General features: G+C 38.3%; 1 protein-coding gene and 1 pseudogene across 1 annotated transcript; one reads left to right on the forward strand and one right to left on the reverse strand.

Annotated features, from left to right (window-relative positions):
• Positions 1-11220: 11220 nt before the first annotated feature.
• On the forward strand, positions 11221-11921 carry LOC114221050 (sorting nexin-3 pseudogene; annotated as a pseudogene).
• A 14719-nt stretch (positions 11922-26640) lies between these two features.
• Positions 26641-36519, reverse strand: BET1 (Bet1 golgi vesicular membrane trafficking protein). Its single transcript, XM_028120563.2, has 4 exons — positions 36327-36519; positions 32447-32571; positions 29300-29356; positions 26641-27813 (listed from the first exon to the last, which is right to left on the reverse strand). Exons 1-4 carry the CDS (start codon positions 36343-36345, stop codon positions 27658-27660), a joined length of 357 nt encoding a protein of 118 aa, XP_027976364.1. The 5' UTR covers positions 36346-36519; the 3' UTR covers positions 26641-27657.
• Between the last annotated feature and the right edge of the window lie 35570 nt (positions 36520-72089).

Consider the following 72089-nt stretch of genomic DNA (forward strand, 5'->3'; position numbering starts at 1 on the left):
CCCAAAAGACTCCACCCCAAAACTGCTAGAACTCATACAGGAATTCAGTAAAGCGGCAGGATATAAAATCAATGCACAGAAATCAGTGGCATTCCTATACACCAACAACAAGACAGAAGAGAGACAAATCAAGGAGTCAATCCCATTTACAATTGCACCCAAAACCATAAGATACCTAGGAATAAATGTAACCAAAGAGGCAAAGGATCTGTACTCAGAAAAGTATAAAATACTCATGAAAGAAATTGAAGAAGACACAAAGAAATGGAAAAATGTTCCATGCTCATGGATTGGAAGAACAAACGTTGTGAAGATGTCAATGCTGCCTAGAGCAATCTACACATTCAATGCAAACCCCATCAAAATACCATCCACTTTTTTCAAAGAAATCGAACAAATAATCCTAAAATTTGTATGGAACCAGAAGAGACCCCAAATAGCCAGGGGAATATTGAAAAAGAAAAGCAAAGCTGGCGGCATCACAATTCCAGACTTCCAGCTCTATTACAAAGCTGTCATCATCAAGACAGTATGGTACTGGCACAAAAACAGACACATAGATCAATGGAACAGAATCGAGAGCCCACAAATGGACCCTCAACTCTATGGTAAACTCATCTTTGACAAAGCAGGAAAGAATGTCCAATGGAAAAAAGACAGTCTCTTCCACAAATGGTGTTGGGAAAATTGGACAGCCACATGCAGAAGAATGACACTGGACCATTTCCTTACACCACACACAAAAATAGACTCCAAATGGTTGAAAGACCTAAACGTGAGACAGGAGTCCATCAACATCCTAAAGGAGAACACAGGCAGCAACCTCTTCGACCTCAGCCGCAGCAACTTCTTCCTAGAAACATTGCCAAAGGCAAGGGAAGCAAGGGCAAAAATGAACTATTGGGATTTCATCAAGAGAAAAAGCTTTTGCACAGCAAAAGAAACAGTCCACACAACCAAAAGACAACCGACAGAATGGGAGAAAATATTTGCCAATGACATATCAGATAAAGGGCTAGTATCCAAAATCTATAAAGAACTTATCCAACTCAACACCCAAAGAACAAATAATCCATTCAAGAAATGGGCAGAAGACATGAACAGACATTTTTCCAAAGAAGACATCCAAATGGCCAACAGACACATGAAAAAGTGCTCAACATCGCTCGGCATCAGGGAAATCCAAATCAAAACCTCAATGAGATACCACCTCACACCAGTCAGAATGGCTAAAATTAACAAGTCAGGAAACGACAGATGTTGGCGGGGATGCGGAGAAAGGGGAACCCTCCTACACTGTTGGCGGGAATGCAAGCTGGTGCAACCACTCTGGAAAATAGTATGGAGGTTCCTCAAACAGTTGAAAATAGAGCTACCATACGATCCAGCAATTGCACTACTGGGTATTTACCACAAAGATACAAATGGAGGGACCCGAAGGGGTATGTGCACCCCAATGTTTATAGGAGCAATGTCCACAATAGCCAAACCGTGGAAAGAGCCAAGATGTCCATCGACAGATGAATGGTTAAAGAAGAGGTGGTATGTATACACAATGGAATATTATGCAGCCATCAAAAGGAATGAGATCTTGTCATTTGCAACGACGTGGATGGAACTGGAGGGTGTTATGCTGAGTGACATAAGTCAATCAGAGAAAGACACATATCATATGACCTCACTGATATGAGGAATTCTTAATCTCAGGAAACAAACTGAGGGTTGCTGGAGTGGTGGGGGGTGGGAGGGAGGGGGTGGCTGGGTGATAGACATTGGGGAGGGTATGTGCTATGGTGAGCGCTGTGAATTGTGCAAGATTGTTGAATCACAGACCTGTACCTCTGAAACAAATAATGCAATATATGTTAAGAAAAAAAGAAGAAGAAGAAGATAGCAGGAGGGTAAGAATGAAGGGGAGTAAGTCGGAGGGGGAGAGAACCATGAGAGACTATGGACTCTGAAAAACAAACTGAGGGTTCTAGAGGGGAGGGGGTGGGGGGATGGGTTAGCCTAGTGATGGGTATTAAAGAGGGCACATTCTGCGTGGAGCACTGGGTGTTATGCACAAACAATGAATCATGGAACACTACATCAAAAACTAATGATGTAATGCATGGTGATTAACATAATAAAAAAATGAAAAGAAAAAGAATGCCAAAGACACTTAAGGATGAAAACCGAGAACTAAAATGGACTCCAGACTGTCTTTCCCACATTTCCCCCCTATTCTGCTGTTTTGTTGTTTGTTCTCCTCTCTCTTGCATGCCAGTGTTCCCTGCTGCTTTTCCATTTAAGTGGTGGAAACTGTTCCATGGGTCATGTTCCAGCTAGAGAAAAAGTGTGTGTGTGTGTGTGTGTGTGTGTGTGTGTGTGTGTGTGTGTGTGTGTGTAGGGGGGAGGTGAGGAGGAAGGGAAGAAGAGGAAGGAAGGGAGGGAGGGAGAAGGAGAGACTGCCCTAATTTTAGCACAATCCAATTGGTTTATTTGAGGTTACTTGTTGACTTTAGTCCTGGTCATCGACGGCTTCAAGACCGACAGGGCCGCCAGGTTGCAACCCACTAAATGAAGGGGAAGGAACATGAATCTGAGCCACCAAAGGCGGTCAGTCTGGAAACTGGCTCTGTATCTTGTTTGCTGATGTTAATTCCCTCAAAGTTTTTCTAAGGTAATTAAGAACAAATATATCTTAACATCCCTTAGGTAGTTCCACACATACAATTTCTCTATTTCAAAACAAAACAAATAATATATTTCATAAATCAAGTCAGGACTCACCCTAGAAAAAAAAACTGTAAGTTTGCTTAAACATAAAGAAAACCTTACCTAAAAAATGACAGATGTAGTAAATGTAGACAGGTACCTAATTTCATTTATGCTCTCGGAGTGTGAAACGGAAGGCAGAGTAGGTCCTCCAGAAGTATGCTGCACCTTGCACCTGATGCGGAAGTGAAAAGGAGAGCTAGTTAGGGGGAAATCACAGGTGTGCAAGTTTACCCTTAATGTCACTCTTTCCATTCCAGCTACTACTGACTTTCAACTTCGTGTGGCTTCGTTTACATTTAAAACATGTATGTGCTAAAGTATTAGTAACGGTAGTAATAGAAGTAGTGATGGCAAGAGAAGCTTTGTTTGTTTGAAAATCATATATTTAGGAGAAACTGACTAGATTTTACGTCTATTTTTAAAAGCTGAATTGAATTTTGCTGTAGAAAGTCTATTCATAACTCAGGGTGCCTGGGTGGCTCAGTCGATTGAGCGTTTGACTCTTGTTTCCACTCAGGTCCTGATCTCAGGGTCCTGGGATACAGCCCTGCATCGGGCTCTGCGCTGGGCATGGAGTCGGCTTGAGGATTCTTTCCTCCCTCTCCCATGGCCTCTCCCCTAGCTGGTACACCCCCCCCCCCCGTCACATGAATAAATAAATCTTTTTTAAAAATCTATTCATAACTCAAAATTTCTGTGTCTTTACAAATCTTTAACAATTTCTAATGAATTCTCTCACATGAGAGGACCAAAAATGCTGTTATTCATAGATGATTAAGAGTATTTTTTAGTTTAACATATTTCATTCCACAGAATTTATCACATATTTAGTTCTACTTGTGACACCTCTGCAAAATTATCACAGTATTCCATGAGTACTGAAAAACCAAGCTAGTAAGGAGCATTTCCACTGAGAATTTCTTTGCCCATGAAGGACAACCAAATTTACTCCCAGGAGAAACTCATTTGACACAGACTGACCAGAACATATTACTAGAGAGTTGTCTACTTTACATGAGACAGTAAAATGGCATTTTGTTTGATCTTTCCATTTTCTTTTATATTTATTTATTTATTTATTTATTTATTTATTTATTTATTTGACAGAGAGAGAGGCAGCGAGAGAGTGAGCACAAGCAGGGGAAGTGGGGGAGGAAGAAGCAGGCTTCCCACCAAGCAGGGAGCCCAATGCGGGGCTCGATCCCAGAACCCTGGGATCATGACCTGAGCCGAAGGCAGATGCCTAACAACGGAGCCACCCAGGCGCCCCTGATCTTTCTATTTTCTTAACGTAGTAATGGACACATTCAATGTGTATCCATTTCAGTTTAGTTGTAATATATTTCCTCAATACTACTACCACCTCCACTTCAAGTTTAGCATAATCCCTCTCTTGGTGGTTCATCAAATCTATAGATATTGGTAAACATAATTAAACAAATATAATTTTTTAGCTTTATTGAGCTATAACTGACAAAAATTTCATATGTTGTATGTGTACAGTTTTACGTTTTGATAAGCATACACATTGTGAAATGACCACCATAAAGAAGCTAATGTATCCATAGCTACCAGGAGAACACGTAGGATCTACATAGGATCTACCCTCATAGCAAATATCAAGTATACAGTATAATGTTGTTAACTATAATCACCAGGCTGTGCATTAGGTCTCTTGAATGTATTCATCTTGTATAACTGAAACTTTGTACCCTTGTAATAAGCCTTCAATTGTTCTTAGAAACAATTAACTGCTAATGTGCTGGCATAGTTTTACAAAATATATCTAATTTGAAAAGCAGATTATTTCTAATTGACCAGACTAGAATATCCAAACACTAAAAATATACAAATATTCCAAAGCCATACATACAAAAAAGTAGTATCTGCCCAGCAGTGGCTCCCAGGCGGGGAAGGGAGCTTACTATTCATTAAATCCTTTGACACTTTTGACAACGCACAGAATTCAAAAGAGATAACAGATGCCTTCTGTGGGGGAAAAGTACGAGTGTCAGTATGACTAACGCACATTCAGTAGATGTTTTATATGCATTATTGTTTGTATGCCCTTAACAATCCTAGGAGCTAGCCCATTTAATAGATGAGATTTTTGCCTCTGCAGAGTTAAATAACTCATCCAAATTCACACACCTGGCAAATTGCAGAACTGGAATTTGCACCCAGTTCTCTGGGAACCTAAAGCCCAGATGCTTTTGCTGCACTATACTGTCTTCCTTTTTGGAGTATTTATATATATATATAATTATATATATATAATTATGTATTTATAATCTATACTCAAGGAAAGAAGACACACATGTGAAACATTTAAGTAATAATGAGAAACCAAATATGATTTTGTATCAGAATTCAGTGTGTGTATGTGTGTGTGCATGTGCGTGCGTGTTTATGTGTGTGTGTGTGTGTTTAGTCAGGGTATTATATCTGTATACACACACACACACACACACACACACACACACACACACAGAGAAAGTACAACCTATTGAAGAAGTTTTCGTCTCTTATTGCATTTGGTTTAGAGGATCTGCACTTTTTCCCTCAACCCTATAAAGTTCACCATCTTTCCTTCTCACATTCTCCCCCACCCATTGACCAGTGACTTTAGCCCTCCGTGAAGGATGAGGTAGGAAGAGCTCCTTGTCTTTAAGAAGGTAATTTATCTAACCAGTGGTTCGTGTTAGGCAAAATTAAGGTGCAAAATGCCCAGCTCATGTGTCACTTATCTTTCTGTCACTCTGTCCCTCTGTTCTCTTTGGCTCACTTTAGGAGCCTCACATGTCCCTCTTTCCTGATGAGGAGAAAGCCTACCTTGCTGCCCAGTTTCTTTGCCCCTGACTGGGTGAATAGCTGGGGCTGCAGAGGAGAAAGAATTAGAGGCATATTTTTGTTCTTGGGTCCAAGGGAATGCTCTAATCCAGCTTTAGTGAAATTTCAGTAGATGGTTTGATCACTATCTGACTCTCAAGCCCACTTCTCAATTTGTTCAGAACTCAGAAAGGAGAAGTGTGTGATTATTTGGTAACAAGGGACTCCAACATCGAACAGCTTTAAGAAGGCTCTGTCTTCCCTGGAGAAAGTCCTAGCTCCACTGAAGAATGCCCCCTCCCTTGTAAATTACTGTAAGTTAGTAGTCACTCTCCAACTGTCAATATAACAAGTCAGCTCATAAATTTGTCTGGTGTAATGTTGTTGGATATAAGTGACCAGGAAGGCGACAGAGAGGCTGGGCCACTTTGCCCCATGGATAAAGATGCATTTATGACCTGCTTTTGTCTGGGAAGCAGAAAAAACCCAAGTCATAACACTCAAGACAATCTCCTAAGGGTATGCTATCTTCTTGGAGATATTTTCCTATTTCTGTCAGTTTATATCGGTTACTGAAATCTCATACAACCTATCTTTCTATATTTTAGTTTTGGGTTATTTAAATTATTTATGTGCTTATTTTTCGTATTGTTTCTTTCTGAACTTGCCTCTATAATTTTGGAAAAGTCAGTTTGTTTTTAATGTTCTAGTTAGCTTCTCGGAGTTTAGCTTTGAATTTCGACATTGAACTGCAGGAAATTTAATATATAGAATTTTTAAATCAACCTTGGGTAAGTCATAATTACCCAAATATTTATTAATTTGATGAATTTTGGCAAGTCTTTTTGTCTTCACAGGGAGAGTATAAATTACTAATCATTCTCAGGCAGTGGTTCTTTGTTAATAAAATATCTAAATTCACAATCAATCTCTTATACAAAATTGGCATTATACAAGAGCATTTGCATTAAGGATATTTTACTCTGAAATGAAATTTTGTATAATCTAACATTCACGAAGGAGGTAAATAGGTGGGTTTTGCAAAGACCACTTATCAAGACCTTTAACAGAGAAAAAAAATAAAAGAAATAATTAAATATCAGTGAAAAATGGGACTTCTCCTTTGGGAAATGCACTCATTCAGCCTGACCGCCCCCAGAACATTTGGTAAGTAGCTCCTCTTGTCTAAGTAGAGTGGCAGTATATGGAGAAGCTAATGAATACATGGCCAAATTGAACCTCTTTGCTTGGCAGATATCCCTCCATCTCTATTAGCTCTAGAGGGGAAAACACTTTTTTTGACCTTTTAAATAGCTAGACTTCAAAAGAAGCTTAGAATTTGCATATTTTGCACATTTTTTCCTGATCCCTGAGCACATATAAAACAGAGTCATGAAATCCTTACCCTGTTACCTTATTCTAAAGAACAGAAATGAGGTAGTGAACCCCTTAACACAGGGCCCATGTCTTATTTCCTTTGTCATCTCCCCCTGATAATCCTGCTCAGCACATAGAAAATAGTTTAAAAATATTACTTGGATTATAAAATGAATGAATCATATAAAAAAGAAGGGAAAAGGGAATTTACAAGTGCAACTGGGGATAAACATGTTAAATATTATATAGTATCTGGCTTTTGACAAAAAACTTATTAATCAGGGGTTTTAAAATGCAATCCTTCCTTTTTTTTTTTTCCTTTAAATCTTTTAGTGTCTCCAGTAATATAACTAATTAGAAGGTACAGCTAAGTGGTGAATTTTCAAAGTGAACATAGGAAGCTTGAAAAAGACAGGGCAGAGATGGAATAAATAGGCCTTGTCTGAATCCTGGAAAAGGGGAGAGGCCATTAGCAGAACATTTTAAATAACTGTGAGTTACATATAATTGATAAATTATATGCACCTAATTGATAAATCTAACAGACTCAAATATCTACTGTATACACTGTAATATTTAAACAGAAATATCTACGGAATATAATATATACATAGGCACTCCTGTTTCCCTTCACACATGATCTGAAAGCCTACATTTGTCTTTTAACCATGTATTCTCAGATCTGTTGAAAATAACGTGTCCCTTCCCCGGGGAGGAGGGTGCCGTATGATAAGGTTCAAATCTAATCATCGCAAAATGGCATGCTGTCTCTAGTGCATTGGCAAACAGTAAATCAAAGTGTAGGCCATCAATATGAGAAAACTACTCCCGCTTTGGTGAAATCTGGGGACAGTTTAGGTCTGTAGAGTTTTTCTTCGAATAACAGTCAGTGCTAAAATGAAAATTCCATGCAAATCTTCCAATTCAAGGAGAAAAAGAATCACGGTGTGTTTCTAAGCAGCCCCACTTTCTCTCGCTCTCAGCATACTTCCGCAGTCCTTTTAGACATGACTGATCAGGCGAGTTGACTTTCCTGGAAAGTTAGAGTAGCCCTCTGTCCACGTGTTCCCAAAACCGTCTCTAAATATGTTTTATGGTCCCAGCATAATTATTAATGAAGTCTACTTTTCCTCCCCAAAGCATTTTGGTCTGGATAATAACTTATATAGTTACCCTATTTTAGTTAAGGCAACAAATAGGAAATTTTATTAATGATATGGGTTTGTTACTAATGAGATTTAACTAAGAAAGTTTTAAAACAGTAAGTTTCCATGAAGTCAGCTAACTTTTAAAGGGGCAGGAAAATGCTATATTAAACAAAATTCTTTTTTATATTTTGCAGCTCTTTTCAGCAGCTGCCTTTTTTTTTTAAGGTCCAATTGTGATTTTAAAAAAGTAATCTTGAGAAAGTTCCCGAAAGAGGCTTTTTTTATATATTTTTTAAAATTTTTTTGTCACATGTTTTAAATTTAACTTCAATTAATTAACATATAGTGGATTATTAGTTTCAGAGGTAGAATTCAGGGATTCATCAGTTGTATACAACACCCAGGGCTCAGGCTTTGTTTTTTGTTTTTGTTTTTGTTTTAAATAGAGCTTTACCTGAGGCCCCAGGCTATGGTTGTGTTCTTGTCCACCCAGAGAATGATACTCTCTACAGCCGCTCTTTGGCCATAATTCTGTCGACAGTGGTCTATCTTCCTATTCGTGTACGATTGGCTGTAAAGTGTCCGCTCTAGAGTATGAGCTGCCGAGCATCGGAGACAAATTTTGTTTCTCCTGAGTTACAATGTCCACCTTAGCGCCAAGTAGCCGGGCAACAAAACCAATATGCCTGAAGTGTGATCACGGGCGTTGCCTTAAAGGCAAAGTATGTTGAACCACATCTAGCCGGTTATTTTCTGGTTCAATTAACATTTCTAGAAAACCTAGAACCAGGCACAAATGTTTTATTTGATCTTCATAACAACCCGTGAGGTCTGTGTTACTTTACAGGTAGGAAAATAGAGAGCCAGAGAGATTAAGTGACTTCCTTAAAGTCACTTAGCTGGTAATTGAAGGAAGGCTAATTCAAATCCTGGCTGATTGATTCAGCTTGTGTGCTCTTTCTGCCCCACCCCTGCTCGCATCTCTAGCTCCAATCTTTGATCTCTGGCTGAGGAGAGCATTTTCGCAGGGGTTGAAAACCATTTCCTACTGGACTGAAATAAGAATCCCTGCATGGAGGTAAAATTGAATATTCCTATTTTACTTGAGAAATCTTCAACACTCGCCTTAGGAAAAAAAAGGGGGCACACGGCATCATCCTTATCTTTTTTTTTCTTCTCCCATCTGCCCTTAACAATTTTTTGAAAAGGCAATTGTACATTTCAGTGGGAAGGCTCTCTATTATTGTACTGCCTCGAGACAGCCTTATCTTCTCCATTTCATTTATTTTTTTGAAGCTGTAAACTGGCTACATTCTTCAGTCTTTTCAACTTGAAAACTGGAAAGTTGGCTCCAAAATTAAAGAGTATCAGGAATCCAAAGAAGAGCGGGAAAATTTGAGATTCTTTTCATTTAACTCTCGAGGATCAACAAACCATTTGGTTGTAGAGAGATTTGAAGGAGAGTTCACAGACATCAAAAAAGTCCTGGGCTCCTTGCAGTCACGGTTGCCACAGATGTCCGTACTTCTTCACATATGGGATGAAAGATTGTCCATACAATGGGACACGAGAATCCAGGGTCCTTAAAGATGCCCCAGTCTTACTATTGTCCCAAAGCCTGCCATTTCGGAAGGTCTCCTGGAAGATCCTGGAACGGGAGGACATTAATAGAAAACCTGGAAAAATTTGAATACAGTTTGTAGTTTAGCTAATAGTATCGTACCAATGTCGATTTCTTAGTTTTGGTAATTGTACTGTGGTTATTAACCATTCATAACAAGGTATGAACATTAAAGGAAGCTGTGTGAAACATATAAGGTAGCCCTCCATGCTATTTTTGCAACTTTTCCGTAAGTCTAAAACTCTTTCAAAACAAAAACTTGAAAAACTTTGAACAAAATGTACCAAAATATTAAGAGCAGTTATCTTTGGAAGGTGAACGTATAGATTTTTATTTTCTCCTTCATATTTTCTGGTCTTCTAAAATCTCTATACAATAAGCATGTATATTCAGAAAAGACATGTTATCATTTTAATGTTCGGTCAGGAAATTCTCTGTGTGTGGCTTTGGTTGTGAAAAAATTAACACATTTTTTTTATTTTTAAAAATAGAGAATGCAAAAATTTTTATATCACGTGTCAGAAAGCATCTGAAAGCTTTAATAGCAAAGGAGATTCAGCTTTTGACAGGAGAAATTCCATGCCAGTTAATGCTGTTTTTGTATAGATACTTAAGTTGTCATTCAGTCATCCTTTTGTTCTGATTACAAGCAGGCTCTTACCATTTTCCAAAGCTGAAATGATCCCAGATAGAATGAGCAAGTATGGAAAATGCCACTTTCTTTTGAATAGTTGAAGAATGTCCTGATACTATCTTTTAATATTATGCTCAACCATAATGCCATATACTGATTTTCAATTTTTAAAGTATTGAGTCTACAAAATATACTTGTTAAGAAAAAAAAAACTTACATCTTTCTTGGAAGCTTTGGAAGGCATTGCAGGATTTCACAGTGCCTCCGAGTCATTATTTTGACATGTTATTATATAATTCTGTGGCTGTGATAGATGGAACTGAAAGGAAGCCTGTTTCTTTTTAGGCTTCTGGACAAATGCCAAGGAACAGCTGAAATGAGCAGAAACAGGCTTCCACTGGTATCAGTACTTGGAACCTGAAGGATCCACTGTAAGAAAAGCCACATCGTAGTTTCTAAGCTATTCAAAAAATTTGTTTAAAGATGAAGGAAGGCATAGTTTCAGGAGAGCTGCAGAAAAACTGAGCAGATAATTAGTGAATTAATGGAAGACTTATATGATAGAAAACCTACATCATTCTTTTATCCTTGATCCTCCCCATCCCCCTCACATCCAGAATAATTTTCCACATTGCAAAGAAAGGATGTTAAGCTTTCACTTCCAAAAGTGGAGCAAAGAAGGTGTGACAAGATATTTTGAGAGCTTTACTAAGCAGGATACATTGAAAGGTGTCCACTCAGTGGCATATGGATATACACATCTATAAAGATATATAATATTCACATTAAGTGGTGGAATAACAATCCAAATGTAAGAATGGTTTGATGCGGGCGGCTGCAGTGAAGAAATGGCGGAGACTGTGGCGGACACCCGGCGGCTGATCACCAAGCCGCAGAACCTGAATGATGCCTACGGGCCGGCCAGCAACTTCCTCGAGATCGATGTGAGCAACCCGCAGACGGTGGGGGTTGGCCGGGGCCACTTCACCACCTACGAAATCAGGGTCAAGACAAATCTGCCTGTTTTCAAGCTGAAGGAATCTACTGTTAGAAGAAGATACAGTGACCTTGAATGGCTGCGAAGTGAAAAAGAAAGAGAGAGCAAGGTTGTAGTCCCCCCTCCCCCCCCCAACGCTCCCTGGAAAAGTGTTTTTGCGTCAGTTTCCTTTTAGAGGAGATGATGGAATATTTGATGACAATTTTATTGAAGAAAGGAAGCAAGGGCTGGAGCAGTTTATAAACAAGGTCGCTGGTCATCCTCTGGCACAGAATGAACGTTGTCTTCACATGTTTTTACAGGATGAAATTATAGATAAAAGCTATACTCCATCTAAAATAAGACATGCCTGAAATTTGGTGAGAAGGGGCAAAACAAAAAACAAAAAACAAAAACCTTTCCGTGACTATTATTCATATGCACCAGTGAAGAAGTTCTAACTAACTTTTAGCATGCTGCACAGAAACTGGTATAACATGCCTTCAGTATACTAACATTCATATGCTCGGTTTTGTTTTGTTTTGTTTTGTTTTGGCCGTTGACAAGAAGTTAACTTGCTTTAGTGAAAATCCCCCATTCCAGCCTTTCTATATAAATAACTCTTCCTTGCTGTTTTATTGTGGTACCCACTATCGCCTCACAGACCTGTTACTCCAGTATAACCCACAGTGTCCTAACTAAAGTTACTGACTTGGTCTTATCTGCACAGTTTTTGTGTCCTGTTTACTTCTTGAATCTGATTAACTAGAATATTTCTCTTACTCCTTTTTAATATGTGATGTCCCTTGACCTAATTTATGTGTAGAAGCACTACACCATTGGTTTCCAGTCCCCTATGTGTAAGATACACACTTGTGTGCAGAAAGTCTCTCTCTTCAGGCTTGTAATACCTTTCACGTGGAAGATCAATGAGAGAAATCTTTATATTCTGTATAAAAACAAAATCAAATTTATATACTAAAATCAGTTGTCTAAAAATTTGTTTTCAAATAAAAATAAAAAAGCATTTCTGATGTGCACTGAAAAAAAAAAAGAATGGTTTGATGCTATCAGCTTTATTTATTCACTGCTCAAGCTGAATACAGGCAAGATCTCTGAACAATGGTTTTCTGGGTAACTGTAAAAGAAAAATTGTAATTTTTATTGTATTTGAAACAATAGGGATTAGCTTAGCATTGCAGTGCTTTTTGTTTCATATTTTGTCTCATCTCAATCATTTGTGGTTAATAAAAGTGTCATGATTTAATGATGAACACTTGGATACTTCAGGATGGTGTCCTATAGATCTTTGTCAAAGGGTCATAACATGGGTTACAGATCTGTCCACTGTTGACAGTTTTCAGCTTCTAAAGTGCTGAAACTTTTTTCCTTGACAATGACTTAGAATCTGCTCTAACCTGTAAACCAAGATGGTACTTGGGGTATTTCTGGTCTTGAATATATGTTTGTCTTCGTACATTTGAATTTTATGTATGTTGAATCAGGAGACCATTGCTTAGCTCTTGACAGGAGTACTTGATCAAAATGTTGCATGGAGCATAGTGATGGAGCTTTGTTATTGCACCTCTTAAAGATGATTTTATTCGCATGGTCTGTGATTGTCTGCTTTCCTCAAAGCAAGTTTTCAGTGAAGTTAACAAGACATGTAAAATATACAAACACCTCAAGGGGCATCAAGCTGCAAACTTTTATAAGCAAGATATTTGTTGGGCTCATACTGGATAATTTAGCAGCCTTGGCTACTCCTCTCTGAAATTTAGTAACTGAACTTTAATGTTATTTTGACTAAAAGGAATATTATTGTTAGAGTGTTTCTTTTGGTGGAAAGTTAATCCAGACAATTAACCTACTGATTAAATTGTAGAGAGGCAAGTGCCAGACCCGTATTTATTTCAATGTTTTAGAATTGATGACCTGTTCCAAGATTACATATTTCTAGGTAACTGTATTCAAGATTACTTTTTTTTTCCTCGTTGAAAACATCTCCGGCATTTAGGCTTAAATGATTATATTAACACTCACAATGAATTTCTCCAAAGGCTCTTATTGGTTGCTATTTTACTCATTAGATTTGCTGCCATTGAAACGCATTACAGCTGTTAGCACAGGTCCAGTGAGGTGTTTGTGTGCAAAGCCGAATGACTGCAAGAGTGTGAGTAGGCTGGGGCGGGTCAAGCGGTGCGGAGGAAGCACTGAGTGTTGCGTAGACGCTGGTCATGCGCCATCTCCTGAGTCAGCCTCTAGCCCCGTGCACTTGATATTTCCTCTGCTCAGCTGGCATTTCCTCCAAGCAGTTTGCTTGGCTTGGCTCGTCTGCATCCTCCCAATCTCAGCTTTACTTAGGGAGACCTTCTAAAGTCCTTCTAAAGTGGCCTCCTCAGTAACTCTCACGCTCGCTGATTACCCTAACTTCTTTATCAAAATAGGCTTGCCTGGGGAGTCTATCATAGATTTAGCTTCTCTCTTCTCTGCTTTGTGCTTCATTGTATTCCTCATGCCTAGCAAAGTACATGGCACATAGAGAGGCTTATTAAGTATCTCATGGGGTGAGTGAATGAATGATCCCCTCAACAGTCCTGTGATATGGATAAAAGTATCCCCCGTTCCGAGAAAAGGAAACGGGACCAGAGAGATTCCATGACTTGCCCCCCAGCTAATAATAGAAAAGCTCAAATATAAACCTAAGTATTTCTGACTCAAACTTTTCTCACCCCATCAAAACTTCAGTTGGTTGGCTTTTTAAGACCTTGGGTAAATTACATTCTTAAAATTGTCATAATATCATTAGTCTTTGTGTAGGCAATTGTTCTCAGATGTTAATGTATAAGTCGCACAGCACCTGAAAAATAACAAATGTTTAAATGAGCTAACATAGCACATACATTCTAAGCAATGAAGGTGCAATTTATTTGGCTTCTAGCATTTTTTCCCCTAAAAGCATTTAGAGATTTTAGTGACAATCTTGATACTCCCCATTCAGATGGTTAGAGCTTCTCTACAGGTAGGGCACTTCATTCTTTCTCCAGTTACTTCCCTCAAACCATGATGGTTTTTCAGTAAAACAGAAAAAAAATACCTATAGCATAGTTTTTCTGCACTGACTTCATTACTAAGTTGGGTAAAGCTGAACTGAGGGGAAAAAAAACAAGCATTACCTAATGAATAAACAAATGTATTTTTGAAGAAATTACATTTTCCAATCAATATGGGATTTCAAAATCTGGTTTTAAATTCTAGGGTATTTTTGTTTTGTTTTGTTTTGTTTTGCATGTTATCCATTTAAAAATCTGCTTAGTAATATAATGAAGCAGATAGGTATGCTCAGATATCAAATTTCATTAAGCTTCTGTCTTCTGGTAGCAGTTTCACAGATACATGAATATTCATTATTCAATGAATGTATAATGAAGTGACTATTTTCCCTGCAAAGCTCAAGGGAATAGCTGTTATATATATATATATATATATATATATATGATATAGTCATTAAGGCTGCTCACCAAATATCTTTCTTTCCTTCTAGGCACACAGGAAGATTTCCCTTCCTGCCTTCTAAAGCTTAGGGAGCCATGAGATGGGCTTTGGCAGTGAAATATGAACAAAATTCCATATGTCCCTTTCAGTACCTTAAAACAAACAAGCTTGCTATTAACTCTATTTCCTTTCAGTAACATTCTCATGATAAAAGTGATTGAGAAGCATACATGGCTGAAGTGAAGTCTAGGTAGTGATGTGAACAAATGCACTTGATTTAAAGGCAACCAGACCTAGTTTCAACTTTGCCGCACCTACTTCTGTGATCTTAGGCAGTTCAATTCATATGATGATTTCTTAGTTTTATCATTTTTTTAAATGGTCACATTTAAATTTTCTTTTTTAAGCAGATCACATTGCCCTAAAATCTCTTTCACAACAGTAGTTTTTTTTTTTTTAAAGATTTTATTTCTTTATTCATGAGAGACAGAGGGGGAGAGAGAGAGAGAGAGAGAGGAGCAGAGGGAGAAGCAGGCTCCCAAGGAGCAGGGAGCCTGATGCGGGACTCGATCCCAGGACCCTGGGATCATGACCTGAGCCGAGGGCAGACGCTTAACCATCTGAGCCACCCAGGCGCCCACAGCAGTAGTTTTTTTAATGATTATTTTGCTATTTCTTGTGATAATAGAAGCAAGTTCATATCAGAAATAATAACTTTTTTAAGATTTATTTATTTGGTTTTTTTTTCTAAGATTTTTATTTATTTGACAGAGAGAGAGACAGCCAGAGAGGGAACACAAGCAGGGGGAGAGGGAGAGGGAGAAGTAGGCTTCCTGCAGAGCAGGGAGCTCGATGTGGGGCTCAACGTGGGGCTCGATCCCAGGACCCTGGGACCATGACCTAAGCCGAAGGCAGATGCTTAACGACTGAGCCACCCAGGCACCCCAAGATTTGTGAGAGAGAGAGCGCACGAGCAGGGGGGGAGGGGGAGAGGGAGAGGGAGAAGCAGGCTCCCCGCTGAACAGAGAACCCAACGTGGGGCTCCATGTGGGACTCGATCCCAGGACCCTGGAATCATAATCTGAGCTGACCAGGCACCCCAGAAATAATTATTTAAAATTAACTATGTTAATTCTTGTGAAATACAAATTTATTGTGGCTTTAATATTTCTTAATGTCATATCTTTTATGCAATTTTTGTGGTAATAAACTTACAAATTTTTAATGTTGATATTCTACTCATTAAATATTACTAATTATTAATATTTATCCTATGTGTTAAGAAGTTACAGTCTTCTCTATATTTTATAGTTCTCAACTTTTAAGAAGCCACTTAACCAGATAATGAGCTTCACTGGATACAGTTGAACTTGAAAACATTCATCTGTGCATTCAAAACATTTTGGTAAAAGCTATATTTCCCTTCTCTCCTAGACAGATCTTTACTAGTTATTTCTGTGTGCAAATTATCATTTATTTAAATTGTGATGGTATGATAGTCACACATAAGTAACTTAAAATAGTTCCAAATAAGTAGATAAGGGCAGTTGCGTGACTAGGAATTGTACGTAAGTTTAATAACCGCTGAATGGTAATCAGGGAGAAGTCAAAGGAGAGAGCCCATCTGTTCTTTAGATAGAGTATTAGGGCCAATGAACAGTTAATTCCTCTTTAATTAGGGAGAATTATCCCCTTCTTTTTTAGTACCCAGAATCACAAATTCATAAAGATGGACCGAGAATCCACAAATAATAAGGCACTTTTTTCTTTTTTCTTTCTTTTTTTTTTTGAAAAACAGCAGAAGTCATCATTTAACATGATCCAGGCTAGTAGAAGACAACTGAGAGATGGCACCACTCTTGTTCCCTCCCCTCAAAAATAAACTATTAGACTTAATAGTGTGTGGTACAAAAAATCTTCTAAATGACAAGAATCCCCTTGTGTTGCCAGTAGGAATCATGATCAATATTTTTACATTTGGGCCCTTTGGAGAATAAACATTTCTTTTATTGTCTCTTCCTGCCACTTAAGGTTGGGAATGTTTTTATTCTTTTTTTTTTTTTTCATTATTAAAGTTTAAGTTTCTCTTGACATGACAAAGTCCCTGAATTAATGCAGGAAGGGCAATTTAAATGCAATTATGGGTATATGTAGAGTTAGAAGATTTTCTGCAATAGAATAGATACATCTATGTATATAATTCCTTTTTCTTTTTTCCTCTCCTCCAGCAAAGAGAAACCATTTGGAATAACATCTAGTTTTCTGCCTCTAAAACTATGATGATATGATGTAGCCCTTTAAGTTACTTTAGCATATACAAGTTAGTCGGTTTTATGTATATGTATGACCCAGAAGGATGTTCAGATGATGAATTAGCATCAACATGTCCCTGATCAGCTGCTACTTATGAGTCACAGGAAAGTAACATCAGTGTATAGACTAAAAACATCATCAATATCACACTCCTGAGAGGTAAGTTACGTAGTTAAAAATGAAACATGCCTTTGTAGTAAGGATGCATTGTCTGAAAGACGAAGTGTATGATGAGGCATAGTCGGATTTTGAGCCAAATACAAAGAGTCATCTGTAGCTGTTATGGTCTGCATTGCTGTCTGCCTAGACAATAGTTTACATGCAAAGACAAAGTGGAAATACTTGTTCTTAACAAATTAATTAATTCACCTCACAATTCATAGAATTTTTTTCTCTCCAAGTTTAAGTGGCAGACGTGTAAGTTAAGGGACCATGTACCCATTTTGTGTGTTTTCTCTGAGTAATACTAAAATTACTATGGGGCACCTGGGTGGCTCAGTTGGTTAAGCGTCTGCCTTCAGCTCAGGTCATGATCCTGGGGTTGTGGGATGGAGCCCCGAGTCTGGCTCCCTGCTCAGCAGGGAGCCTGCTTCTCCCTCTCCCTCTGCTCCTTCCTGTGCTTATTCTCTCTCTTGCGCATACTCTCTCTCTCAAATAAATAAATAATAAAATAATAAAATAAAATTACTATAACACATGAACTTGTATCACAAATGGCAAAGTTTGTCATTCAGAGTTTTGTGTAAAGAAAATGTTTTATTGGGGCGCCTCGGTGGCTCAGTCGGTTAAGTGTCTGCCTTCAGTTCAGGTCATGATTTCAGGGTCCTGGGATTGAGCTCCACATCAGGCTCCCTGCTCAGTGGGAAGCCTGCTTCTCCTTCTTCCTCTGCCTCTCCTCCTTTACTCATACTCTCTCTCTCTCTCTCTCTCAAATAAATAAAATTTTAAAAAAAGAGAGAAAATGGTTTTGGCTAACTTGAAGAGAAAATGAATCTGTTTGAAAGTTGTCTAGGGGTGCCTGGGTGGCTCAGTCGGTTAAGCGTCTGCCTTCGGCTCAGGTCATGATCCTGGGGTCCCGGGATCGAACCCCGCATCGGGCTCCCTGCTCGATGGGCAGCCTGCCTCTCCATCGCTCGTGCTCTCTCTCTCACATGCTCGCTTTCTCGCTCTCAAATAAATAAATAAAATATTTTTTTAAAAAAAGAAAGTCCACATAATCATTCTGGAAGTTGGGGAATCAAGAACAGAAAACTGATATGGGCAACTGAAGGTTGGCAAAGAGCAGGAAGCACAGCCCTTTGTGACTGATGAGCACTCCTGATGGTTGTCATGGGCACCAGCGGACACCGAGGCTACGGCTGTACTGTCTCTGACAGACTGTTCCACAAAGGATACTGGACATCTCTCTCTGTGGAGCAGCTGCTGCTGCTGACTTTCATCACTGGCAGTTTCTCAGCTCCCTGCGTCTTTTGAAGCCCTGGTTGGAAATACCCAGTTGGTCAACCCTGGATTGTGAGCCTATGCTCAGGCTCCCAAGAGGGCAGGAAGACAGTGTCTCCAGTCCCTTCGGCTTCTGAAGTGGGAAGCAACACTCAGAGAATGTCCCTTAATAGGTGGGGGTGCTGGGGTGCTGGGTGCATAAAAACAACCCAAATCCCCCACATAAGCCTTGCTCTGTCACTTTTCTGTGTAATGGCAAGGATATACAACCAACTGAAAGGTGTTTTATAAATATTTTCAGTTAAAAATATGTTTGCATGGCCTGAAGATGGTAGAATTTTCCCTTGAGGGTCATGTCATAAATTAGTAAACTCAATTTAACATTACCTAAAATGTTTATAACCCTGTCCTCTTTTAAATATGATGGCACAGAAAATCAGTGCCTAGATTGTTTATTTTTTAAATTTATCTTGAGAGAGTATGACATATTTCAGAGGGACTTAAGTTGTCTATTAATGTCATACCTTCCTTTGTGTTTCAGATTACTTTAATTCATTCACTCAGTAAATATTTCCTGAGCACCTGGACCCTGGGAACAGACCAGGGCTGACAACAAACAGGTCTGAGTCTCACAGAACTGATCATTTATTTTGCCAATCATTACGGCCCGTTTTAATCCTGTGCTTCTTGACCTCTCAACCTCACGGGTGGGAGCGAGGAACCTCCACAGCGGTGCCTTGTTCCCTCCGCTGCCGGAGGGTTCACCACTCCTCTGGGCATTAGTGCAACTGGTGCAAGGTCTGATGTTATAAGTGAGTGAAATATGCTTTCTTAAACTACCATAATCCTGTGTGTTTCCCCAGATTTGACTCTCCAATGTTGTTTATTCCTGTTTACTATAAGGATCCTTTTCCTTGTACAAGTGTGTACAAGGCTTTGAAAAGGAATAGCACGTTTGAGGCCATCCTGTCTCCTCGTGCAATAGCAGGTGTGATATAATCACGTGAGTTTGCAGCATACATTTAAGCTCAATTCCTCTCTGAATTCCGTTCCCATTTGTCCCACCTACCGTGGTGCTGCTTTGGGCTCCATTCTGAGTTCCATAGCCTGGAGTGGTTTTGTTTCATAAGCCATTGCTCCCCCATTTTTCTTGATCTCTAAGCCCTGAGAATAAGGCAAGGAACAGTTCACATTTGCAAGAATAGGACCAGATAAGTCAGGTACTCTTATTTCTTTTAAGTGTCGCTCTTATGTTCATCTTCTTGCTTCTATGTTCATTTTTCCTCCTACTGAAGAAATAGATTTAAGATGGCTTTTCCTCATCTTTAGTGCTTTGCATTTTTAATATGGTGTGCCTAGCTGTGGGGTTTCTCATGCTGTCTTTCCCTCCCCTTCCCTCGCTTCCCCTCCCCATCTTCTCCCCCCACCCCTCCCCGTCGCTTCCCTCCCCTTCCCTTCCTATAACACTGCTGCCATTGTACTGTAGCTGTAGGTATATCAATCTGAAAACTCGCATACTTCTTCAATTCTGGAGAATTTTCATCCATTAGCTCTTCAAAACTTGCCTCTCTTCCTCTTTCTCCATTTCTTCCCTTGGGAATATTAAGACATGTTGGAGTTCTCATTTTACATATCTTGATTTCACTTTCAGTTTTCAACTTGTTGTCCCTTTGTGCTGCATTCTGAATAGTTTGTTCAATCCTATTTGGCCATCTGGAGATTTTCCAGTCTGCTTCTTTTTTTTCTTTTTCTTTTTTTTCTTATATACCCAAGACCTGGAACATCTTAGAGTTGGTGATTGTGCTGTTGTCAATGAACCACAGTGGTCCTCCTGTGATGTGGGGATTTAAATGATTTTATCTTTTTTCTGTTCCCCTAACACCAGTCTTCTTTTCTTACCAATTCTGCTGCTATTTCATCAGCGAAGCTGAAGTTAATGATTAGAAATTTGATAATGAGAAGTAAAGTAGTTAGATCAGCAAGATAAATCTGTTTGACATTGTTCCTCCACTCACACATACAGTCTTGACTCAGTTGATCCTATATTTTTTCTCAGTTCGTCCAATGAAAATATGCAGGCCAGAAACTTGCATTTACAAAACAGTGTGTTGGAATTAGATAATGTGTCATTTTCAGTTCAAAATTATATAATACTGTGAACATACCAGAAATGTTTGGCTCTGAAAATCCATGGTAGACCCAAAGAACTGAGTTTCTAAGTTGCTGTTATCGCTTGCCTTTCCTGAAGGAGAATGGACTGCCGGCTCTGAAAGATATAAAATAAAACTTCTGTTTCCTCTGATTCCCCTTTCCAGTAGGGATGGAGGTAACAGGTGTGAAGAAAGGTGAGGACTGTATCTTCTGTGGCAGGAGCAGGTGGACAGCCAGGATTGCGAGGCTGACCGCGTGAGCCTACCTGACTACACTGGAAATGGAACGTCCCACGCCTTGACCCGAATAAGTCCATTGTGCGCCAGTGACATGCCCTGGTAAGTGAGAAGCCACCACTTACATGGCCAACTACATGGGTCACACATCTTGTTGTAGGACTTTGTGTGAAATGCAGACTTTTTCGCTAAGGATGGGGGTCAGGTCTAATTACTTAGGAATAGAAACAGAAAAAAAAACTTTAAAAAAAACCTAGGCTTTTTGGAATAAGATGCCTACTTACCTGATCAGCTTGGGTCCAAGTTGTTGATAAACCTCTTATGTTTGGAAATGTGAATGGTGGTAGAGGAGGAAGACTATGAAATGGCTTTTCTCGACTCTGTTGCTGCTTGTGCCTGATTCAGTGGCATCTGTTCCTGAGCCGGTAGACAGAGCATCTGATTCTAACCCATCTTCCCTCATCTGATAAAAGGGAAAGCCATGAGAAGAATTTGAAGTTAACAACAATTTTCGGCCCCTCATGAATTTAATGACCAACAGTATTGTGCCTCCAATATTCAAGGAAGCTCAGCTAGTAACTGAACTTGGCATGTTATTAATCAAGCTACACATTTTTTAAAATTTTATTTTACTATGTTATGTTAATCACCATATATTACATCATTAGTTTCTGATGTAGTGTTCCATGATTCATTGTTTGCGTATAACACCCAGTGCTCCATTCAATACGTGCCCTCCTTAATACCCATCACTGGGCTAACCCATCCCCCTACCCCCCTCCCCTCTAGAACCCTCAGTTTGTTTTTCAGAGTCCATCGTCTCTCATGGTTCGTCTCCCCCTCCGACTTACTCCCCTTCATTCCTCCCCTCCTGCTATCTTCTTCTTCTTTCTTTTTTCTTAACATATATTGCATTATTTGTTTCAGAAGTACAGATCCGTGATTCATCAGTCTTGTACAATTCACAGCGCTCACCATAGCACATACCCTCCCCAATGTCTATCACCCAGCCACCCCATCCCTCCCACCCCCCACCACTCCAGCAACCCTCAGTTTGTTTCCTGAGATTAAGAATTCCTCATATCAGTGAGGTCATATGATACATGTCTTTCTCTGATTGACTTATTTCACTCAGCGTAACACCCTCCAGTTCCATCCACGTCGTTGCAAATGGCAAGATCTCATTCCTTTTGATGGCTGCATAATATTCCATTGTGTATATATACCACATCTTCTTTAGCCATTCATCTGTCGATGGACATCTTGGCTCTTTCCACAGTTTGGCTATTGTGGACATTGCTGCTATAAACATTGGTCACCGACCCTCTTTGTATATGATTCAATACAGTATTTGAACTATCAGAAGATGGAAGGTCAATAAATGTAGCATGAATGTACTCATACAGATTGAAAAAAAGGTTGACATATGCAAAATGTACAAATGATCTTCTAAGAGTCCACTGTCATTGAAAAATATTATTCTCAAGTTAATTTATCAATTTTACTCCATATTGCCTAATTTGAAAAATATTACTCTCAAGTTAATTTATCAATTTTATTGAAATATTTTGAAAAATATTATTCTCAAGTTAATTTATCAATTTTACTCCATATTGCCTAATTTTTTCTCCATTAAAATTTAAGTGAGTGATTCTCATTTAGAAAACAAATAACTTCTTCATTTTTTTTTTTTTTTAGGGAGAGGGAGGGGGGCAGAGGGAGTAGGAGAGAGAGAATCTTAAGCAGACTCCACCTGCACTGTGGAGCCCATTCAGGGCTTGATCTCAGGACCCTGAGATCTTGACCTGAGCTGAAATCAAGAGTTGGATGCTTAACTGACTGAGCCACTCAGGCGCCCCAAACTTCTATTTCTTTTAAAAAGAATATTTATCATCAATATAGCCAGTGGTACAATAGTGCTAGCTTGTACCAGCTCATGAGAGCCAAATGTATGTATATTTTCACAACTCTGAGTTCAGTGATGTCGCATCGGTAACTTGAAATCAAGTGTGGTGGGAATATTTACACCAAAGAGAAGGAAAGTACTATAAATCACACTCCTAGCCCCAGAAAGCTGGTTTACCACTATACCATTAAACATCAACATATAATGAAAGGAAAAGAGAAATTTGGGGTCAAAATCCAACCTTCCAATTAGGGAAACATTTTAGAGATTTTTTTCAGAGGATATTATAAAAGATTAATACGGTTCTTGTCAAAATCCACTATGTTTTATTAAAATATTATTCAAGTATAATGAAGTTCGTCAGAAAGAATGAATAGGTATCTATTAGCTATTAAAACACTACAAAAGTCCAATAATTAAAAAACGTGGTACTGGTGCAAGGATAAAAAATTGGATAGAATGAAATACATACTCCAGAAAAAGACCCAATCTTATACTCTAACAATATAGAAGAAGAAAGTGTTCTCCAGTATTTACTGTGAGAATAACTGTCTGGCCCTTTGTAAATTAAAAAGAAAATTATTTGCACCCCATACCTCATCCAGTAATTCAGTAAGTTTCAAAGTAGAATTTAAAAATATAACTGTAGGGGTGCCTGGGTGGCTCAGTCGTTAAGCATCTGCCTTCGGCTCAGGTCATGATCCCAGGATCCTGGGATCGAGCCCCGCATCAGGCTCCCTCCTCCGCAGGAAGCCTGCTTCTCCCTCTCCCACTCCCCCTGCTTGTGTTCCTGCTCTCGCTGTGTCTCTCTCTGTCAAATAAATAAATAAAATCTTTAAATATATATATATATATATAACTGTAGAAAAAGTAAAAGGAAATAGAATGTTTACCACCTGTTTATCAAACTTCTACAGGTAGAGAACTTTCTAAGTTTCTCTCTTGAGATTTCTGCTTCCAACGTTGACGTCTGTTGCTCTCATTCTAAGAACCCATATAAGCTAGATATACAGGAAAATCATAGGTTTTTAAAAAATCCCATCAGATTGCTGAGGCTGCAAAGAAACCTAATGAACTAAATTCCAGAAACTGGCGACCTCTCGCTAGCAGAGGGAAGACAAATAGCTGCTTCTAGCCCCAGCAGGATGGTGGTGGCCGGGTGGGGGTCTGGCAGCAGGGAGCAAGCGGCCAAAACTGTTTCAGCAACATGTGGGTGAGCAGGACCCATTAGATTCCTAAGTGTCCTGACCCCAGAAGTACTACTGAGTCCCAGGAACCCATTCTAACTTCTTTACGAGGAATAGCACTTCAGTAGCCCAGTAACGCTGTGTGTTACCGCTACCTACACAAAATTTTTACTGCTGTTTTACAAATAGAGTAACTGAAGTGGAGAGGCCATCAGCCCAAACTCATGGTGTGAGTGGGAACCAGGATTTATGCTCAGGCAGGTTGACCCCATAGCTTTTTGTCTCAGCTATGATGCTATTCTGCTTCCCAGTAAATATTTAGTCAAAGGTTATTCATCAGTATAGCCTGATGAAGTTATTTACTGACTGAATGTACCCAAATTATCAAGCACTTTTCCCACTTCCTTTACAAGGAAGCAAATTCAATACATATAATTTGAAATTTGAGAGCATTGAAAAATTAGGACAACTAGTTCATTTTTTAGAACTAGCAGTGCTCTACGGGAGCAGGTGCTGGAGTTTTCTGTTCCAGAATTCTGATGTTTAAGATGATGCATATTTGTTTTAGGTTTAACAGCTATTCTCTATTCAAGGAGTATCCATGAATTAATTTCTATGCTAATTTAAATTCTAGCAGTAATATGTATAATTCTCCCTTTGCTTATTGTAGAGACCTACACCTTGTGTCCATAGGGGATGGTGCAGGTAAAGTTATACTTTCTATCATTTGCAAATGTGTCAGCACTTCCAAGGACCAACTCCTAGTGAAATGAAGTGAGTAGACACTTTGCAGAAAAATTTGGACATTTGGGATTTTCATAAATTATTTCCTGAATTTGCTTCACCATTTAAAATGTAGAATTTATAGTGTATCACCCATCATCCAAATATCTGCAAGTCTTTTGTTGTTTGAATAAAAACTATAATGTGGATATGTTGCCTGTTCAACTATTATGACCAACTTCCCAGACACCTATAGCAATAAAGTATTTTTCAGAGTTAGCAATGGGTTTGTAAAAGATTATAAAGGATTAGAGCTTTTCCATATTTGATGTTTCCCCCAAATTTTGTTTCTGGGAGTACTTTTTGCTAGGGGTCCCCCAAACGCGAGGAGAAAAGGTACTGCTGAAAAATCTCTGACGGGGCAGGACAGGCCCTTCCAGAGGAGTCTCCTGCCTCCCAGGAATCTCAGCCAAGGCAGTGATGAGGGAGTAATAGGAAATGATGGTTAGGGACCTTAGGCAATTCTAAAAAACGAATCATCAAGTAAGAAATGCTGGACAGTGCAGTGATGAGAATCATGTTTATATCACCCCAAGCCCCTTTCCCTGAAATCCCCATCCCCTTGACAATATCCAATATTTGAAAAAAAAATTTTTTTTTTAATTCGTTTGGAAGAGAGACACAGAGACAGAGAGAGCACAAGCAGGGGGAGAGGGAGAAGCAGGCTCCCAGCTCAGTGGGCTCCCAGCCTGACGTGGGGCTCCATCCCAGGACCTAGAGATTATGAACTGAGCTGAAGGCAGATGCTTAACCATCTGAGCCACCCAGGCGCCCCTGAAATAGTGTTGTAGTACTTTACCAAGATTGTCATCTAACAGCTAAACCTTAACCTTGAAATCCATCCTTCACTTGCCATCACTGGTTTTCCCAAGGCTTTGATCTCATTTACTTGCACTGTTGATTCTCTTCTGTTCCCATCTTCCAATCATTTTTTCTTTGGCCTTCTGCTCTTCCTTTTGCAATTTTAATTATTGACAAGTCTTCCCGAGCTCTGATGTCACGTAATTGGCACAGAACACACAGTTAAGTAATTCTTGAAAACTGAATCAGTCTCTAATTGAGAGGCATTTCTGCTTGGAAGTCACAGCATCACCTCAAAACCTGAAACCACCATATTGTCTTGCTCTTAAGTCACTTTTCTGATGTGTGTGTTAAGGATAGGGAGAACTAACATTTATTGAGTGATGGTGTGTCACGTATTTTCAGTAACTTATCTACCTCTGACAACAATCCTATGAAATACGTGATTTAATGAAGAAACAGGCCCAAAAACATTGAGCAAGGGAAGGAACAGAGATCTGAACTCAGGTCATCTAACTCAAATCAGAGTCTCTCACATCACATCACAAGACCTTGGGCCTGTTTCTTTGGTTTTTTTTTTTTTTTTTGGAGGCAGGGCAGGGCTGTTTCTTATATGTGAAGTCACTTAACCCTTCTCAGTTCTGGTGTTTCTGTCAAATAGAGGCCCAAGTGATGACAAACAGAGCCAAAGACAGGACCTAAACTATTAGGTAATTAAGGATGAGCAAAAAAGGATTGCACACTCAGCAGAATCAAAGGTAAGAGACTTTCAACTAAAAATGTAGGGAATTAAAGAGATTTTTGAAATTGCAGTCACGATTTATCAAAATAATAATAATAACTTGTTTGAATCAAATTCTAAAATAATATAAATATATTATCTTTTCCGGATGTTGTTTGGGACCTGGTTTCAGGACCATTTCTCAGGTTCTATGTTAAAAAAAGAGACAGAGACTTGAACAAAGAGGCAACAAAGACAATATATTTCATTAAAAATTTTATTTTTAGAACCCATAAGTGGGCAAATTCCAAACAGTAGTAATACAGAGTATTTAAGAACATCTTAATATTTCTTTCTGTCCATCTTTGTTTTTCTTTCCATAAACAAATAGACTGGATTAAAGCAACAACACTCTTAACCCCAAGTTCAATGCCTGAGTACTTTCAATATCTATTTTGAACACATAATAAAGCAGAGGCAGTTAATTTTATTTCCATTCAGAGCTTAGCAATTACTTTAGCTTCACATCATTCTGTCACAAATGATAACCAAATGGCCTACCTAAGTAGCTAAAATCATTGAACTATTGTAAGCCAAGTCAATGGTCTGTATAAAATTAATATAAAACAATAACTAGACTGGTACACATTTGTTTTGGGCCCTACAAGAACTGTGCCAAAATAAAAAGCTTCAGTAAAAGATGAGGTCACTGGGCAGAGGGGAAAGAGGAGTCATGTCATCAAAATTTTTGAGGAAAACTGTAGGTAAAAGGAAATCAGCCTAAGCGATTTTAACCAAAGAGAGGAGGAAAGGGCAGTACATTATCAGGGCTGATGACAATTAGGGAAAATACATACACCATTCCCTCACAAACTTGTTCACTACCTCAAGAGTTCAGCATCAGGCTCTCCAGGGATTCTGTTATTCTCCCACTAAGTTTCTTCACACGGAACATAAGCCTACATTTATGCTAAGAGCAGAGTATTAGATGGTTATTTAATCTGACAGCGAACAACAGGAAAAAAAATTGTTAGGGCCAGAGTGACTTCAGGCCATCTCAATACCCCTGAAAATAGGGGCAAAAAATGTATCATTAAGCAACAGTATTCAAAGAGCACTGTGTTATCTAATGTGATTTATAAAACAAATAAAATCCAGTAATCCTCAATGGAAAAAAATCATTAACACTTGAAAATTTGGAATGTTTTGCTGCTGATTTTTTACCAACGTGGCACTCCAAACAGTTAAGCTGGAACAAATTCCAAACTCACTTGCATCACCTCAGTTTAATAATCCAATAAATGACGAAAAAGACAAATAATGAAAACAGCATCATATAGCACAGCAGCTTTGTTTGGCTCCCTCTAGATAAAATCTTCAGTTTTCCCATAGTTTTACCTAGAAATCCAGTTGTAGAATCAAATTGTGAATCCTGTGAGGAGAAGAGGAAAACAAAATAGTTAGATTGTAATATTCGACATATGCACATTTAAGTAATTGAATATACTGTTATTAGAATACATTTTTAATGTTTAATCAATTCAGGAGCCTGTCTGTAACTTGTATAATCAAGTCTGATTACTCCGTGCAAAACAGAGTAATTCTCTCAATGAATAAAAAGCTCTTTCATTATCCAATAAACATTTCTTTCAGCACCAGAGTAATTCAAAATCCCAAACTATTTGGGTCTTTTCCCAATCATGTGAATTAAAAAAACCTTAACAATAAAGGTATGTAGTTTGTCTATTATCATACAGGTGTTTTCTGTTTTTGCTGGGCCACTGCTCTCCCAGGTCAAATGGTTGGTGCTTTCCGTAATTCGGGACAATAATTCATCCAAAATTTAATATGGTTAGCAGTTAAATGTACTTTACTTTTAAGATCCTTTTATTTAGACAGCTGACCTCGAAGTACGGTAGAGTCTATTAAAAGTTAAGAGAATATCATGGTTAAGATTACAAATATGGATGGGGAAAACTACCATATTAAGTCCTTAAGATGAGAGGACTAGGTGTGGATTAGAAATACTGCACTTTCATAGAAATCTCAATATCCTAAGATGTAAAGGCCCCAGCATAATGACAGCCTTTGCACAGCTCAGGTTCTATGGACTTCAAGCACTTTAGATCTATAGTTCTTCACCAGGGTTATGTATCACAATGACCTGGGACACTTTCTTTTTTCACAATACATATGTATAGGTCCTTCCCCCTGAAATTCTTTATCAGTATATTTAGATCGGGAACCAGGCATAAATATTTTCAGAAAGTTCCCCCGGTGATTCCAATGTACAACCGCCATACGAATGTTGCTTTCAATGCCATATTCATTTTTGAGTAATACAATTTTAAAAGCAAGTGGAGAAACTAGGGAAGGTCCAGAGAAGTGACATCCAAAATAAACACTCCGGGATGGAAATAGGCTCTACAAGAAAAGGTATATGTTGCTGAGCTCACTGAGACTTGAGATAAAAGGCTCTGGGATGTTACTATGTTCAAATCTTATTGATTTGTTCAGAAGTGATCCTTAGGAGATCAAGCAAAAGAAATGGGCTCACATTAAGTGAAAGGCATTCACCTGGTTGGATATGAAGTGCTTTTTGATTACGTGGTAGTCTGTATCCACTGAGATCTCCAAGAACACTCAAAACAGTCATTTGTCCTGAGTCTTTAACAGTGTTTCTAAATACAAGATGAAAGATACAATGGCTTCTACCTCATCCTCCCACTTGTGTTAGGCAAGATGAAAAGCGGGAAAATAAACAAACATTAATTATTTCAAAGCAATGAGATACAAAAGGGCAGGAATTCAGGACTTATAATCTCTAATTTCAAAATGGATAAAAGTTAAAATGATTAACAGACTAAAATTGAGAATATTAGATCAAATTTATTCAATTTAAAGTCAGAACCACTTACCATTTCAGCTAATAATTTATTTTGATGTTTAACCTCATGGCCTATTTCAATGGAAAGCTATTTAAAAAAAAAGCACATACATTATTACTCATATAAAGGTATTTAAGTGTCATAAAGTAAAAATAATACCACTCTAAGCATACTCATTTTCTCAAATAAAACTCTCTTCCAAAAATATAAAATACATATACTTTCTTCTGATATTTTTTCCACTGACGTTAAAGGAAAACAAATTTAGAATTTCTACTCCTTCCCAACTATGGATATTGTCTCCCTGCTCTTCATTTTGATTTCATCTTAATACTCAATTCCATCTTTTAATTTTGGTACACACTTCTCTCTGAATCTCAGCCTTGCATGCTTTTTTCTTCCTCTCTTAAATTTATACAACATCATTTATCTGTATATTTTCTTCTTTACTTTTTTTTAAGATTTTATTTATTTATTTGAGATAGACCAGGGGCAGGGGAGCAAAGGGAGAGGGAGAAGCAGGCTCCCCGCTGAGCAGGGAGCCCGAAGACGTGGGTCTCGATCCCAGCACCCTGGGATCATGACCTGAGCCGAAGGCAGACACTTAACCGACTGAGCCACCCAGGAGCCCCCCTCTTTATGTTGAAAAAGATATATACAAGTACCCATCTTACCAATTCAAATCTACATTAAGTATTTAATATTTTTTTAATGAAGTGGGACATTACTTTGAATATATGCCTAAGCTGGTTACTTATTTAGATTCTAGAGGTATTTTTCTTTAAAATATGATAGTAAGGGCGCCTGGGTGGCTCAGTTGGTTAAGCATCTGCCTTCGGCTGAGGTCATGATCCCAGGGTCCTAGAATTGAGCCCCATGTCAGGCTCTCTGCTCAGAGGTGAGCCTGCTTCCCTCTCCCTCTGCCTGCCGCTCCCCCTGCTTGTGCATGCACACATACACTCTCCCTCTGTCAAATAAATAAATAAAAATCTTTAAATAAAAAGAAAAGAAAATATGATAATAAATTGGAAAAAAATTGACAGGTTATTGTTACCTCCATCCTGAGCTATACAGAAAGAGGCTGAGCCTAAAAGAAATGCTATTTATGTGGTTATGGCTGCTATTCAGACCAAAACCTATTTAATACTTTATATGACAAATTCATCAAAGGCTTTACTTCCAAGATATTTGGATAAATTACAAGCAACAAATGAAAATCTTGGCAAACCACTGCAAATATTGTTCTCAACTTATCTTGTGGTGGAAAGTATATAGGGTGATACTGACACAAAACTGTACTAGAATTCTACAGATGAGAACGTGAGCTTTTTACCCAAATTTAACAATTCAGAGATAATAAAGCAACTATAAAGCTAAGTAGCCCAAATCACCTAACTACTTTCTACAACTGTCATTCATGCCATGGAAAAATTTCCAGGAGAAAAAAAACCTTTCTTCTAACAAGAAGCCTAAATTATCAACGTTGGAGTTTAAAAAACAAAAAACGAAGAACATTTAATTCTTAATTCCCTCTAAATGTTGATTTTCTAAATTGTAACATTATACAGTATTACTTAGTTCACTGATCAATTCCTTTTGATTTAATATGACTTCGAAAACAATACTCGTTCTGAATGTAATAGTCTCCAGGCTGAATACAATTCTATTTTCCAAAGACTAATGAAATACCAATTAAGTTTTGGCAACATGAGCTTCTCCTGAATGCTCTATTAGTGTACAGCATGTTTAATGTAATATAGAATCAATCACATAGGCTGTTAAAATCACCTTTTTGTAATTCCTTTATTTAATACATATTAAGCTCAATACTACCAACAAGGAATTATGCTTAGGGGCTGTGTAAAAGATAAAAATAAATACAGTAGAAAACCCTACATTCTGGTAAATTTCTTTTACATACAAATAATTCCAATGCAGATCCCTATGCGATACATGCTAGAGAAATGGTACAAATGGTCTTATGTTCACATGGAAAAAAAGTTACTTTTGATGTGATAATCAGGTAAAGCTTTCAAGAAGGAAGGAGTGCAGTGAAGAGGAGCCTCTACTATGGGCAAGCCTTCAGTGCACGTAAGGAGGGAGAGGACACTGCTGAGGCAAAGGAACAGCAGGATCAAAGCTACGGGAGTACAAGCAGACAGCCAGCGAACACACACCAGAGACTAATTTGTCTGGCAGAAAACATATACACGTTTCCAGAAGTGAGGAGCATAAGGTCTGAAAAGCTGTGGACAACCTGTGAAGGACTTATCTGGTCAAGCTAGAGTGTGAATATCATTCTTACATCATGGGAAGACACTGGAGACTTCTGGGAGCATATGATGCAATTTAAAAAACACTCCAAAAAGATGGCTGTGGAGACAGTATGTAGCTCAGAACAGAATGTGCAAAAAACGAGGAGCAAACAGGTTAAGGGGCTCCCTCAGTAGTTCACCTAAGAAAACCAGGGGATAGCATCCGAAATAGACAAGTAGAAACGGGGGCGCCTGGGTGGCTCAGTCATTGAGCATCTGCCTTCGGCTCAGGTCATGATCCCAGAGTCCTGGGATCGAGCCCCACGTCGGGCTCCTGGCTCCGCGGGAAGCCTGCTTCTCCCTCTCCCGCTCCCCCTGCTTGTGTTCCCTCTCTCCTGCCTCTCTCTCTTTCTGTCAAATAAATAAATAAATAAATCTTTAAAAAAAAAAAAGAAAGAAAGAAAGAAAGAAAAGTAGAGACAGAAAGAAAGAAGCACAAAACTCAGTGACTGACATGAGGTACAAAGGTAGAAACATGAAACACTGAGATGTGTAGCTCAGAATACAAGAAGAAGAAAAGTCAGGAAAAGAGCTGCTTGGGGCAGAAGATGGACTGCTCTGAGACATTACTACAGACAACATACAGTAGACAACATACAGTACTATAGATTTACCCACAAAAAAACAGTGGAAGTTTAAAAAAAAATAAATGTACCATATGTTTTGATTGGCCCCATTTTCTAATCTTCTACTCAAATCATGTTTAAATTTTGAGTGCATTTTGACCTTGCTGAACAAGACACACCTTGCATAACTGAATTCCTTAGTATGATGCCAATAACATACACAGTTTATAAGTATATAATATGTATGTACATAAATACATAAATTTGACAGTATGTAACATCTGTTAAATACTTACAGATTTTATAGCAGTTACTTTGCTTCTCAGACTTTCAGTGAGTCTCTCGTTTTCTTCTTCACAGGCACTATAGCCACTGTTAGCATAGCCATAGTTCCCATAGTTGCCAGGAGGTGCTCCTTCACCTGCAAGGATCAGAGTCACAGTATAGTTGTAGCAAAAACAAGCCACTTTTGAAACCTTGATAGGAAAGAACCAAAAAAGACCCCTGGAGGGCGTTGCAGACCACGTATGTCTGTAACATTCACACTTCAAAGGAATTTTTAAAAATTAGTAACCAACTAGAGATCAGAACAATTCTTTCTAATGCCCTCTTTTACGCAAAGAATGTTCATTTTTATACTTGTTGATTGCTTACTGATTGCCCACAAGACACTAAAATAGGCACCGATATACAAGGATATTCAGGATACATTCCCTGTTCCATAGAAGTACAAATTTTTAAAAAAGGATCTAAAAGTAGTAGCGTCGACTATCCATTGAAGAAGCCTGGCTATGAAGGAAAAGAGAGAAAGGATAAACATAGCAGGAGGGAGCTCAAGGCAAAGCGGGGTCCTTTACTGGCATCTCTTTCTTTTAAATAGAAGAGAGCTGGAATAACTTTCGGAGAACATTAGCTAAGAGTTAAGAGGGACATGCATTCATTCAACAAATATTTCAGAAACTCCTATGTGCCACATCCATTTTTCTTTCTAGGTACTACTGTTGGGAGCTTATCTTCTAGGGAACTGCACTGAGAATACATAGTCCCAGCTACTGCCTCATAAAGTACTTGGTATTCATCAGGCAATCAAACAGGTGGAGTGAGCCTTGGAGAGTGAATCTGTATATAAATGTGCTAGAGGACTGAGACAGGAAAGCAGAATTGAGGGCGTTGTTTAACCACTTTTGTAAAAAAAACAATTGATACCATCAATTTTCTCAGTAAAGGAAGAGATGGAGACTGTCTTTAAGGAAGGGTATCATTTGGAAAAAGCAGTAAAGAGAATAATGGAGGAAAATGACTAGGACTACACGGGCCCTAGGAGGATAAAATGATCCTGGCTGAGGCAGCATACTGTGGTGGTGTCAGTCCTCCTGGATGTGTGATTTTTCTGAAGAAGTGCTCATCAGCCGAGTCAGCCTGTGAGAATCTGGATGGTTGGATTGATCAGGAGTTTGATCAAGAGGTTTACAGCGATGGGGCTGAAGAAAAGAGCCCCAAGACTGAGATCGCTTGCCCAGAGAAGGTGAATATATGGAATGTGGGGACTGCACTGGACAGGGATGGAAGCAGTTTCAATGGAGAAATGAGGGAAAGGAATGATACAGGGACTAGGTCTCTGTAAACTCAAAAGAGTAGACGAAGCAACAGGGACAGTGAAAGATGGAAGGACAGGAAGTAGCAGTCAGTGCTGGCAGTTGAAGGATGGTTGAGGTGTAAATAGGAAGCTCTTTCAAGACCTGGCACAAACCTCACTTTCTCTTAAAGGCAAAACTCCCTCTGAATTCTTACAGCTCTTACTGTACACAACAATAATATCACACTCTAGATGATACTATAAGGGCAGAAACTAAATTTGTTTCACTCCTGGCTGTGTATCCCCCACAGTGTACACACACAAACACACACAAAGTAAGGCACACTCAATAAATACTGGTAAATGAATTAATAAATAGAATCTGACTTCACTGTTATTCAACTTTGAATGTGCCTGCCTTTGCCAGGAATGGAATCATAAACTTGAGGGCAGAGACAGTGTCTCACACTTCTTCTATATCCCCTGTACCTAATGACTATATACAGCAGACACTTACACAATTCCCACCACTACAAAATGTTAAACAAGTATGTTCTGGGAGTTGCATTCCTCAAATTTTCCCTCAATTGCTGATACACTATCCATAAAACTCCACAAATATAGTATGAAAAGTTGTAGGAAAGCTAGTGAATGCCAAAGATCATCCTTAGTCTTTATCCATTTAGACAAATGCTACTTTTTTAGGGTAGTTTCTATCAATAACTGAGCCAAGTCATTTAGAGATTCATGAGAAGTGTGCCACATGAACATCTATCAGCTTATTTGTCCCAAGTTTAAAATTCCAGGTCAATACAATCTGATACTTAAAAAAAAAAAAAATCACATTACACCAATGTAAATGATAGCAATAGACACTTAAGCAAGCATCTTTCCACTCAACTACAAGGGAGCTTCCGGGGGGGGGGGGGGGCCGGCGGCGAGGAGCAGGGAAGGAGGCTCTATCCTAGAGATTCTAGTATAATTAGTCTGGACTCCAGTCCAGGTATCAGTGCCTTAAAAGCTTTCCAGGTGATTCTAATGTACAGTCAGGGCTGAGAACCACAGCTTCTCAAGTCCCTTTTCTGCAATTTATCATGGCACACTGCTGCACCAAAAACATTCAAGGGAGCCAAAGGACCTATTGATGAGATCTAAACTCCTTGGCCTGGCACTCATAGTATCTCCTCAGTGGGGTTCTGCTTCCATGTCTCCTACTTCAGTCACACTGGCTTAATAATAATCCCTTATACACACCATTCCTAATTCTAGTCCTACAACTTTTTGGGGGTACGAGGAGGGGTAGGGAAGTCTTGCTTCCAACTTGCCTCTCTTACCTTCCATTAATCAAGCTCTGGTTCAAGTTCTTATGTCTCTACAAAGTAAGCAGTGCTCTATCTCTGAAATCCCTGAGACACTAGCTGTATAACTTATTTGCTATTTGTATGTGCAACTATCACCTTGTACTATGTTCCTACTCACCAACTAGACTGGAAGCTATGCGAGCACAAACAGGGCCACAATCAACTGTATACCTAGAGCTAACTTTAAGTACACAATAAATGTTTGTTATCATTAATAATGATAAAAAGAAAAAAAATTTAGGCATATAAAATTAAACTGCTCAATATTTTTTTCTCTACAATTTACTTGGCCAAGTATTCATAAAAGCTATATTTTTCAAAAGCTCTTTCTCATACTACAATTTTTAAATCAATGAGCAAGTCTAAAGTTACTGGCAACTTTCACCAACTTTAAATACCTGACACTTCTGAAAAACTTTTTTATTCCTTTTTCCATTTAATTGTAACCATTGAAAAAGGTAACATTACCTTTTTTCAAATATCCCACATATTTTCTCAGGTATGCTGTACGCTGATTTAGCAGGGTTTTTTTTTTTTTTTTTCTTTTTCTTCTTCAAAAGTCTCTTAATAGAGAGCTTCAAAACCCAGAAAGTGCTGTTTTATTAGCTGTACGTTATAATGGCCCCTTCAAAGTCCTTGTGCTTGGTGAACCTGTTTCCCAAGTTTTCACAGTGGAACAAGACTCAGATAAAAAGTGTTCTGGGTTTAAGGGCCTTTGACCCCGATGTTACATACTATGGCCTTTAACAATAACGACAGGTACATTTACCTTTGCAATTCACTGTTACCAGATTAATATGATTGCTTTTAGTATGCTTCGCATGCAACATTCATTCTTCAAAATCTGCTTCTGAAAAAACTAACATCCAGGAGGAGTGGAGTACGAGACACCGAAGCCAGACTTGGGGAAACTCAGGTTTCGTAATCACTCTCTGACAGTCGACACTAAAAAACTTGGCAGTTCAGTTGGCACCTGTACATACCCCACCCCCATTCCTCCACTACTCTCTATAAACCTACCATTCAAACTTGGGGCTGAACCAAACTAAAGGAAACCCCTAAGATCTGGTACAAATGGTGTGTTTCTACTTGGTTCCGCCTCCAAAGACCCCTCCATACATCCTGCTTTCTGGCCCAGATTCCAGTGACATAAGATTGGTCCGATTTCCTTCCGCGTCCCCGCGCCCAGCACGGCCGGTTCTGGGGCCCCCGAACTTCGAACCTCAGCCCTCTTCTTACCCAGGCCTGCACGCCTCATCCTGCCAGAGTAGGGAAGAAAAAAGCAGATGGAAGGGTGGGTAGGAAGGGGCCGGGATCCCCCGGACGGCGTCTTCAGTACCAGGGCCCAGAGAAACACCAACTTCTTTCCCCAAAGCGCCACGACATCACTGGACTCTAAACATCGCGCCGGCTGATGGCGTCACCCAGACACTTATTGCTGCCTTGCGAGGCGGCTTGAATGGCATTCTGGTAAATGTAGTTCACCGTCGACGCAGGTAGTGAGGCAGGGGCGTGGCGTGAACGCGGCTCCCGGAGAGGGCGGGGCTTCCGCAGAGGGGTGGGTGCTGTAGGGGCTCGGACTCAGGGTCTTTGGACCTTGGGTCTTCGCTGCTGGGCCTGCGGCAACCTGGATCTTACTCTCAGTTTGTCGTCCCCCCACCCCCGAGTTTAACCCCGTAGGTCTGTCCTTCTCAGACTTTGAAAGGTTGGTTGACTCATCTTTCCTGATTCCTCCTCTTACTTCCTCTGACATCTAGAGTCAATTCAGGGAAAGTCCAGGAAAACTTTATCCAAGTTTCTGATCTCACACATAAGTAATCTGAGACCCACAGAACGGAAGGAAGAGGGTAACAAATTTGTGCTGGGTCACCCAGTTGAGAAAACCAGGTCCCGTGGATTAAGACTCATGCGCGGAATGAGGCCGTCAATAGAAGGAACAGGGTGTCCTGAGGCACTAAAAAAATTAGTTTCCTGTTGCTGGATTGGTTGCATTTCTAGAAATAACCAGGCAGGGCTATTAGCTGTTAAGGACGAAGGACCCCTAAACTCTCTCTCACTTAGACCTTTTTAATGTACACAAAGAATATGGAAATGCTATTTACACAGGGTAATGTGCCAGTGTAAGGGTTTAAAAGCCTCTTGGCAAGGGTGGGATGGTAGGGGAATCCGAGTTAGTCCTAGAATATCATTTTATCTCACGGGATTATCGTAAGGATTAAATGAAATAACAGTTTTTTTTTTTAAAAAAATCTGATACACAGTAGATGCTTAAAAACCACTGGGTGTTTGTGGTTTTGTTGTTGCTGCTGTATGGCAGTGGAATAATCTCCATACTAGAGATTTCTGAGAGTGCAATCTCTGATAATTTTAGTGGTTCCCTCATAGTTTCCCAATAGGAACATTGGCTATAGTGGTGGCACATAAATCTGTCTTAAGGTTGCACACGAAAACAATTTTTAATAAAAGTAATTAACCTGGGAAATAAACTTAAACCAAGAACATCTTGAGAGAAGACGTCTCCATAAAAATAAAATAAACTACCATTCTTTAAAAGCTATGGAATTAAATGATTGCATCAGGGACACATTTTGCAAATGAACACCAAAGGTTCAATAAGAGAAATGATGGCAAGGCTTCCCTTTTTATTTATTTATTTTATTTATTTATTTTTTAAAGATTTTATTTATTTATTTGAGAGAGAGTGAGAGAGCACAAGCAGGGGGAACAGCAGAGGGAGAGGGAGAAGCAGGCTGCCCACGGAGCAGGGAGCCCGATGTGGGGCTTGATTCCAGGACCCTGGGATCATGACCTGAGCTGAAGGCAGATGCATAACCATCTAAGCCACCCAGGTGCCCCAAGGCTTCCCTTTTTAATTTACAATCTGTGACAGTCCCTCCTTTTGTAAAAAGTACACATGTTCTATAAACAAAACATGTCAGAAAAATCATCTTACTGAAAGAAGGCTTTCTCATATAGAAGTCCTTATTAAAAACATAATGTTAAGTTTACCTTAACAGACCATTTAAATTACATGTGTACTTGTCCTCTTATAAGCTACTTCCCTTACATAGTAGGGAGATATAAGAATATAACTAAAATGGTGGGGGGAGTAATAAAATATAGCAAGAATAGAACTCAAGACAGGCAAACCTGGTTTGTATTGAGCTTGTGACCTAAAAGTCCAAATACAGGCAGTTGTTCATGGCTACTGTTGCCAGTTTCAATTTATGATGGTAGCAATTGAGAAGAATAGGCATTCAGAAGATGAATTGGAAAAGATGGATTTTAATACGTAGAAGAATAGTTATTACACGTGACCACAACTGACATAAAGACTACAGGGAATTCTTTCTATTTTATCATTTATAATTTATTTTTATTATTTTCTTTTTCTTTTCAAGTTAAAATGCCTAACTCTTCTTACTGACTGAAGATGAATAAAATTCTTGGAGATAAATAGCATTTTGAAATTTTTCTCTATTCTCATAGGAAAATTTCATAGAAAACGCCTAATCTCTTCGGGTTTGAATGACTGAATGACTAAAGAAAGGAATGATTAAAAATGACTTCCAGTAAGTATCCCTAGTAGTCATTACAGAAGCAAGAAAATGAGTGGGAAATGTCTGAATCTTGGTACAAAATTTGAAACTTATTTTGCCCCTGTATTCTGCTTCTTGTCCATATGTCCTGCCTCTTCCTGACTAGGGCTAATCCAAAGGACAATAACACACCAAGCTCTCAAATAAACATTAACAAATTTTCCAATCATTAAGCAAATTTAGTATATATATATCTATATATCTATATATATCTCAAGCATCATATTTGAACCATAAGAAAATACAAACCAAAAGGAGATAGCTCTTGATTTGCAAATAGTCTATGGGGCAAAAAAGCTTGTAAGTTAGTTATTTAGCACTTAAAACACTTTTCTCCTGGAGACAGATGACAGTAAGTTTCCCAAGCCAGCCCTAGGAAGCACGTGGTTATTGAGGCCCTTATGCTGGCCAAAGTCTATGTAGCCCATTGTACAGCTGAAATACTACATCTTTTCAGTGAAAACCAGTAGGAAAAAATTGTAATAATGATAAAATAAGGCAATATCATTGTAGAAGAAATAGAATTTAAAAAAAAACCTATTTTTGTTACTGTGTTTGAGACGGTATTAGTTTTACTCAAAACTTCTTGAAAGTGCCGAGAAAATTTTCAAGGAGTTGTCAAAGAGCCACAAATTTGATCTTTCCTTTCCATAACTCAGGAATATGGTGCTAGTACTGATGTAGTCCTCTCAGCCATAATTAGTAAAAATGAAGCACACAATTGCAACTGAAAAGTCTTCAACAGAGCCAACTGCATGATTTGTGCAGCCCAGTGCCAAACAAAAGTGCACTACCCTTCATTCAAAGAGCAGGAAAAAAGTGCAGTTAAAGGTACTAAAAAATAAAGCTCTTTTCTTTTGTCACAGTGTCTACCACTTACCAACTTACCATGTTTTCTTTGTTATTTTAATGCCCTTCTAATTTAAAAAAAGGAAATGTTAAATTATTAGCATGATTTTTACCCTTCATCTTTACATTGTGCAATGACACAGTTTTAAATTCACACATGAGAGCATTTAACTCATATGTGAAATTACCAAAATCACACAATTCGGATTTCACAGCTCATATACGAATATGTATTTTGTAGAAGTACTGTACAAAACTAACTCAACTGTTTTTATTCCATGTCTTGGTATGCAGTGTGTCTTGATACTCTCCTAACACATTACCTTCAGCTTACTGGTGAGTTAGGAGGGACTGTAAAGAAAAGGAATTATGGGTTGCTCTACCTTTTCCTTTCCCTTCCCTTCCCTTCCTTTCCCTTCCCTTCCCTTCCCTTCCCTTCCCTTCCCTTCCCTTCCCTTCCCTTCCCTTCCCTTCCCTTCCCTTCCCTTCTCTTCCCTTCCCTTCCCTTTCCTTCCTTTCCTTTCCTTTCCTTCCCTTTCCTTTCCTTTCATGTTACCATTTTCAGTGTAACTGGCTAATACAAGGAAGTCAGATGAATAAGGAAGAATATGATAGGGTTCCTTGGATATTTTTTCTTTCTGCAGAAGAAGTGCTAGTTCAAGAAGAACATGTGGCCCTTTGGGGCTGTCAGTACCCACACTTACTAAGTCACAGACTTGACATACTTATATTCATTTTGAGTTTTCTGAACTCCCATGCATTATGGGTCCACTGGAATTCTATGTTCATGGGGCAAGGCAAATGTTACGTGTGAATGGGGTGGTAAGAAACAATAAATATGTATATTGCACTTATCTCTTTTGCTTCTATGCATGCTCCATTGTTCCATTAGACTTCATTTACAAAGGGAGAGAGTGAGTGAATATAGAATATATAGCCACAGGGAGAAATTGATCAAGGTGAAATAACTATGCAGTGTAATTCACTGGGAAGCAAGAAAATGGAGTATACCTGTAATGCCCCAAGCAAAAAGAAAAAAAAAAAAAAGCAAAAGGAAAGGAGGGAAAGAGGTCCTAAGTTGCATAGATCTCCCCAACCACCCACCAAGTTGATTTTTGTCTGCAGTAAGTGGTTAATGAGCCATAGATGAGTGAAATTCTTGTGACTTCGCATGTACAGGCAGTAGAAAAAATTTCCTCAAAGCAGGCGCAATCCCAACAACCTGAGTGATGAGGTGTGATCCCAGAGATGAGGCTCTCTCTCGTGTTTCACTCCAAGATGTTTCACTCTTCCGGAAACTCTGTTGTGTTACTAAGACCTCATTCTGGGAAATGATTCCTTCCTGAATGTCAGTTAATCAGTAATTTTGTGTTGTTGTTGTTGTTGTTTTTTCCTTTGAGTATCTGAACCCACAGTAGAGCTAAGTTTCAAAATGGGCACTTTGCATAGGCTACCCTTTTAATATTCCAATTTTAGAGACATCTTTGACATTTCTCAAACATCATTTTAGATTAAAGATGATAGGTATAATTTCCATTGCCTAGAAAATATTGGTGTACATTTTAAAAGGCTCTGCGTTGCCTATATTCAAGACTAATTTAGTCAAGTTGATAGCCATTTTATTTTAATAGCATTTATTCCTCAAGAACTGTATTGAATTATACTGATACATTCAAAGCACAAAAGAAAAAATGAAGTACATAATGTAGTTTTATTTGTGCAGCACTGTTAGACACTTTGACAGACATGTTATTTAATTACTTTGTTTGCTGACTTGTTTTTTCCCAACAGTACAGATTAGTTATGTATATTTGTGAGATAAAACATTTTCAATAAGTTGGTCAGGGGTAGAAAATGCTATCAATTGTCATGTAGGAGACAGTCACCTAATATTTTTGTTGTATTGCACACAATGGCCTCACTACTCTTGATTTCTAAAATTGGGCCAAGACTATGTCACAAATGTACCCAAGTTGTCCTAGTTCAGTTTGCCTTATTTATTACACAGGAGTACTCTGTAGTCAGAGCCTAAAAAAATAAGTTTATCACCTTGTCTGTTATTAACCATAATCATAAACAGTCAGCTGCAATGGTCAAATGTTTATATCTTCAATATTTGGTTCCTTTTATTCTTGCAGACTGAATGTAATGGTTTCAGAGCACTACATAACATTAAAGTGATTTAAATCATGAACCAAGAATCACATTGTTTGACACCCACATTCCAGGAGGATCAAGTGTGGTGGTTCCCTTAAAATTTATTTGTACTTTCAGTAGTTTTTTCCTGCAACTGATTTGAGACTTCTTAATTTGCTTTATGGTACTTCTATATCAACAGATCTCAACTTTGTACATTATATAATGTCACTTGACTTATGCAAAGTTGACACTATGGCACAATGGAGAAAAGGTCATTTTTTTCAGTAAATAGCACTCATTTAATTTATATTCATATGATAAAAACAATTACTACCCCTACCTCTTTCTTATCCAAAATCAGTAAGAGATGGTTAACAGGCCTAAAATGAAAGGTGAAATAAAACCTTAAGAAAAATATATGTATCTTTGGGTTAGAAAGGATTTCCTAAATAGGACACAAAAAAGCATTCACCAAAAAAAGAAAATTTGATAAATTATATTACATTAAAAATAAGAACTCCTGTTCATTAAACAACATCATTAGTGAAGTGTAAAGACAAGTCACTAATGGAATGTGATATTTGCAAAACATGTATCTGACAAAGCACTAATATGGGGAATACATAAAGAATTCCTGCAAATTAAAAAGGAAAAGATGGTCAACTCAGTTAAAAAATGGGCAAAAACTTGAAAAGCTCTTCACAAAAGAGGATATCCAAATGACCAATAGATATTTGAAATGTTGCTCAACATCATCTGATGTCAGAAATATGCAAATAAAAACCATAGTGAAATAACACTATGTCTCCTTCAAAATGGCTGTGTATATATACACATACAATGCCAAGTGTTCATAGAGATTTGGATGTGAAGCAACCAGAACTCTCAAATGCTACTGATGGATGTGTAAATTAGTATGACCACCTTGGATAATGGTTTTGCAATATCTACTAAAGCTGAAATGTACACATATGCCCATGAACTGCCACTTCTGTTCTTAGGCATATACTAACAATAGGTGAACATATGCACAACAAAAGAATGGTCAGAGTTGCACTATGCACAAAACCTACAAACCAGAAACAGTGTAGTTGCCCATCCACAGAAGAAATGGATAAATAAACTATAGCAAATGCATACATTAGCACTTTATGGAATGATAATTGAAAGCCTTAGACAACATACAACAGCATAGATGAATTTCACAAATATTGAATGAAAGAAACTAGATGGAAGCAAGAGCATTTAAAAAATTTTTTTAAGTAACCTCTACAGTCGACATGGGGCTTGAACTCACAACCCTGAGATCAGTAGTGGCATGCTTCACCAACTGAGCCAGCCAGATGCCCCAGAAACAAGAGCATTTTTGTGTTAAAAGTTAGAAAACAGGTTACTTTTATATGACTAGGAGATGGTAGACGAAGCCAATTTTGTTTCCCTGGGTCTATGTGGTGTCTCTTCTCCACATTTCTCATCTACTTTATTCTTCTGAAAATTAGATTTCCAAACTATCCCAACATGAAAGTTTTAGCCCTATGTCTCTCTGACCCTTTGGTTTGAACCCTATAATAATGTGTCTCAGGCAGTTTCCCAATCCCAGTTTCCTGGAAGAGAAAGTCTAATTGGTCAAAAGTGAGTAAGGTGCCCATTCCTGATTAGTTCAATCAGCTGATGATGAGGGATAGGATTTGCAGAAGTTTGGGCAGAGAAGATTGTCTAAGAAGTGGTTGCAAGGGTAGGAAAAAATATTATTTATTAGTACATTAAAGCATGTGTGCAGCTTGATCATTTGCATAAAAGTTCTTGGTCTCTGTTCTGAACAATAAACAGATTCATGGAATAGCTTAGAAAAGTAAAGGCTGGGGCGCCTGGGTGGCTCAGTTGGTTAAGTGACTGCCTTCATCTCAGGTCATGATCCTGGAGTCCCGGGATCAGTCCTGCGCCAGCAGGGAGTCTGCTTCTCCCTCTGACCCTCCCCCATCTCATGCTCTCTCTCTCATCCTCTTTCTCTCAAATAAATAAATAAAATGTTAAAAAAAAAAGAAAGAAAGAAAAGGCTATGTGCTCACTCACATCACTGGGACTTTATCACTATCATAAACTGGCCATAAAAGTTATGGTTTGTTAGTAAGGGCAATGATTTGTATTCCTAACCCAGGTGAGTTTGGCCATCTACCTTCACTGCTGTTTATTTTATTGAATTTTCTTTATTGGGGTCAGAAGACCATCTTCTCTGCAGAGGCAAGATAAAGGCCTAATCTTATTTGAAACACACTGAGTTCTCTGCCACTCCCTGCGGTGGAGGTGAAATCTCAAGCTGTGGCTTCCACACAGACTGTCTACAGAAAGACAGTCTGAATTCCCTCATATCTGTATAGAACCTGTTCATTATTGACAGGGATTCTGAAATCAAATCCAATCCCCACATTTTAATGAAACAGAGGAATTCATTACTTTTAAATTCTTCTATAGCAAGTTTTGTTTTTCTTTTCTATAAGAAGATCGTTTCTGGCATTAAAATGGAGTCAAAATTTATACTGTTGGGGAGGAGAAAATTTTATTCTGTCCAAGATTCTTCTAGCTCAACTAAGAATTACATTTACATGAGAGAGATTAACGGGAAAAAATCAAATTTAATTTTGTACATAGGGGGAATCCACACAGATGTGAAATTCCAAAGACAGGCAACAAGAGGTTTCTATGACATTCTGAGCTAAGGAGAGGGTTAGGGGTCTAGGGATACAAATAGGAGGAAGCCCATTAGCTGGAAGGTGAGAGGAAATGTTTGGAAAACAAAGGTTACCCTATTATGCAGATAAGTTTCTCAGGTAAAAAGGCAACTCTGTTAATAGCTCTCTTTGTGGTATAGGCTCTCCTTTCCGATGTAAATTTAGGCAGTGGGGAGAGGGAGGTAAAGAGCTTTTCCTAAATCCACCGGGTTCTGATGGCTTTTAACTCAAAATAATTTTGCTAATGTAATTTAAAATTAATGAATGGTGGTCTGCCCTTGTATCCTACAATACCCGTTGCTGTAATAAAGTAAATCTTTGCTTCATTGTTTACTTGCCCATAAAAGCTGCTTATGGCTAGATGGGAGACATTATGAATTTGACTTTTTCAACTGCTGAAGTACCTCCTCCACCCCCCCAAATTCTTTTAAATATGGCCCCGAAGTCAAAAGGTAGTTTGATCAGTGACTATTAGCAAGAAATTATGTGGAAATAAGAATTCTTGCAGAAAGAATTGGAAAACTGATTTCTTAGGAGTAAGGGAGAGAAAATTTGCCACCTCAGTCCCAGCCCCCAAATTGATTAAAGTGTTACTATGGCACTTCTGGGCACTTAGCATGGATGCCTAATTCTAGGCTAACATGAATTTTTATAGCTCAATTAGGAAGCTTTGAAAAGAGAAAAAAAAGTTTTTAAATGGTAATGTGTTACATAAATATTCATGCTTACGCACTTCTCTGAAATTTGGATCATTTAGAACTTTATTCCATTAAAGAATAACTTTTTTTTTTTTTGCATCCAGGTGCCATCCATTAGAGGAATGGTAGCCAATGACATCCATCATGCATGGCCATGAATATTTATATATTGCCTTATCCCTATACTAGAAAGAATAGGAAAAGAGGAGTCATGAGGAGGATTTTCTTCCTTCTCAGATGACTGGTATCCTCCCTTAGCCCACCTGAAGAAGTTAAGTGGATTGGTCCTCAGATGTAGCATCATCCCCCACTAATATTCTACTGGGTGAGGTTTAATTGATGAAAGAAGGTGGCTGACAGATTCTAATGCTAGTGAAATAATGGAGTGGCTTGCCAGAGTCTACTGAAACATCTCTTTATCTTGTTAAGACAAGGCTAGTTTAAAATTTCAATCAATGTTCTGTGTGACTTAAAAGAGTTATTCAAAGGCAGCTCTCAGCAGAAGTTGTCAGTCTCTGTTAATATCAGCACTTGTCCACTCCCCTCCATTCCAAAACCAGGCTAGTGATCTGTGTATGCAGATGATGCTGCAATTGTAACTCAAGGAACAGATGTGAGAGAATTGAGACAGCCAGTGACTAGCCATGTGTCATTTGTCTGCAGACACTACTAAATATCCTATTCCATCGCTCTAGGGCTTGCCCCTTTCTTTACTGCCAATAACTTATTTCTTTGGGCATTTCCATTTGCATATGCCTATGTCATCTCAAACTCAATAATTTTCTCTCCCAAACCAGCTTGCCTTCCTGATTTTCTATCCTTAGGAAAAGGATAACCCTCAAAACCTGGGTCATTTAGACTCTTTCCCACTCTGCCCCCGGTACCAATCCAGCTAAGTCCTATTGAAATGTCCTTTTGATATGCCCCTTTCTTTCCATTTGCCCCTTTCCATTCCCAAACTAACATTATTATTGTAAGTTTCAAATACCTTAAATCTTGCTTCTTAAATTCCTTGCTTTTAGGTCCACTCCCCTCAAATACACCAGAACTCTAACCTTGTCTTGTCACTATTTAATAGCATTTAATGAATTCTCCATGATTTATTGGGGGAATGGATGAATAGTTCTGCTTTAGCTTTCCTGAAGTCATCTGAAGATACACCAGAGGTGAGGGCTGTGTATGATTTTTGCTATTCACACTTTTGAGGAACAATGCAGTAGACATCTAAATCTCTCTAGCACTCTAAATTATAAGTATTTTGTTATTCACTTTTATATCTATACTTTACCTGTAATTGGTTTTGTTTATGTTATGAGATAGGAATCAAGTTGCTTTTTTTTCTGTATGAATAACCAATTTTCTCATTTTCATTATTGTTGAAAATATTTTTTTTTCTGTCCCCCAACCCTTCCTCATAAACTAAGTACCTCTATAATACCTCTATAGCCTTTTTATAAACTATCTTATTCCACTGCTCTATTCTTATATCCTTTTTTTTTTTTTTAAGATTTTACTTATTTATTTGACCAAGAGAGAGGGAACACAAGCAGGGGGAGTGGGAGAGGGAGAAGCAGGCTTACCACTGAGCAGGGAGCCCGAAGTGGGGTTTGATTCTAGGACCCTGGGATAGTGACCTGAGCCGAAGGCAGACCTTAACGACTGAGTCACACAGGTGCCCCTATTCTTACATCCTTTTAAAATAATTTTCATAGGTTTTATTCTGTATCCTTTCATCAGCAACATACTATCCTATATAGCTTTACAACAAGACTCAATATTCAGTAGAAAAAGTCTTCCTACCATGTTCTTCTTGAAGAATGTCTTAACTATGCCCTCTTTGCAGTTTTTTTTTAAGATTTTATTTATTTATTTGAGAGCGAGAGAGAGAGAGTGAGAGCATGAGTGGGGGTGAGGGGCAGAGGGAAAGGGAGAAACAGACTCTTCATCAAGCAGGGAGCCTGAGGCGGGCCTCGATCCCGGGATGCTGGGGTCATGACCTGAACTGAAAGCAGACACTCAACCGACTGAGCCACCCAGGCACCCTGCCCCCTTTGCAGTTTTATAGGATTTTTAGAAAAAAAACTTGTCAGGTTTTCTTTTAAAAAATCCTCTTGGTATATTTACTGGGATTGCACTGCATTAGGAGAGCAATGATATCTTTATGTTTATGTTAGGTTTCCTCAGTTTCTCACAGTAATGTTCTATAGTCTTTTGTGTAGAAATCTTGCATAGTTTTGGCTAACAGTATCCCTATGTATTGATGTTTTTGATGTTATTATAAATGGTATCTTTCTTAAGAACTTCTTTTCTGTTGCTGGTATATAAAAATGAAATAAAACTGAATTCTTATAGATTCAAGCAAATTGTCTATAAAAAGTAGACTATTTTATTTCTTCATTATAATCCGTGGTCCTATTATCTTTTCTATCTTTTTCTTTATTATACTGGTTAGGACTTCCAATCCAATGTTGAACAGTGGTGAACTTATTTCCAAATTCAAGGTGAAAACTTTCAGCACTTATAACATTAAGTAAATAGATACTTCTCATAAATAGTTTGCCAGATTAAAGAAGTTTATATTCCCAGTTTGCCAAGAGGGTTTTTAAAAAATCACTAATGGTTGTAGAATGTTATCTTTTTCTGAACCTTCTGAGATGATCAGCTTTTAAAATCTTCCTTAAATGTGGTGAATTAAATTGGTTTCCAAATGTTAAACCAATTCTACATTCTCAGAATGAACTCAATTTGGCCATGATATAGTATTCTTTGTTTATATGCTATTTACCTTGATTTGATAGTATCTGTTAAAGATTTATGTATCTTTATTTATAGGGAAAATTTATGTAGTAATTTTCCTTTCTCATAATGACTTCTCAGGTTTAGAATCAAGGTTATGTCAGCCTAATTCCTTACATATTTGGAAGAATTAATTGGTGAAACTATCGGGTTCTGATGATTTTTCACTTATTTTCTTGAAAATATTCATTACAGGTTCTTAATGTATGGGTTTAACATCTGATTCACCTGTGGGTCTGTTTATATTGTCTTTTATCTCTTTGTTTTGAGTTATTGGTCTTGTTTCTTAGCATCTTTATTAGCTCTTAAGTGAATTGTAGAGTATATGTAATGCTACTTCATAAAATTTGAAATGTTTTCCTTAAAAAACAAAAAACAAATTCAGCATTTTCTATCTCAGTATATAGTACATTGCATTTTCTGGTTTGTTCAATGCTTTTAAAACACACAATGAGCCCTGTTTTGAACTATACATGAAATACACATGGGCCTAAAGCATAAAGATTTAAGCAAACAGATGAGAGTCTCAGTAAAAATTAAAATAGAGCAAGTTAGTATAAAGGCAGAGCATACCTATTATACATCTGAAAAGTACAATGCCCACAAAATGGAAATTTCTACAGGTAAAATGAAACTATTCTGGAACTGATCCACCACAAGATTCTGAACTGGTTCTATTAATAAAGGGGGAACTGGCAAACTACACCTAAAGTTTTAAAAATCTAAATATAACAGAAATCCAGAGCTTAAAAATGTATTTATTTTCTCTATGGTGAATCTAACATAATTTTTAGGAACCAATGATGAAATGTTTAAGTAGCTACAAAATAAAAACCTCTTTCATGAATACTGTAGGGGCCAAGAGCAGGCAGTCCCAAAATGTGCCACTTTAACATATTGATTATTTTAAATAAAAATTACAGGGGCACCTGGGTGGCTCAGTAGGTTGAGAAGCAGACTCCTGATTTTGGCTCAGGTCATGATCTCAGGGTCCTGGGATCTAGCCCCATGTCAGGCTCCACGCTCAGCAGAAAGCAGGTCACAGGGCTCTATCCCAGGATCCTGAGATCATGACCTGAGCTGAAAGCAGATGCTTAACCAACTGAGCCACCACGTTCCAATAAATAAATCTTAAAAAAAAAAAAATTACATAAGAGATAGCCTGTGCAAGAAGGGCACTCAGACCCTCCTCTGTCGGCCTGAAAGCAGAAAATAGATCTCCCCTGTGAAAGGTACCTTCCCTGTACCAGGAGGTAAAGAGATATCCTTATCACCAGAGATGGGTGAGAAAGCTTTATAAACAACCCTGTTACTTTTTACTTATTTCCTACCCCAGTCCAAATTCTGTTTAATATTCCTTACCACTTGAAATTCCCAAAGTTGAGTTTTCTTTTTCCTGTCAAATCATCACAGATTAATTGTCTCCTTACCAACAAAGTATGAAACTGTCTGCCTTGGTAACTTCTTTAGGTCTCAATTTTATAATTGGGTGTCTGTGCACATGTAATAAAACTTTTATTTTTTTTCTCCTGTTAATCTGTCTCATGTAAATTTGATTTTTTTAGTCCAGCTGGAAGACCTTGAAGGGTAGGAAAGAATTTTCCTTTCCCTTCAATATCTTTAAAGCAAAAGTATAGAACAAAAGTAGTTATTTTCTCCCCACATGCTCCAGAGAATTTAGTCTACTTTTATAAAATATATTTTTCATGTTTATATAAGTTCCCAGCTATTTTAAGCTGTGTACATGTATGTGTGTGTGTGTGTGTGTGTGTGTGTGTGTGTGTGTGTGTGTATGTATATCAGGGGAGGTGGGATTTTATTTCAGACCCAAGCACTTGTTTTGATGGCAGTAATGAACCTAAGTTTTAACTTGGATCCTTACTTTCTGTGCACACACACTCACACATACATGTGTGGTTATAATATGCCGTATACAAGCTGAAATACAATAGGATGGCAATATAATGGTAGGAAAGGTTTCTGCTCTCCTTATTTCACCCTCCATTTCTAGAACCTCACATTATATTCCTTAAAAACCCATTTTGCATGAGAAATAAAGTGTATTTACTAAAATATAATTAGAAATTATTCCCACCCCCAAAGAACATCTTCACCACACAGGCTGATTCCCTTCTTATTTGTTAGAAGCATAAAGCATTTAGTTTCTATTGCTTTTTCCTCCTTTAGATTTTTTCCTTAAAAAAATTAAAGAGAAGGTATTTGCACAAAGTAACAAAAATAAGATTTTTTAAAAATTAAAACGTGATTTAAAAACAAAGAAATGAGCACATTTAGTGTTGATGAAGAGAGCAAGTATGGAGCATATATAGTTGACAGTAGAATGAATTTTTGCCCCCAGTTATACAGTCACATTAAAATAAAGGAATGGAACCATATTTTCATATTAAACACAGAAACCAATTTCTTGATCTACATTTTTTTTTAAGTGGCAATAATAAATTCTTCAGCTGTAAAAAGTCCAATTTGTAACTAAAGCCAGGTCAAACATGAACCCCCTATTCCAGAATTATAGGATTTCCATGGCCTGCAAATGATAAAAAGGAAGAAAGAAAAATATTTTTCTAACATTCAGCAGAGGCTGCTTAACCCATGGTAGTACAAGCAAATCGTATTCTCTGGGGAGAAAAATAATTAATTAATTAAAAACAACCTAATGACCCTAAGGCAGTTAGCCAGCATTCTTTCAGTGTTCTAAGTAAAACCCAAAGTTTAGGGGAAGAGAGGGGAAAATATTGAATCATTCTGGATTTCCTGTAACTGGTTTAATCACTCTAGTCATAACAGATAGAGTTTTTAAGTGGAATTGCCAGATATAATTTTTTTCAAGAGATTCAGTTCTATTCTGGTAGGTCGTTATGTCCAGTTGAACTATTCTATTTTTCATCTGCCCTTCATCCTACAGCATAGCCCCTCAGGCTCACGTTCCTCCTGGGCCTCAGCCCTCCCTCTTTGGTGAATTCAAAATTCTGTCTTCCTGGCACCACCTGATCACTGTGTTCTCTGCTTAAAGGTTTAGCCCTTTTAGAAGCTGCTTTCTGCGTGGTTTCTCGGACCCTCTCACCACACTTGTGCTGGTTAGGGCCAGCAAATGCATGAGGGCAGATTATGTACAGAGGATTGGACTCACTTCTCTGCAGATCCCTTTTTTCTAGGATCTTGGTCCTTCAAGTCCTGGTTGTCTTGGAAGCTCTGAACTCCAATTTCTGTCTCCAATGAGAAGACTGTTGCAAGTTCTAGGTTATCAATTTCTGCTCAGATTCCATGCCCCCAGGCAGTGAATCAAAAAATAATTTGCAAGAAGAAACAATGATTCATTTACCTTTTATAAAACTAAAAAAACACAAAACAAAACAAAAAAACGCAAAAAAAACCCAACAACCCCTGCTTGCCAAGACATCTCAATTAAGTTAAATTATAGATGGTACCTGTCCCCTAAATCTCGTTCATCCTTTCTGGGAAGTAACAGTCCAGCCAAGGACTAAATTCCCCATCCCACTTGCCACTAGGTATAGCCAATGAAATGTGAGTGAAGTATGCTAACTTCTGGGTTCAAAAATTATAAACTAAAAAACAAAACAAAACAAAAATAAATAAATTATAAACCGAAAATATATATTGCCAAAATATATAAATACATTATTATAATCTGACATAAGTTTTAAAATTTAGTAAGTGAAAGAGAAGTATTTCAGTAAATACTAGGGCAAAGGCAATTCTCTAAAGAAAGTATTATTAAGTTTACAATAATGTTCAAATCAATTACTGGTGTTCAAACTAACCACTGATGTTAATACCATGTATTAAGAACAGGAAAGGGCATACAGCCTATGAACTTAGCAAAAAAAATTTTGAATCAAAGTGTCTGGTGTTGACTGATGAGAGAAATGTACTGTCGATAAAAATGTATATCAATAAAACCTGTATAACAGTTTGTCAATATGTAGCAAAATTTTACATGCTTGTATACTTCAAGGCAGAAATAACACCAACACTTTACCCAAGAAGAAAATGAGCGTGAAAGCATGTAAGCACCAGAATGTTCATCATTATTAAAAACTACTTAAAGAAAAAGAACTTCAGTAAGATAACCATTATATATATTGTGCTAGCATCATAAAGTTATATATATGACATATTTGGGTATTATTCTTTTTATGAAAATTATTTATTCAAATGTAAATACATACATTTGACTTATATGTACTTATGTGTGTGTGTGCGCATGCATGGGTGTTTAGAGAGAGACAGAAAGTAATCTGGAAAGATATTTACCAAAATGTGAACAGTGATTATCAGTTATGATGATATTCCTGCTTTTTTGTTTATGTCCTTTTGAGCCTACACTGACACATCACTATCACCCAAAGTCTATACTTTACAATGAAGTTCACTCTTGGTGGTGTACATTCTATGGGTTGAACAAATGTGTGATGATGTGTATCCACTCATATAGTATCACACAGAACAGTTTTATTGCCCTAAAAATCTTATGCTCTCTGAAGTCGGAAAATTCTTTAAAAAAAAAGATTTTATTTACTTATTTGAGAGAGAGAGTGAGCGTGCAGGAGAGAGAGAGAGCACAGAGGGAGAAGCAGGCTCCCCAGTGAACAGAGAGCCCGATGCGAGACTCAGTCCCAGAATCTTGAGATCATGACCTGAGCCAAAGGCAGACGCTTAACCAACTGAACCAGCCAGGCACCCTGAAGTCAGATAACTCTTTGGTTAAAGCCACAATCTTCTTTTCCCTTCAAAAATGGACATGGAACATGGACCTGCATGGATAAATTTGCAGGTAATGTCAGGAGTTTCAGGTTCTGCCTAAGAGCCCCTATTTTGGCACAGAGAATTGCATTTAGACTCAGAGCAGTAGTCCCTTTGAGGTTCTTCCCATGGGCAAAATCGACTAATTATCTTAGGCACTAATGATCTTCCTGAGTGTCTCTGAGGACATTTTGGATATGAGAAAGAAAATAATATTTTTGCACTGCAATTTCTGCATTGCAAGTAACATTGGCTGGTAATGATAACTTATCCTTTATGAATTATCATATCAAATAGATAAAAACTGGTTTGCCTGGGTAAGAAAGATAACATGGAAAACTTTCCTTCTCCTACTAGAAGCTCTCCATCTATTATGTAGCTTTCAAGAACAGAGACATTTCTTTTACTGATATTTCTGGCAGAAATCTAGGAAACTTGAACATAACTTTAAGCATTCCCAGAAATACATGAATCACTATTGCAAAGCAAAATATGCACTTTAAAACTGAAGGTTGGATATCTCTGCACATTACTTGGATAAAAGTTTTGGGATATATTTGCTTTAATATGAGTCCAGCATATTTCCAGTGACTTCTTTTTTATTTTGTTCATGTCCTTTGCCAAAATTATAACCTTAATTAATTTGCTTGCAAATTTATTTCTCTGGCAATCTTACCTCCTAATCACCATCCTCCTTGTATGTTGTATTCCCCCTCACTCTCTTACTCAGGTCACACTGGAGTTTGTTCACCTTTATAAATGTCATGCTCCTGTCACTCCCTGGGTCTCCACATATGCTGTTGATGGAAAAACACCTGTTTAGAAAGTTCGTTCCCTTCTTTTAACTCTGATAAATTTGTATCATCTATAGTAAGCAGAATGCTATCATCAAAAATGTCAGGGTCCTCGCCTCCAGAACCTTTCACAGCATATGTGCATATATGCTACAGGGAAATTAAGTTGCAGATAGAATCACAGTTGCTAATCAGCTGACTGAATTTTAATTAGCCTGGATTATTCAGGGGAGCCCCGTGTAATCAGAAGGGCCCTTAAAAATGGAATGGAAGAGGGAGGAGGAGGAGGAAGTTCGGTTAGAAGACAATGAGACTTTGAAGAGAGGCACAGAGAGATAAAGTGTTGCTGGTGTTTGACAAGGAAAAGGGGACCATGAGGCAACGATGAGAGCAGCCTCTAGAAGCTGGAAAGGACCAGATAACAGATTCTCTCTTAGAGCCTCCAGGAAAACATAGAGCCGTGCTGAGGCTTTGCTTTTATCCAGTGAGATCCGTGTTGAAATGCTTCCCTACAGAATGGTAAGATAAAGCATTTGCATTATTTAAGCCACGAGGTTTGCATACTTTGTTACAGCGGCAATCGACAACTAATACCTCTTCCTTCAGACTGCAAGCTGAACACCACTTCTTGATTTCCCCAGGAAGTCAGGTTCTCCTCTTAGACACTTTATTGGTGTAGCGCTTGTTCTTTTAGCATTGTAAACCACAACTATGATTTGGCTTATTGCCTATTGTTGTTTTTCCCCTGCTGGTCTGTAAACTCCGGAGTTAGGGTCCTTGTCTTTCTTGTGCCTGCCACAGGATAGCTGGCAATGCTTATGTGTTCAGGGATTGTCTCTCCCCTGCTCTTCCCTGCATACATGTACATCCAGGAAAGGAACTCAGATAAATTCCCCCAAACAAAATCACAGGACAAAGATAGTCACCTTCCATCTAGTAATCCGCTGAATGGACATAGTATTTTATTTTCCTAGGTCATTAGTTGTCCAGATGTAACCCCCTGACTAGCAGCATCGGCATCACCTGGGAACTGGTATATGAGAGCTGATCCCAGCAATGGGTGTCCAGGCTCTGAGGCAGGCTACCTGCTGTAGGCCAGATTGTTTTACTGAATTTCTGACTTAGTAGGTCTGGTGCATAGTCTAAGAATTTGCACTTCTGACATATTCTTAAGTTATTCTGATGCTGCGGGTGCTGAGACCTCACTTTGGGTATGACTGACTTAGCCAATGGGTAGGCTAGGCAATTTCTGTCGGTGGGATTTGACCAGCAGAGATCTCGAAACTTCAAGGGTCTTTATCACTTAATGTTTTGTGGTCCATGTGCCATCCTTAAGCAGAGGTTGTCATTGTCTTTAGAGCAAGATACATAAAATCCAGCTTAGAACTATATTATAACAAGTGGCAATTAAGTTGAACAACCCAATTAATATCTTTAAAAATATCTAGTTTACAACTGTACATATTTAGTATTGCTTGATTTTTCTAAAACAGCAGTAATCCTTGCAAAAATAAATGCATAGTGACTGTAAACCAGTTTGTTTTGCTCTACAACCTACTGCATAATTACTTTCCTAGGAATAAATGTAAAATTCCCTGATGTTATTATATTTCTGACATAGTGACACCAATTGCTTATAAAATATTTAGAAATGTGCTTTAACAACTAGGAAAAACAACTTACTGAACACAAATTACATTTTAAGGAATGATTTGCTTTAATGCAAAATTAATAATGTATAGTTTATAGATTGTTTTGAAGTCGGCCTTCACTTAGATGTTTCTGTAACTAAGAACCATTGTAGCACCAGTCTTGTGGTGGGAGGGTCCTCATGGACAGTTAAGCTACTGTCTTAAATCAACTGTGCTTGTGAGACTGCAGCTGCAACACTCCAAAACCTACAGTGACACATGGTGGCCTGTTGGGCTGATTTCAGGGGGCAGATAGGATGCCCCTGTCCTCTATTCACCTGCCTTCTGCAGGGAACCAGTCCTTCCATTTCACAGTTGAGGGAATCTAGCACTCAAGCTGTCCTGGGACAGGTATATTGCTTTCCATCCTCTAATAGATCCCACTAGAAGGAAGGTGGGGTGAGAGCCTAAGAGAAAAGCACACCTCCAGGGGAACCAGAAGAAAGAAAGTAGATGGAGGGAGAACAAAAACATAACTAGGCATGAAAATGCTGGGAAACAAATGCGAGCATTTTGAAACAACTAGTGATTGACTTAGAGTGACTTTAGGGAGGTAATTAGGGTAGAAAATTAAGAATAGGTTTACAGGGTTTTATACCTGAAATTTTGAGACCCAGCTTTTAACTATGATGCAAACCCCTAATGGGAGAACAGATAAGGTCAATGGCATTCCGGCCCTCAAGGAGTTCGCCTTTTATTTTTATTTTATTTTATTTTTTAAAGATTTATTTATGTATTTTAGAAAGAAAGAGAGAGCCTGGGGCAGGGGTTAAGGGGGGAGCAGACTCCCCGCTGAGCGCAGAGCCAGAAGCAGGGCTCAATCCCAGGACCCTGAGATCATGAGCCGAGCTGAAATCAAAAGTCAGATACTTAACCAATGGAACCACCCAGGTGCCTATAAGGAGCTTGCCTTTTAATTGCTAGGACAATATAAAATATATAAAATATTTCTTAATGGCTATGGAATAACTGAAACCAGAAAGAACCACTACTGATTAGTGTACTGTATGTCCTAGGTATGAGGTGTAATTATGACACAATTAACTCAATTTGATGTGGCTTATGGAAATTTTAATAGAAGAGGTTTTTAAAAAGCCGGCAAATTAAAATGAGGCAATTATTAACTCAAGAGAAAATCTAAACAAGATACAACATCTGTTTCTAATGAACAGTATTTACAAAGTTACGTTAATGTATAACAATTTTCTGTAACTAAAATCATGATATAATCATGATATTGGCTGGGAAGAGAAAGGGGAGTGGGCATGTGTAATTGGGCTATTTCTACACTGAGAGAAAATGCACAGTTAGTATCAGAAAATTATTAACTCAGAAACGGTAGCATAAGCATATTATTTAGAAGTAGAAAAATAAGTACAACAACATAACCAAGAGCAACTACACAGCTGAAAGTGTCCAAAGCGATTGCTCTGCAGAGTAGACAGAAGGTGAGAACAGAGCGGGGTACACGTGCTCTTACAATAACCCTTTTACAATGTGTTCCTGTATTGATACAATGAAACAGAACACCTTAAAGTAAAGACTAAGGTGCTTTATTTCTCTGTTTTGAATATTTCAAAAATGACTTGCCAATTTATTCCACTCTCACTTTTTAAAAGAAGCATTTCATCTTTAATTTACAAAAATCCCTGACAACAAAATTCAATCCAATATCTTTGCTCTTGGGTGTGTTGAGCTTTTGCTCTGCTGCCTCCCAGAACTGCAGGAGCTTGGGCAGGTCCTGTTGTCTTACTTCTCTGAACTTGAGGGTCATCATAGGTAAGAGTTACTGTAACAGAGGGTTAGATAAAGCTGTGCCTGGAAAGCACTTGGAAGCTGACCGGCACATCCTTACTTCAGTCATTCCACTCTTCATCTGTCCTTCCTGGTGTTCTGAAACTCACGTCACACACACACAAAACAGCTTTTAAGTCCATGTCCGTAAATATAAAAAGCTCTTATGTGACTTCTCAGTATTGTCTGCCACATTTTCATTCTTTCTTTGATATTTATAGCATCTGTTTTATTATCTGTTTTATTGCAATCTCCCTGGATGCTTCTGCCTCTTCCCTTTTGATCATCTCTCCTCCTGGAAGCATTTTCTGAGGGACTCTTTTCATTCTCCAGCTTCACCCCAGATGACCACAATTATTTTCATGCTGTTAACAGCCACTCATTGACAACTGCCATGTTTGTGTTTCCAGCACAGACAACTCCTCCAGCTTCCAGACCTGTAGATCCAACGCCTATCCAATATCTCCTTTGGAATAATTTAGGCATACCCCAAACTCAACCTGTCTAAAACCAAACTGACGATCTACTTCCCCTAAATGTGCTCCTCCACTGTTTCCAAATCTCATGAACAGCACTTTCACCCATCTAAGTTAATACATCCAGAAACTTCAGGAGTTCCTCAATGCCTTACACTTTGGACATTATATCCTGCCCAGATCTTCAATCAGGTCCCTCAACATATTGATTTTGTATCATAAATATGTTTAAAATCTGCCTCTCCTCTTTCTCTTTTTAAATATCTTATTATTTATTTATTTGTGTGTGTGTGTGTGTGTGTGAGAGAGAGAGAGCACAAGCAGGAACACAGAGCACTAACATCAATCAGAGGGAGAAGCAGGCTCCCTGCTGAGCAGAGAGCCCGATGCGGGACTCGATCCCAGGACCTGAGCCGAAGGCAGCCACTTATCTGACTGAGCCACCCAGGTGCCTCTCCTCTTTTCTTGTACCACCACCACCAATACCACTGTAATCCATGCCACAGTCACTTCACACCTACATTGTACCAGCTTTTTAACGATTCGGCTTGCACCCTATAATCCACTTTCCAGGGAGCATCCTGAATTGTTGGCTATTGCTGTCCTTTCTCTGGCATGTCAGGAGTTTCCAATGCCTATTTTGTTGAATAAATGTTTTTCTCTGGGGTTTACTTAAGTAGTACTGGATATCACATTAAATAATGTACATAAACCGTAAAACAGGATTCACAATGTTGCTAATATTGACTTTAATACCTTAGAAGTAAATCCCACTGAGTGTGCAAAGCTCTACCACCTTTTGAGGGTAAATAAATTAGATTCAAATATATGGGAAAATGAGAAAGATGAGCTGCTTGAATAGGAGAGGGTCAATTCTTTCACCCTTGTGTTTCTATTTGTAACAATGTTTCTTTGTTTTGTTTTGTTTTGCTTTGCTTAGCTTTTTACTTCTGTTGGGTTTCTGCAGTAGCTATTGATTTAAGACTTTCGATGTAAAGACAAAAATAATTTATCTTCTGTGATAAAAGAGAGACCATGTTCATTATTTTCACTCTGGGGAGAATTAGAATTCAACCAGGCATGATGAGCTGGCAAATGATCAGAACATACAGCATAAGGAACAGTTGGAATGTACAAAAAAAAAAAAAAAAGAGAGAGAGAGAGAGAGAGAGAGAGAGAGAGAGAGAGAGAGAAAGAGGAACCATACACGGTGAGGGTCAGGAGCTGGCTCCTGGACCATGTGAGAGAAGGAAAAGAATAATAATCTCAGAGTCTGGCTGGACCACAGGAGACCACAAAGCACTATGTGGTTGAGGGGCAAAGTCTGGAGGACCCACCTGAAAGCAGAGTTTGTGGGAACTGTGAAACAATTATTCCATTATGCTCCACGCTGAGCAAACCTAGAATATTCTGCTTTTCAAGAGAACCAGGATGTGGGAGATGTGTGTGGGAGTTGGGAGGAAATCCACAAGCATGAATAAGTGCTGAGAACATTAAATCTGTATGGATTATTTCCACATGAAAATCCTGAGATTTGCAAAAAGGAAGACAAAGTCTTTTGGAGCAAAACCTTCCTGTTTTCAGAAGAAACCTCTCCTAAAATCACTTGTAGCGAATCTCTGAAGAACATTTCTTTGAAGGCCTAGTCTGGTAGATTATACGTGGTTATGGGAGCCCGTACTTTTGCTGGGGGACCTCTCTGGAATGAATGAATACCATAGCTCTGCACTGTGTACGAAGAGTGGCTGGGATGAGGCAGTTGTTTAATGTGGCATCTATCTGTACACAGAGGGTTAGGCTGTAATGAAAATACAGAGGGTAGGGTTATTATTGCTCATTTTGCTAGTACTGTTTGGAAGATATGGCTGAGAAACTTAGTGTTTTGGTTAGTTATTCTGTGGATCCAGAGGATCTAAGAAAATATGGGTCACAGAAAAAAAAATTGGGGGCCAGAATCTGACTTTTGATGATCTCTTTGATGATCATCAGCATATTATACTGACTAGGATTGGCTAAAGGATGGAAAATCTTTAATTTCCTTAGTATGGTTACACAGGGACCTTTTGGACAGAGACATGGAATAACTTGAAAAGGGTTGAGAGAGGGCACAGTCTATAATAAGGGGTTGGTGACTCCATGAGGGGAGGCTCCTCATTTTTCTTTATTCTAAATTTCTATCTTGATCATATTTTTAAGTTTTTATACTCTGACAGAATAGAATACAATCTTCCCCCTTCCCCCTGTTATACAGATATTTCTAAGTCTTTTCGGGTTTATTGTTCTAATACATTTCTGACAAGTAGTGACCAACCCATCCCTCATCTGCAGGACACTGTATAGTGCGATGTAATATTCAGACATTGAGAAAGATGTGCTATAATGGAAGGCCCTGTGCTGAGATGCGGGGTATGTGGTGTAGAGGCAGGAGGCGATCACCTATCCCTGGGCCCCAGATGCCATTCTTTGCCTTTTGGAACCTGTATTTTCTTTCTTAATTAGCAAAAAAACAAAAACAAAAAACAAACTAAAAACAAAAAACAACAATGAAAAACAAACAAACCCCACACCCTATCATAAAATTTTGCTTACAAACTTGCAGCTTCAGCCTTCATGTAGTACATATCCGTGAAATCAGAGGTTGGCTGATTTCTAAGAGGTTGGCAGAGGGATAAGTTCACAGAGGGTCTTAACAGAGCCCTAGGATTTGTTTGCTCCTGATGATGTTTTGCATTTTGGCTTTCATCGCACTTTGTAGAGGATCCGTGTTGTTCTTTTACTTGTGAAGGGATGGGCCTTGCTGGAGATCTATTTAGTATTTTGTGTCCTAGATCTGCTACTTGGTATAGAATGATTGTGGATTATTCCTCTTGTAGTTTGAATGTAGGAATAAGGAACAGTTGGAATGTACACTGATTTATGGCTTTTTAATGTCTGTAATTCAGACTGTTAGTTACAGACTTAATCTTTCTATGATCTCACTGACTTACTCTCAGGAGGGTCATCTGGTTCTAACATTGCCATTCCACTCTTCTCCACGACTGGTTCAGCTGGAAGGTCAAGAATCCTAATTCTGTCCAGGGCTCTAAGTAACCTGTTACAAACACTATAGACTTGATCAACAAGGACAATCTATCCATATAACAGATGCTCTTCAGTATGTACCATCAATAAAAAAGAGTGTGTATTTAACATAGGAGCATAGTTGGCATTAGTCAGGGTTCTCTTGGTTACAACCAAATGGACTTAATAACAAAAAACTATCAGCTCACTTAACCAGAAAGTTTAGGAATGATGTCTTCAGGCACAACTGGATCTAGAGTTTCAAATCTTCTCCTTCATAGTCTCTCTTACCCTCTGTTCATATTTCTGTTTGTCTCTTCTCTGTGCATGATGGTCTCTTTACTTTTTGTTATAGGCTGCCTCCTTCATGTGGCCAGGGAAGTTGCAATCACAACTTCATACCATCCTAGTTTGACAACCAGTAGAAAGAAAGCAGTGCTCTTCTCTACTGCTGTATATCAATCCTAGGCAACCCCCACTGGGAAAGGTAATAATGGGATTGGCCATTACTGAAGCATAACTAATATTCCGTCAGAAACATATAGAATGAGGGAAGTATTTCCCAAGGAATCAGAGGATGGGAGGCAAAAAGTATGCTAGACAATAGAAATTACAGGTTACTACAGTCTGACGCATAAGTTATCTCCTATTAGAACTCTCCTGAAGCTGAATACCAAGATAGTTTATAAGCTATCTGATGACCAACATCCAACCATGACTTGACTGGTGTGGTGATTAATTGTATATATCAACTTTACTGGGCCATGAGGTACCCAGATATTTGGTTAAATGTTATTGTGGATCTGACTGTGAGGGTGTTTCTGGATGAGATTAACATTTGAATCCCTAGACTAAGTGAAGAAGATTGCCCTTTCCAATGTGAGTGGGCCCCATCCAACCTGTTGAAGGCCCTATAACAAAAAGCAAAGGAGGAGAAATCATTCTTCTGCTTGACTCCTTGGCCTGGGACATCCACTTCTCTCCCTTCAGCTCCGGTTCATTGGTTTTCTTGGGTCTCCAGCTTGCCAACTACAGATCTTAGGACTTCTCAGACTCCACAGTCACATGAGCCATTTCCTTATTATCAAGCAACCTCTTTCTTTCCTCTCTCTATCCATATATATGTATAATATTCTGCATTTTCCAGAGAATCCTGACTAAAACAATTAGGGATATTTGGGTGGCATTAGATTAGCTTCAGTTAGAAAATTGAAGCTAAGACATTAGATAGCAACCAGATATTGTAGTCTAGGTATCCTTTCTCTCAGTGTAACAAGCGGAAAGAAAAGACAGGAGAAAGGATATCTAGACTACAATATCTGGTTGCTATCTAATGTCTTAGCTTCAATTTTCTGTCACTGGGATATGTTTTCCCCACCTGATTCCAAAAAGTACATTGTTGCCTTTTATGGAGTGACTATTAAAAATCAAAGTAAGAGATTTTTGTTTTGAGCTTATGCCTTCTCAATGTGTAATTTTAGATATTTTACCATGCAAAAGAATGAACTCTACCAAATAGCATAAAATGTTGAAAATTTTTTATACCTCCTATATGATGTGATCTGATTAAAGTTCACTTTGCTTTTCCTAAGAACTCAAGAGAAACACAGAGGAGAAAATCCAACGTATTAAAATTCCGTGAATACTGGGGATGGGTAAGTCTACCCATGAAAATGAGTAAATTATAAACCTAGCAAATACATTTTCCAATTTCTAAAAGATGTTTAGAAATAAATTCAAAAGAGCATCAATGGAAAAATGGAGGAAACAGGCTTACCTTGTGACAAAACAGGAGATAAATGACAGTTTTTAAATGTCATTGTGCCACATAACCAACACCTCTTTCATGACTTTTATTTACATGCTTCTACTGAATGCACCTATATAGTTTCTTGGAAGCTTGAGATCTGAAGATCAGATTTGATGTCATTCCTAGAATTATCCGGAAACTAGTAGAGTTGGGTAAATTTCCTTAGGATTTTTTCCGCCCAGACAGGCTAACTTTGTGCATGTGTGATTTTTTTGCTTTCCAAATAAGAAAAAAGAAAAAAACACTTTTTGGAGCTGTGGTCACAAAATTAACCATACCAGAAACACAGAGAATTTAGAACAAATATGCAATTTAATACTTAAAATTTTTAGTTCATCAGTCTAATTTACAATTTATATCACTGTACACTGTATTGCAGTTCTAATTAATTGATAGAATACAAGGTAGAACAGTTTTTACCAAACTAATCTTGGCCATCAATTAGAATTAAAAAGAAAAACAAACAGGCAAATCTTGAAATGATTACAGAAATGGTATCTGAGTAATAGATTTCAGGTCAAACCATTAAGCCAATCCAATCCATAAATTGTGGGATTATCTAAAATAATCCAAACTGGCTGTATTATATAAATAAATTATACAAATAAAATTTGGGGTGGAAATTTTCAAATCAGAGCCGCACTCTGATCTTCACTGCCTGAAGTGGGCTGAGTCACTTTTCCTTGTGCTTCGTAGAACTGACAGAAGTGGGTCCCTGGGGGGCACATACTCTTATGCAGTGTTTCACACTCCATTACAACAGTCTTCTCAGTGTAACAAGCTGAAAGAACAGGCATTTTGGAAATGTATGCCATCCTCCTGGAATGCTAAATTGACTGAATTTGATATATTGAAAAAGTTCCTCCCATCTCCATATGGGGAAAAGACAGGGGATGACACAACAAAGGCAGGGAACATAACATGTTCCTCAGGAACTTTCTGGGCTGAAAGCTTCCCTGACTGAGGCTGGAAAGTGAGAGTGGCATTCCACATGCTCAAGACCACTCCCTTCCTGACACCCTCCAGCAGTAGTGGTTGGTCTTCATTCAGTGAAAAGAGTTGATGCAATTTGCTCAAGATGTCTATTAGGTAAAGAATTCTATCATTCTCAAATGACGGCCCACCCCTTCTCCCCTCTCCCACCCCTCACCAAATTTCAAAGTGTTGTGTCAAAGATTAAATCATACCCTTGGATCAACATGGCATAATCAGATAATACTTTAGAAAAAAAAAGATGTATTTTAATTATTTTAGAGAAGGGAAAAAGAGAGAGAGAAAGAGTAGGGGGAGGGGCAGAAGAGAAAGAGAGCCTCTCAAGCGACTCCCTGCTGAGCGCAGAGCCTCACATAGGGCTCTGTCACCTGACTCTGAGATCATAACCTGAGCAGAAATCAAGAGTCAGAGGCTTAACCGACTGAGCCACCCAGGTGCCCCCGTCAGCTAATACTTTTTAAGTAATAAGAGCATACATTTGTGTTTCTGTTTTGAGCATCAATTTTATAAGAACTTTGGAAAAACAGTTATATAAGTAAATAATATGAAACAAAATGTATTGTGTGAAGTTTTGAAGTTAAACCTGAGACTGTGAAGATAGTTTCTATTGTAGTTGTATGGTAAACCTCCATCCCCTTTGGAGTTCACCTTAACTCTCTGTCCATAAGGGATGCATTGAGAAGAACTGGGAATAAACCTAAGCATCCCTCTGGCTCTACTTTCATGGAGAGTTATATGCTTTTGCCTCTAAATCTCACATTTCACATTTGTGTCACCAGTGGAAGCATATACTTCCATGTTTTTATTTAGATAAGGCATTATCAGGACTTACTTTTTCCTATCTGGCCAATTTCTAATGCTCCTGTCTGAATTCTCCCACATCTATACTAAGATATGAGAAAAGCTAAATAGCTTTGAACAATAACTTGGGATATGCATTATTCTTTAGTAGTTTTGTTTTAAAATAATTTTAGATTTACAGAGCAGATGCAAAAATAGAGAGTTCCCATATACTCTATCATCCAGTTTCCCCTGATGTTAACATTTTATTTAATCTTGGTGCATTTATCAAAACTAAAAAATTAACATTGACACAATACAATTAATTGAACTGCAGTCTTTATTCAGATTTCCCTAGTTATTCCACTAGTAAACTTTTTCTGTTCCAGTATCCAGTTGCACTTAGGGGCTGTTTTTTGCTTTTCCCTTTCTACTTTTAAATAACACAATAGACATACATTACCATTTTTAAAAGCTTTGATCTTTCACGATTATCAAAGGCTATTAATAGCTCCATATTATTTTTTAAAATAGTGTTAAATTCTTACATTATATAGGCTGAACTGCTTTAAATCAGTAAGAAATTTGTTGTGTGAAATTTTAAAACCTGAGTATAACAGGAAGATAGGTTAAAAAAACCCAACCATTTCAAGAGAGCATAAAACTTCTTTCCTTCTAGCAAAATCTTTTTTACCTAGGAAATAATTTTCTGATAGGGTAGATTTGATTTACTACAGAAAAGCTCTGAATAATTTTTGCTAGGGATTTTCCAGACCACTTACAGCTCAAACTAGCACTCTCTTATGACACAGATATATTTTGAGGTGCTTGGAGGCAAGAACCTGTTCTTGCTCATTTTTGTATCTTTAACATTGCCTTAAACTTGATAAATATTTGTTGAATTAATGAACATATGAAATTTCCTAGAATCTTCAGGCTGGAGTGAATTTGAAAACTTGACACTTTCAGGTTAATTAGACTCCAGAGCCTTCGCCTCTGACTGCCTTTGGGATGTTTTGGTGTAGATAGTGTCAAGAGGTTGATAGGTGATGTGTTATAGACAGCTTCATGGAAATGTCATGAACCCTTGTAGAATACTTACTGCCAGAGAACTTGCCAAGTTTTAATGTCTGTTTCTTTTTTCTGAGAGAACTAACAAGAGGCCTTATCTTCTCATAAATGTGCAATCAAGATATTGTCGAGAAATGTGGTCATAGCACAATGACAAACATCAAATGAAGTACTGGTCATATCCTGCTTAGATGTAAGCAATTTCCTAGTACTAAAGGTGTCATTCAGAAAGCAATCATTCTGAGGCTTTCTATACTGATGTGTAGAGGGCTCTAGGATAGAAATGTGTCCAGTGATCACTCTATCGATCTCAATGTGCCTGGGTTTTCTGTCATCTTCGTCTCTCAGTTCTGGAACTTTTATTGATAGATTAATGCAAACATGTCTCTTGATGTTACATACGATTAGTTGTTTATGTATTTTTAAAATATTTTTATTAATAATTTACAGTATTAAAAGAATTTAAGTAGGAATGCCTTCATATAACTGTAAACAAAGAATCCCTGCCAAAGCCAGAAAAAGTAATAGCTTTCTTTTCTTCTTTTTAAGCCTAAGGGACTCGAAAGTCCAAATATGTTGTAAAGACTAATTGCAGAATTTAAATCTTGTGGGTGTTAGTTTCTTAATAGTCTATATTTTATCCAGGCAGAATGTCAGCTGTGTCATAGCATGATGATCTGGGCCTCATATTTCCTATATCACCCAAAACACTGAGAAGAGAGCCTTGGGAGAGGGGTCCTGAGTCCATATTGCTGCTTGAAAAAGATTGTGGCATTGGCCATGACCTTGGAACTCTGAACTATGCAAGTAGTCAGCCACATTATTTCTACCCTGTTAATCGATGCTCCTGGAAAATATTTTGACTGGGATTACTCAGTAAGAGGTGAGTATGCCAGTATACACTTAATAGGATCTTAATAAACATTGCTGATTTGATTGGGCTTATGTGATAGGATCTGAAGAATCGGTCATAGTTTTGAGCAGGAGTGGACAAACTTTTTTGGTAAAGCACTGGACAGTAAACATGTTCAGCACTGCAAGTCTCTCAAACTACTCAACTCTGTTCTTGTAGCTTTAAAGCAGACATAAATACTTTATAAACAAATGGATGTTATTGTGTTCCAATAAAACTTTATAAAAACAGGTGAAGGGGGCAGCATCTGGCCCTTAGGCCAGTTTGCCAACTTGGTTTAAAATCACAAAATGTGCTGAGTCTGTCCTAAGGCAAACCCACATTTGGAACAAACCTAAGTGGATTTAGACTCCTTAAAATAACACCTGTGCTAATCAGAACTTGCCACTTTGTTCTGCACTAACTGTCTCCAGGATCTTATTGCCTCAGAATTAGACTCAGGTCAGATATTTGTAGGTGATCTCCTAACATACAACCAGCATATTGAATACAAAGGAAGAGTTGATTTTGACTTATGACATAAGTAACTCTACCAATCATTTTAATTATAATTTGATGATTTATGGTAATGACTAACTCAAAAATTATTTCATTTGATTCACATGGACACAGTGTGAAACTTCAAACTCAATTTAGCGAGAAATATTTGCAGAATAGGTTTCTACTCTACCAAATTTTTGGTGAATGTTAGGTTAATCAGACACTGATTTAGGTCTCATTTCACACTTGACTGGTAAAAATGTTTCTCTCCTATCTTAGTGAAATGTGCTTCAGTTTGCCTTAGGAAGCAGAATAGAGTGAACCTGTTGCACTGTCTTTGCTTACTTGCATTTCATTCTTCCCTTGCTTCAACATTTGTTGTGTACCTATTGTGTGAGGAGGAGGAAGGAAAGACTAAGAAGCATATGTAAATTAACCACATTTAAGCCAAGTAATTAAAGATGGTAATTATATATTTAATATAGTTACAAATTCTGTTCCTTGTTTTCAGGTACTATGAAATGCTTGTGCCGGGTGGAATTGAGAGTTCCTTACAAACATTCCAGTGCCTTTCAGGCAACTGTTATTAGCAGGCAATTACTTGGTGGTTTCTATTAATCAACCTGGTCAGGTTTAACTTGAAGTCACTCGCTTTTGTGCTCAATCTCATAACAGCCAGCATTTGGTATCAACGGCTGAAATGTCTTCCCCCTCGCCCCGCCCCCCGGCAGCAATTGAAATTAATTTGGTTTTCTTCCTGCTGTGCTTACCCTTGTGGAACATTATTTCTTCTTAGTTCTTGACATATTGGTTGCTTGATGCATAACTTGTGTTCAAAGTTGTCCTCCAGCAGGGCAGCCAACCTAATCACCAATGAAGAGACTGGCCCAGCTGGTAACCCAGCATGACACAGCAGCAGACACTGAACCCTAACCCAGGTCTGCTGGTCCTCTGCCCTCTTTGCTCTACTCCACCTGCCTAGTTTGGGATGAGACTCTCACTTTTGTTAAAAATGTAATTTATGTTAAGAGGCTATACACTTTGGTAGAAGAAAGGGAGGCTCTGACATTAGAAAGACCTGGTGTGGCATTTTTAAAATTTTTGACTCCACCCCTTACTTGTATGACTGGGGCAATTCATGAAGTCATTGAGGTACACAGAGATTAATCTAGGACAAGAAACTAACCTCATAAACGATTGTGGCTATTACGAGAATAGCCCCGCACGCACGCCGGCGAACCCACGCACGCGCGCCGGCGAACCCACGCACGCGCGCCGACGAACCCACGCACGCGCGCCGCGAACGCACGCACGCGCGCTGGTGAACCCACGTCCTCCATCCTGTTGGGCACAGAGTAGGTGCTTCGCAATTCTTTAGTTTCAACGGAATGTCTTTCCTGCAGCGTCGGCGCAAATGAATGCTTGTGACTTTTGGGAAGGATGTCCCCCTGAAGGTACCCTGATTGAAATAACCTGGGCTGAGTGAAAGGGCGGCCTTTTCAGGGCCCTGTGGGCGCGTCACTGTCAATAATTTATGCGTTGTGACGACAAATGTTCACATTTGGAACCACAGCTTGCTGAGGCCAGTGTAAATTTCTGAGGCTTTGTGTAATGGGCTGTGTGTAATGCTAATAAACACGAAAACTTCTTTTCTATAAACGTGTTCCTTGTGGACCCCTGAGGCTATGGTGCTGATGAGCTTATTTTTTTAATGAGAAGATGAACTGCAAGCACCCAATTAGAGAGGCTCAGTCAAATCACTAGAAGCTTTCCGGCCTGGACACAACAGAAGAGGTTTTAAGGGGCTCAAACAAAAGAAACCATAATGAGAGAAACACTGAACTTGCTTTTATTCTTAGCAGCTTTGTTTGTCCTCTCTAGGCTCAGAGCTGTGCTTCTGGGACTGAACTTTTCCAACAAAACTATTTTTGTTTCTCACTAGCAGTGCTCTGTGAAGGACTCTTTGAAATGCAGACTTCTTAGTCTCAGTGAATGCAAAGCGTTTGACAACGCTACTTCTTCCTAATGCAGAACAGTCCCATACCTAGAACTGTTCTAATCCAGGAGCCTCATCCTTGGCTTGTTAACAAAGAAAATGGGACTGTGAAAGTGATAATTTTTAGATGATGCTCTTGCCCATGAGTTACAGCGAGGAGACTGCCATATGTCCATCTTTTAAGATTAGTTTGTGGATGATGGAGTTACAAGCAGGTGATGGGGCAAAACATCAGAATAAAAGTTCTTAGAGCTTTGATGAGCAGATATATTCTAAAATTTCAGAACCAAGGCTATTCCAGTTTAGTGCAATTAAGGTTAGGACTTTATCTCTTTAATATTTTAGCCAGATCTGAGACTCAGCAGGAATTCTGATTATGTGTATCCCTTCCTTGTCTTCCTCTAATTGTGCTTCCCCTCCTGGTGTCCTACTCATTGGTATATTCCATTTTATGCACATTTATGGTGTATTTTTCTTTTTGTCTTTTTTTTTAACGTTAGAGATAAAGATATATTGCTTACCTATTTTAACTTGAGTCTCAAAGCAGAAGCAATACAGTTGATCCTTGAACAATGCAGGGGTTAGGGGCACTGATCCCTGCACAATAGAAAATTTGTGTATAACTTAACTACTCATAGCCTATTGTTCAGCAGGAAGCTTTACTGATAATAGTTAATTAACACATATTTTGTAAATGATATGTATTATATACCGTATTCTTAAGCAAGAGAAAAGAAAGTGTTACTAAGAAAATCATAAGAGAAAAGGCATTTATAACACTATATTGTCTTTATCGAAAGAAATCTGTAGGTAGGTGGACCAGTGCAGTTCAAACCCATGTTGTTAAAGGGTCAACTCTGTTCTGTGAATTCATCTTACTTTCCTAGTAATCTACTCAGTGTAGGTATGTTTACTGTGCACTAATACCAGCCAAACCCTTTATCGGGGCCTAGGATTCAATGGTAAACAAAACAGGCATAGACTTTACAGCTATAACTAAGTAATTAGATGAAGTTACATGGAGGTCCATAGTAAGGTGCATAGTGGAGGTTTTGAAATATAGTAACTTCTCAGACGGTATTACCTGCCAGTTTGTTGTTGTTGTTTATTATATAGCTTGTAGTTTCTCTCTGCCAGTCTTGTTCTTTGCTATAAGATGAATCCCCATTAGATGCTGCCATATCACTTGCCTTATCAAGTTGCATTCAGAAATTCCCATTACTTTCAAAATAAACTTTCAATTCTTTGGCTCTGCATTGATAATCCTCTAATCTCTAACTTGAAGGACCATCTTGCTACCTATGTGAACTTCTACTCCATGCAAATTCATTGTCTCTTCAATTAGTTTTTTTTTTTTTTGGCTCGTGATACTTGGTTGAGTAACTTAATTTCACTTACCCTCACTTTTCTTATCTGGATGTTATGCATAATAAGGGATACCTGCCCTTCACTGTTCAGGGAAAGCATAATAAAAGTTGTTACATTATGACATCATCTGCAAACTCATTCTGCTTACAAGAAGCTCTAGCATGCATGTTATGCTTCTGCATGCACATACAGAAAAATGAAAGGGCCACCAAAAGGCATCTCTCTGGACCTTTCACCAGCTTGAGGAGACACTTCAGACCTCAAGTCTGAGTGGTATTTACTTACTTTCAGGACTTCAAGCCAATTGGTCTCACCTCTTGTTTCCCAGCACAAGTTTGAGATGTGAATAATTACTGCTGCCTGCTCAGTCATGTTTTATTGCCTCATTAACCTCAGGCAGTCTCCTGCCATTCACAGGACAATCCAGAGAAGCAGCTGCTTCTCTACACTTAGGATGAAGAGGAAGATTTCCTTCACTGGCTGAGGCAGTAGCGCTTCTGCTGATGGCTGCAGAGATGACCTCAAGTCTCCAAACTGGTCTGGACATCGCTGGCCAAAGGAACCTGAGAAATGGGTATGTTGGACCCACATTGAATTCATCCTACAATACATCTGCAATTTTAAGTAGTATGTTCTTACAGTAATTTCCGATTTATATATTCTACCCCCCATCATTACTTGGTTCAAAAGTATGTGGACATGATTTTTCCTCTGTCCATCCATGTTCCCTACAGATAATAATGGGAGTTTTTACTTCTGGCGGAATGTCCTCTAGGGTTTTCAAGCAGTGCTTGAAACATTACTTAAGGGGTCTTTACCCTTCTCAAAGCCTCCTTTAAAAGAGAGAGAGACTCTGAACAGAGATGTTCTTTAATTTGCCAAAGGCCCAGCCCAAAGTGTCTTAAACTTTAAATCTTTTCTTGTTTGAGTTAACACCAAAATGCAATCATTTTAATTAAGCTAAAGTACGGCAGTGACTACAATAGGGTGTATGATGAGGATTTTTTTGTGGAAATCTTTGCAACTTTTTTATGTTCATGTTTCCAAAGAGACAACCTAAGCTTCTCAGCGTAATTTTGCATGTGAAATAGAATTATCAGTAGCAAGTGAATTATTTCATTGCTCTATTGCATTATCTATAGCCTTCTCACATCTATCCAGATATGAGTGTCACAGATTCTTTATATAATACAAGTTTGTGATGCAGTTGATATTTTGATGGCCTATGAACAGAAATCTTATTGACCTATGTAATTGAGATGCAGCCTAAGTTCCAGCATTTAAAAAATGTTTAAACTTCATATTTAAACAGATAAATAGGAAATTACATAAATCCTAAGTATATATCTTATCAAATTTTAATAAAATAAACATACATCCAGCTTTTATTTTTAATTGGTTATTTCTTTGTGAATCATCAAAAACCCCCAATAATTTTAGCTTTTCTTTAAAAGGATAGGTACCTAATTTGAAGAATGCTAATTGTGCTATTGTATATTGATTTTCTTCTCAGTCAGATTTTTAATTAAACTGCTTATACATTGGGACTCCTTAATATTAGTATGTTATAATCTAGATGCCCTTATTACTTATACAGATGTTATATCTTATTGTGTACATATGTATATTTGTGGGAGTGTGTGTAGATGCATGCACACATGTGCATTGGGTGTGGAGATGGGACTGATTTGGCCAAGTATGAAATGAATAACTTTAGATATTTACGCTAAAAAAAAGACATTATTCTTAGTCCTTCACATAATATCTAAAAGAATGAATTCACCTCAGAATATGTATATTGAATATACACATTCAAGTTTTGAATGTGAAAAGTTACAGGTGGAAGGGACCTCAGAGACCTCATTTGCATGTGAAGAAAAGCCTTTATCTTTGAATGAGTGACCCAAGGCCACACACTGATTAGTGGTTCACGTAGTTGATTAGTGTTTACTATCCAAAACATTCAACCCAAGTGTCCTATTATGATTGTTCTCCCTGTAGCAAACATTGAGAGCCAGAACTCTTGCTGGCCAACACAGAAAGAGAACTCACTTCCATGGATGGGGAATGTCTTAGAAATTTACCCTCTTGTAGCAACTTAACACTCACTCTACTTACAGGGTCCTAGCTGGGCCTGCCTCTTAGATAGATACATGCTTTGGGGGAAATGCCAAAAAATACTGT

Source organism: Eumetopias jubatus, unplaced genomic scaffold (assembly GCF_037043125.1).
Source record: "Eumetopias jubatus isolate StellerSeaLion01/CBP00866 unplaced genomic scaffold, mEumJub1_p1.0 scaffold_14, whole genome shotgun sequence".
Lineage (NCBI taxonomy): Eukaryota > Metazoa > Chordata > Mammalia > Carnivora > Otariidae > Eumetopias > Eumetopias jubatus.

What these genes read in the sequence shown, in the direction of transcription:
- BET1 (XM_028120563.2), bottom strand. An exon ending in AAGTAACTGCTATAAAATCT is followed by an intron (nt 29,357 to 32,446) that starts GTAAGTATTTAA and finishes TTTTTTAAATAG; the next exon opens with CTTTCCATTGAAATAGGCCA. An exon ending in ATAAATTATTAGCTGAAATG is followed by an intron (nt 27,814 to 29,299) that starts GTAAGTGGTTCT and finishes TTCTCCTCACAG; the next exon opens with GATTCACAATTTGATTCTAC.